Here is a 71,100-nt window from a genome sequence, read left to right as displayed (position 1 = left end):
AACTGTTGCAGCCATAAAGGACAGCATTTTACTTTAAACAAATGCACATGAATGTTAGGAATCCAACAAACATCTGTGGGCTGTTCGGTTTCCAGTCTTCTTAGACTTGAGTTAATTAAATCCATACTTCTATCCATTTCCTCTAACATCTCATTAAAAAAAGTCTTCCAAAGCCACAAAAGTAATAAAGAGGGTGCAATTAATTATTATGGACCTAACTACTCAACCTGTTTTTCTCCTTCTGGGGATTCCTTCTGATTATGGGCACCATTGAGAGAAAATTGCCTCTAAAGAGAGATTATGTGAAGTAGAGAAGCTCAGGCAGGTAAGGGCTCAGCTCCCCCCTTCCACACATACTGTGCTTTATTGCCCCCACCCCACCCCACCCCACCCCGAATCTGGTTGCAAATGAATCCTGACACAGAGGGTTTGCTGCCATTACATCTAAGTTACTTCAGGTTCCTGAAGAAAGGAGGATGAAATGTTCATAAAAATTCTCTCAAAGGCCATTCAAATCACTTTTAAGAGATGGAATAATCAAGAGTATGACTGAGTCACACACTGAACATATGCTTGAAATCAGAGTCCATTCATCTTTCTTTGGCTTGACCAGCAGCACCCTCTAATGACAGCTTTTAGTTTTGTTTTGTGAGGGAGCTCTAAGTCAGTACCGAGCATGTCAAAGAAATTCATTGAAAACAAGTATTATGTGCCACTGACATAATGGAAATCATCATCCCATCCACTACAACATTAACACAATAATGGGATTTGGAAACCCACTTATCCATGATTATCACCACTAACATGACAAGAAGGCAGAGGGTCAGGGTGGAGTGGAAACACTTGAAATGGAAGCAATGTGAAAAAGAGAAAAAGCATAGCAATAACTGTTCAATTGTGCAGATTCCACACATTTGCCCTGTTTCAGCCACCTGACATACACTTTCCCCCCATTTCCACATGCTAGCACCCTCTATTCCTGCACAAGTTGCAATCAATCCATTCTTTCTGCAAAAAAAAAACTTTTTTAAAAACCCGAAGAAAAAGATGTTTCTCAGCACAACATAGCTGGGACAATGTTCTTCTTGTGTCGGAAAGGGAAGGTATACCTTGTGTCTGAACAGAAGGAAATGCCCCCATCCTCTGCATTTTCCCACTGAATGGAGTGCCTGAGAGTTTTGTGTTTTGTTTGTTTTTAATTGGGGGGTCAGGGCAAAGTCATAACACAGTTTATTAGAGTACAGTGATACAAAACCAAGGACACTTGAGGGAGAGGGAATCAGCATGGGGCGGGAAGAAAACTGGCACCAGTGTCTTGGCTAGCTGAGCACTGAACTGAAACCCAAATATGATGGGTTGTGTGTGACAAAGTGCACTTCCTAGAGTACAACAAAACCAAACCAGAGAGACTGGGGGATGAAGTCCGAATCAATGTCTTGTTCAGTCAAGCACTGATATGGAGCCCAAATACAGGGAGACTGTGGGAAGGGAATTATTGCGGGGGGGGGGGGGACGACACAGCATCATGTGTTTTGTTCAGAGTGGCAATTGAGGGAATGCACTTTTTTAAATCAAAAAGGGATTTAGAATTGCATTATTCTCGAGCAGTGCTACGTATGTATCAAAAATAACTTTAAAAGGGATAGGAAGAGAAGCATGAAGGGGGGGGTGCGATGCACATCTGGTATGGATGGTAAACCATAGCTAATAATGGTGGGAAAAACAAACAGATTACCCGGTGCCATCTTATATCTCTACTTATATCTCTAACCAACAGTCATACCAGCAACAAGACCACCATGGGAAAACCTCCCTCAGGTGTAATCAGCCCTGTATACTTTATATGGCTATTTGGAACACCAAATAATTTTATTGCTATCAAGGAAATTACTGCCAAATTTGGTGGCAAGGTGGGTGGAATAGAAGGGTATAGAGAGAGCTCCAGCTGTTTCTGCCACCTTCTCTGTATACCACATCTCCTTCTCACTAGGGATAAGCATTCCAACAGCAACTGATTCAAACCCAATTTTTTAAAAAACCTTCTATTTATTAATTGCTGTTATAACTGATCTGAAATATACTGGGTTCAGACGCATTCAAGTGATCAGCTCATAGTTTATTAGTGATTCAGCAAGAGAACAAAGACTGAGAAACCCCTGGCCGAAGCTGGGTATTTATGTCTAAAAAAGGTTACACCCAAAACATACCCCACTCCCAATTATAGGCTATTTACACTACATTGTTTCCCCATTGGGTTACTCTAGGATCCCTGTTGCCCTACTGGTCCATTCTAGGATCCTAGCAAGCTATTGTTATATATCCCCAAGCTAAGTCCTTTTGCAAGTACAGTTCAGGCTCAATACACAACACCCCTCCCCCCAAAGTTCAGAGCCTCTTCAACTGACAAAGTCCTTTAAGTAGGCTGGCCTGTGTTGCTAATGGTTTGAGTGGTGCGGTTCCGATGACGGGGCCGAGGTCACTGGGACAGGGTCGGATGGTCCCGCCGGGGAACTGGCGGGCGGCGACGGCGTAAGGGATATCTCGGGGCTGTCTGTGACAGCTGACTCCGGCATTCTGCCTGCACTTTCAGATGGCTGCTCACCGGCTATTGGTTGCTCGCTGGCTGTAGGCAGGTTCCTCTCAGCCTCCCGTTCCAGGAGGCTTGGCAGCTCCTCCTCACTGTCCTGCGGGAGTGTTGTGGGCAGACTCAGTTCTGCTGGAAGGAGCCAGCGGTGGAGCTGGTCAATGTGCCTTCGGAGTAGCTGGCTGTCTTCTGTGGACACCTTGTATGATAGGGGCCCTGTTACTCTGATAACCCTGGCAGGAACCCATGCTGGGCCTCTGGCGAAATTCCAGGCATAGATGGGGTTGCCGGGGGAGAATCCATGGGGTGCTGTTTGACTCTTGGGGGCCAGGCTGTGTTCCGAAGTGCAGTCTGGGTGTGGATGGTCTAGCTGGGTTGTGAGGCGTTGGCCCATGAGGAGTTTCATGGGGCTGCGGCCAGTGGTGGCATTTGGGGTTATCTGGTGTCCAAAGAGGAAAGCCGCTAGTCGGTGGTCCCAGTCTCCTTGGACGATCTGGCGGAAGGACTCCGTTGTCCTCACCATCCGCTCTGCCTGTCTGTTGGTTGCAGGGTGGAAGGGGGCTGAGTGGATGTGCCGGATGGCATAGTAGCTCATGCACTCCTGGAACTCGGCCGAGGTGAAGGCCATCCCGTTGTCCGTTACGACGGTGTCAGGTATGCCATGGGTGCTAAAGATCCGCAAGAGGGCGTGAATGGCAGCCCGGGATGAGGTGGAGGGGACTGGTACCACTTCCAGCCATTTGGTGTATGAGTCTACCGCAATGAAGAAGATCTGTCCCTGGAAGGGCCCCGCAAGTTGAGATGAAGCCAGGCCCATGGCTTGTGGGAGGACTCCCACTGACGCACCGGGGCCCTGGGGGGATCCGGCCGGGACTCTTGGCATGGCTGGCAGTGCTTTACACAGTGCTTTACACAGGATTGATACCAATGTGTGTATAGATCTTTAAGAGGCAAGTTTAAAAAGGATACAGGTAGGCTGCTCTTGTTAAGGCAATTCAACCCGATTTCTGTATTATGCATTGAAGAATGTGGAGAAGGAATACTATTCCCTTTTGTGGTAAGATAGTTATGCGCTTGAATGATTTCGGCTTTTTATTGGAATAACAAGACATGACCACAGTGATTTGATTATGAAAATTTATTGTAGAAAATCATGGAGTCCGCTTGGAATGTCTATGAACTGATGAGGACATCTTGATGTATGTATAAAAATATAGTGAGCCCAGGAAATAATGGCTTGGTATGTTTCTTGAAACGAAAACGGACATGAAATTGAGCAAACTTCAGAGGACGGTGGAAAACAGGAGGGCCTGGCGAGATCTTGTCCATGGGGTCACGAAGAGGCGGACTCGACTGTGCGACTGAACAACAACAAATGTTTCTTGATAAAGCATTGTTTGGAATAATTGTAAAATGTATTTTAATAGGAAGTTTGATGTTGGAAGAAGTGTCCACGAAACGGAAGATACTCTGGAGAATTTCGTCCATCACCCATGACCTGTATCAACACAAGAAATTGTTATTGTAATGTTGTATCTTTGTATACTTACGCTTATAAGGTTTTGAATTATATATGCACATTTTGCAATATTTTCTAGTTATTTTTGGCCACCAGACGTAGCTGCGGGCCAGCGCTTTCATCCGCACAATTCCTGGGTGTGTTTCATGTAGTGCGGCTAGTACTTGCTGGCACAACGGTGCTGGCACCACCACCCTGCTACCCCACAACAGGCAACCCTTGTGCGCAGACAGCTCGGCCTGGTGGGAGGAGAATGCAGCGAATTCAGGGCCCACCCAGCCGGTGGGCCACCCCCTCCCCACCCAGTCCAAAATGTGGGAGAGGACACGGTGCAGTGTGTGACATCGGGGGACGGTTGGGGAGGGCCTCAAGAAGCAGGATGTGATGCACCGGGGCCAGGTCGCAGGCAGAGAGCGGCAGCCTGCTTAGGGTGTTGGCATGGCCCATGGCCTTCCTAGGGCGATAGACGAGTGAGTACTGGTAACCGGACAGGAAAATCGACCAGCGCAGCACCCTGGGGGACAGCATTTGTGGTGTCTGGCAGTCCAGGGCCAGCACACCCAGCAGTGGCTTGTGGTTGGTCATGATGGTGAAGGGCCGCCCATAATCGTGGAATTTCTTGATGCCCACCACAATCGCTAGAGCCTCTTTGTCGATCTGAGCGTAATTTCTCTCTGCTGAGGACAAGGTGCAGGAATAATACGCCATGGGAACCTCTCTGCCATCGGGAAGCCAGTGGCCCAGGACCGTGCCAACCCCGTAGGGGAAAGCATCGCAAGCAAGGATGTCCGGTAAAGTCTCGTTGAAGTGTGTCAGGACGGTGTCTGAAGTGAACAGCTCCTTGACAGCCTGGAACGCCTTGGCCTGTCGCTGGCCCCAGACCCAAGGGGCTCTTTTGTCTAGGAGCCGGTGCAGTGGCTCCGCAACCTCAGCTTTGTGGGGCAGGACGTGGACGTGGAGGCTGGTGTGTTGACGATGGCGCTCACCTTGTATGGGGCCGGATGGATGCCTTGCGCATCTATGGAGAACCCCAGGAATTCAACCCTCAGAACTCCCAGATGGCATTTTTCCCTCTTTTTTTTTTCTTCCCCTCTTGACCTTGAGCCTGGCTGCATTAAATCATTGCAGGACTGTGTGCAGCCTCATGGCCAAGTTCTCCTCGGTGGGTGCAGTGATTAAAACATCATCGAAGAAGGGTTGTACCCTGGGAATCCCTTTAAGGAGAGAGTCCATTAGATTCTGAAAAATTCCTGGGGCCACGCTGACCCCGAACTGCAGCCTCCGCACCCAGAACACACCCCTGTGTGTCACAATTGTCTGTGCTTCCGCTGTCGCATCGTCGACCGGGAGCTGTTGGTATGCCTAAGCTAAGTCTAGCCTACCGAAGACCTTGGCACCCACCAGAACGGCCAGGACGTGGCTGACCACTGGGACCAGATATGCGTGGTCTTGTAGAGCCTTGTTTATTGTACATTTATAGTCCGCGTAGATGCGGACATCCCCGTTGGGCTTTACTGGAGTCACAATTGGGGTTTCCCATGGGGCATGGAGTACCGGTTCCAAAACTCCTTGGGCCACCATCCTATCCAACTCCATGTCGATCTTAGGTTTAAGAGCGAATGGTGCGCGCCTGGCCCTTCAGCCTTATGGGCCGAACCGCCAGGTTTAGTTGTGGAGAAACCAGGGGTCCGGTGTAACGGCCAAGCTTCCTGTCAAATACCGCCGGGAACTCGTCATACACTGCTTGGTAGTCTTTGGTGGCCACATGGTGCACCCCGGTTACCCTGAACCCTAGTGGCGCAAACCATGCAAGTCCTATGAGGCTCGTACAACTGCCCCTCACTAGCAGCAGGTCCAAAAGTCCATCAAACTGCCTGTACTGCACTCAGAACTTTCCCTCCCCCAGGATGGACACCTCATTTTTGGAAAAGTTGCTCATTTCCAGGGGAGGTCTTAGTGCCAATAGGCAATGGGGCCAGTTGACCCACAGCCCCAATGGAGGGTGGAAAAGACAAAAAAGACCAGGTCCCACCACTGCCATCTGCCCTACCCAGGGTATAGGCAGCTGGCTCCTCAGTGGCCACACTTGTGTCCACTCCATCTGAGGCCTGGCCAGCCAACTTCTAGTGATGGCTCCCACCTACTTCATATGGGGTACTCCCTTGGCCCATATGGATGACCATTGTTTGGCCTCAGTGGATACTGTAGTGGAAAGTGGCACTGATTCTGAGGCCCCATTCTGGACTTTTGCCCAAGGCCTCCAAATATCTAAGACTGCCCCTAGACATTTCTCAACTTTTCATGCAGATGAAAATAGTACAGATTGATTCTTTTGAATGGCCTCTTATTATTTATTTGATTTATAGACCACCCTCCCCTGTGAGGGCTCAGGGCAATGTACAACATTTCGATAAAACATTTCAGTAAAACATATACAAATTGAACGAAACAGTTTAAAAACAACAGACAATTCTATAAATATTGCAGATGGTGCTTAAGGACCAATTTATGTCCTTAACACTGTGGCGAGGAGGGAAGAAGGAAGAGGCTAGGTGTGGAAACCATGGCTGTCCTCAGCCATAGGCCTGGCAGAACATCTCTGTCTTATAGGCCCCGCGGAACTGTACTAGGTTCCGCAGGGCACAGATGTCATTTGGCAAAGGGTTCCACCATGCCAGCACCAGGGCCAAAAAGGACAACCAGATATTTCGAGGACAACTGGATATCTTTCGGGCCAGGAATCGCCAAGAACCCTTGGATGAAGCAGTGTGGTTTCTCCCACACACACTAGGATTGCCAGCCAGTGGGGGCTGGGGGCTGGGACATGGGAGGGGCACTGTCACATTAATGGTATGAAGTCACTTCTGGGGCAAACCTGAAGTGACTTCACTGTATCAGCACAACACTATGATTCGCCAAAAACTCTAAGATCCACAATAGAATTTATGGTGAACCATATAATGTCATGCCAACACAATGATGTCACATCTGGGTTCGCCCCAGAAGTGATGTCATGCCATCAACACAACAAAACTTTTCAATTCCTGTTTTTGCCTGCCGCCCTGCCAAACAACAGCAATGATTGGGGGTTGCTGCCTGGAGAAGGAGACCTGGAGGAGACCTGGCAGCCCTACCACACACACTTTGTTGCCCATGTTCAACATCTGGACATATGTGGGCTTGTTGTTCAAAGCGGCAAGAGACTTAATATATATTAAGACAGATTATTTGCTTTCTCACCTTCCTACCAGGCCCATAGCTATGGTGGGGCATTTCGGGGCTCAAATGTGAGGCATGCCCCACAACAGTTGCTGATCAGTGGAGCATGTGGCCTGCCAATCAGCTGGAGGGCCCTTTAAATCTTGCAGGAAGGGAGGGAGAGGGGCAACCATATGCCTTCCCTGAACTCCAAGTGGTGATTTTGTCACTTGGAGTTCCAGCGCAGGCCATTTAAAGGGAACCCTCTAAATGTTTTTTTCCCCAAGTGGGGGCTGCCCACACCTGAACTCCAAGCAGCAAAATCACGCTTGGAGTTCAGGGAAGGCATGCGGCCAGCTGTTGGCAGCTGCCCCTCTCCCTCACCTCCTGCTAGGGAGATGGCAGCCACAAACCTTCCCTGAATTCCAAGAGGCCATTTTGCCTCCCTTTAAATGGTGTTTTTCAAAGTGGGGGCTGCCCGCGCTGGAACTCCAAGCAGGGAAATCGCTGCTTGGAGTTCAGGGAAGATGTGTGGCCGCCCCTCCCCTGCTGCTCTACAAAATTTCCCCATGCCCCACCAACTCAAAATTTCTGGCAACGGGGCTTATATTCTCTTTTATCCTGGGACTACAGTCCATCCTACGCAATTCAAGACGCTAAGAGCTTCTGACAAAGAGGCTGAAAAGTAATGTGTGAAGCAGCACTGATAAGGGAAACTAAAACCAGCTCACCATCTTTGCGCAGACTGCACAGTTCATTCCATTCCATTCCAGTCTATTAATATTCCTTCCTATTTATATACTGGTTCCTTGCAGCAATGTAGTAGAGCCACAGCTGCATAGCTGAACTAAAATAAAGGTCCTGTTAACCGTTTGGAGAAAGTGATCACTGGAGGAAGAGAAGAGAGTGAAAGAGATGCATCAGGAGTAGACGGCGTGCAGACGCTGGCACAGCAGAGCTGATGGATCATCACTGCCGCACACAAGAAGAGCAGGTCAATACACTTACTGCAGAGGCAAGGCTGTCTCAAGAAACTGCTAGAACTGCATGCTCAGTGGCATAAATAACTACCAGCAAGGACACTGGTAGAGGGATATGAAGCTTATGCACGCTGCCACTCAAGCATAATTATCCAGCATCAAGCAGGGATTTAACAACAGGCAGACCACAGACAACTTGAATAGGAGGACCTGAACTTGAGAATGGAGAACTCAGGAGGAATGTACCTGAACATGGCTGCAGTGACCTCTAGGGTGGGTGTTGCCCGACTGCTGCAGGCAGTGTTTGGATGCACCACATTCAGCCTTGTGGCCCACCAAGGGGGATTCAATGCAGCTTACGGCACTTTCTGTATGGCTGTCTGGTGTTTCTGTTTTGCAGTCACCATCTTTATCATCACTTGTGAGTTCACGAGCCTCCACAACTGCCTGAGCATCTCCTGGGGGAATTTCACAGCTGCTTTTGCCATGCTGGCCACTCTTATGTCCATCACAGCTGCTGTCATCTACCCACTTAATTTTGTCCAGTTCAGCTGCCATCCCATCGGGTGCGAGAAGAGAGACTTCCGCATATCGGCTAGTATCTTTGCTGGGCTTCTGTTTCTTGCATATACCACAGAGGTATGTCTGACTAGAGCCAAACCTGGACAGGTGACCAGCTACATGGCCACAGTTTCTGGCCTCTTGAAAATTGTCCAGGCCTTTGTCGCTTGCATCATTTTTGGAGCACTGGTGAACGACAGCCAATATGATAGGTATGTGGCCACGCAGTGGTGCGTGGCTGTTTACGGCTTCTGCTTTGTGCTAACTGTAGTAGTGGTGAGCCTCAGTGTCACAGGAAAGACGACAACGCTGAAGTGCCCCTTTGAACGCTTTGTGGTCATTTATACATTTGTGGCTGTCCTGTTGTACATGAGTGCTGCAGTAATCTGGCCAGTGTTCTGCTTTGACCGGAAGTATGGCTCTCCACACCGCCCTTATCAGTGTTCCAAAGGCAAGTGCTCCTGGGACAGTCAGGTAGTGATTGCAGTGTTCACTTATGTGAACCTGGTGCTTTACATTGCAGATTTAGCATACTCGCAGCGTATTCGCTTTGTCTCACGCCCTTGATATCCAGTCCCAATGCTACAATGCTCCCATGGCCCAGAACAGCAACAGATTTGGAATGCTGACATTCAGAGCTCACTAAGGAATTAAACGTCATCAAAAGATCCTGGTTGAGAAGAGGCCAGCTACTGAAAAAGTGGGATAGCTGGGTAGGAGGTAAGAAAAAGACTATATATAACCTCAAAGGAACAAAGCCTTTTTTCTAGATGTTTTCATTCTCTCTTCATCCAGGCAGGGAATACAGCAGAGCTGAAAAATCCTCATCATTCTAGTAAACACATAGGCTTATTGCAACAATAGCACTACAGGACTAATATTAAGGGTGGCTTTTAACTATCTGTAAGGACTGCCAGGGGAGTCTAAAGTTACAGCAGCTACAGAAAATCAAATCTACAACAGAAGCAGCATCAGCCAAAATTCCAAATCAATTATTGTATTTGTGTTAAAATGAAATTTTCCATGTAAACCTGCAAGAGTCTGCAGGGAGGGAGAAAATATTACTACAATAATCATGAATATTTGAAGAATGAGAACCTCCTCTTTCCAGACTACGGAACAACTGTTTCCTTATGTATGTACTTGGTTATGAGTGATAGGTTTGTGTTGGGCAGAGACTGAGAAGCAAAGTGTACTGTCAAGTCTGTAATTGAAAATGGGGTCAGGAAAGGGACTGTGCATAGAAGGCCCAAAATAATTATTTCCAGATTGATTTTCTCAATGTTTCTTCAAGAAGCATCTGGGCACACCTCTTTGCCCAAAGAAATTGTGGTTACACATTAGCCTTTTGATCCTATTACACAGAAAAAGTGTTGCTTTTTTCCCTTCAAGATCTAGGCACCAGTTATGGTTTAATTTCTCAAAAAGCTTGGCTCTGAACAACCTGCATATTAATTCATCATTTAGAACATGGCCTGGAATCTCCTGGTCTTTTCCAGTGCAAAAAGGACATGGATAACATTTCCATAAATCCAGCTAAATTCCTGTTGCCCGGCCTGAATCTCTGCGTTGCAGATTCTTGGTTCACAACTGAGAAGCCATCCTGGTGCAAAAAGCCCTGATGTCCAGCAGTATGGATCGGGATCTACACCTGAGTCTCCTCAAACAAAGACATTTTCAAAGCTAAGAAGAAACCAAAGCAAGGTGTTTATTCAGACAGCTCGTGTGTGTGAGTGGTTTGATTCCAATCCAGAAATAAAAGTGGCAAATTGACAGAAATATTCAAGATTTTCTTAAATAGATTTAACGTAAATGGATATATAAAACTGTTACATCTACCCACCCCCACTACTGTACCTGTATGCATGCATTTGCTGAATCAGTTTGATGATCAGCGCTCCCCTCCCCACATCTCTACTATGCATGTCGTCCTCATAAGCATGAAAACATGAATTATGCCTGACTACTGGAAAAAGTTCTCTTTGTCTATAAATGTATAGTGATATTTCTTTTGGTATCTAAATGCCTGTGCCTTGTCTAACATAACCTGAATGTAAATAACAATCTAATAGAGGCTGTTTCTGCTCTGATGTTTTGTTGCACTTTGGCTTCCTTATAGAAGCACTGTTTGGGGAAACATCCACATAATTTTCTCTTTTTTTCCCTTCCTCCTTCTATGTTTCCCCCCACTTTGCTGTAGTTTGGTACAATCTTTTTGGAAAGATTACAGTCATAGCACATTTGGATACCATGTAGACGAAAAGATGTGCATTTTTGCATGTCCTGCCTACATGGGCACCATTTTTTTTTGCCTCAATCCCTGAAGCTGGCGCCCCCACCAGACACTAGAGGGCTTTGGGGTTTTTTAAAAATAAGGAATTTCTAGATTGCTATTGCATGATAAAACTGTAACAACTTATTGCAACAATCTACTGTTCCCAGTCTGCACCTTTCCCTTTATAACTTTGCAGTGAAAATGGCTAAAGACATCCTTAACAAAAGAAAGCAGGAAACCCATAGGTTGTGGCAACAGATCTGCCCTTTTCGGTGATTACATTTCACTACATATATTGGGAAAATGCACTGGTGATGGGGAATGGTAATTGCAGAGAACCAAGAAAGGAAGGCACAGGGAAAACTGCTGTGTGAACATTCTGCTGCCACAGCAAATGGTTCTGCATATGCCATAGCTATACATAAAATAATCTCTGTGTGGAAACAGTCCTAAAGAGCCAAAATGGCCGTGCTCCAGAAGCAGGCCTCAAATATTTTCAGAGGAAGTCGTTTACTATGGAGGCAGAGTTAGGGCTTTAATCTATGCATAATTTTTATAGGATGATTGTTTTTTCAGGTCTATTCATCCATTTCTCTGTGTCACATTTTACTCCTGTCTGTGGATTGAGTTTGACCATTTTGCTGTTGTTCTTTATCTCATAAAACCAAATTGACAAGCATTAGCAATCTAAGCTATGGATTGGGGCAACAATATTTCCAAGGGCACCACTGAAACACCATGTTTTTTGAAAGGTGCTCCTCAGCATCCTCTGTGACAGGTATCAGCCCTTTGGGCACCCAGTGATGTACCTCTCACGACAAGATGCAGCTTTGCATAGAGAACAAAATCCTATTGTACAACAATACATTTCACATGAATTATGAGTGTCAGTTTGAGCCTTTCCTTCCCAGAATCCCCCACATATTGCAACCGGTTTACTGAAGCAGGACAGGCAGCAATTAAGTCAAATATGCTTCTCCCAACAGAAAGACTTTAATGACCATTAGTGACCTACTTTCCAATTCAGTATTAAATAATTAATATGTCCTACTTATTTTGTTCCACTGGCATACTAACAGTGCAGTCCTAAACTGAGTTACATCCTTCTAAGCCAGTGGTGGCGAACCTATGGCACACGTGCCAGAGGCGGCACTCAGAGCCCTCTCTATGGGCACGCGTGCCATCGCCCCAGCCAGGCCCAGACCGTCATTAAAGTGTGGAATTCTCTGCCAAAGTAAATGAAAGCATTTGGGATTGCTTTCCTTACTTTGTTTAGATCATCTTACGTTAATGTATGAGTTGGTTTTTTTCTAAACTAAAACCTCAGTATTCAGGTTAAATTGCCATGTTGGCACTTTGCGATAAATAAGTGGGTTTTGGGTTGCAGTTTGGGCACTCGGTCTCTAAAGGGTTTGCCATCACTGTTCTAAGCCTATTGGCTTTAATAGACTTAGAAGGCTGTGACTCTGCTTTAGGATGGCTGGACAATCCCCCTTCTACTACCAGGCTAAAAGGTGGACATTCCAACTGCAGTGTGAGAAAGGGAACATCCTACAGGTGAAGGGGGTTTCAGCATATCACAGAGTATCTTATTCTCCCCCTAACTGCCAAGAATTTTACTGTCTCCAAATATTACTGTTCCATGCCTTCATTCAATCAACAGTTTTAATCCCTGGCAAAAGGAAAAAGCAAGTGCATGTGATTGGAGACTCAGAAGTCATGATTTTTTAAAATTCCGGAGTCAATAAAATATTCACATGGTTCCTTAGTCATCCTCTCATGAGGTGACTTCTATTCTTATTCTCCCTTTGTGTTTCCCTTACTGCCCTCCTCCTGTGCTTCATCCCTACTCCCAGCTAGGACTGCTAACCATCAGGTATTGTGTCTGCCCATTTGGTATTTTTGCCCCAAATTTGGTATCAGGTACTTTGTTGAATAAACAAGGTATTTGAGCCAGGGCATTTCTTTCTGAAAGACCAACAGGCAGACAGACATGTCTCCTTAACTCTGATTCAGCAAGGCTCATGCCCTGGCCCACCAAAAACCTTACCAGACTTGTCCCATTGACAGGTCAAAATACAGCCACACTCCTTCTACTTACCCATCCCTAGATTCACCCAGAATGCCAGGTATTGTTAAAAAAAATTCCAGAGGACAAGCCTGCATTCAGTACCCCAGCTTCTTCATTCTAACATGCATAAGGCATGGCTGGGTCTGGAGAAGAAGGCCTGGTCACAGAAGAGCTTCCTATAACAGGCGGACCACTATTGGCCCATTGTAGAGGTAGATGAGGTTCACCTTTTAGAGCTGCCAACTCTGGCTTGGAAATTAGGGGGTAGTGCTTGGGAAGGGGAAGGAGATTAGCAAGGATGTGATGGCATAGAGTTAACCTTCTAAAGATGTCATTTTCTCCAGGGGAGCTGATCCCTAGCCTGGAGATAAATTGTAATCCCAGGAGATCTCCCGGCCCTACCTTGAGGTTGGCAACCTTATCACTTGGCATTTGTCATTGCTCATTGTTAAAGAGAGCCCCTCTGCCTGCCCAAACCGGGTTAGGAGTTCGCTTCACCAAAAAGATGGCTAGGTACAATTACAAAGGGGTTAAAGGCACCTGTATTACCTTTAACCAGGTAGTGCTACCAACCAGTCCTTTTACATTCCTCCAGTCCAGAGCTAAAGGACAGACTCTAGACCATACTGGGCTCAACTAGGGAATCCTCCCTGCGAGGTTGGCTCACAGCAGGAGACTCACAGGTTATTCTAGAGGTAGTAACCCACAGTCTCAGCCACCAGATAACTCATTGCAGCAGTGGAGACAGAAACCAGAATTGGTGAATAAAATATATATTTATTTAAGTACAGAGTATAATTAATAAAAAGTACAGAATTACTTAAAATAATATTGTGGGGAATAAAACAAGAAAGCTAAAGAATAATACACTAGCTAAACACTTATAGAACCCATTCAGTTAGGGTTACCAACCCCCCCCCTGGTTTGCCAGGGGTCCCCCGTTTTTTGGAGGTTCTACTCGCCGCCGGCCAGATGGCCAGCGGGGGAAGCCCCACCCCCAACACCCACAGCTACCCCTCTCTCTCCCTTTAAGTGTGTGGAACCCGTGTTTCCTCCCAAACCCGATCTCCGCTTGAGATCAGGCTTGCAGGGAAATGCCAGCTTCGTGCACTTAAAAGGGAAACGTGGCTGCTCTTAAAGGGGAAACGCCAGCTCCTGCACTTAAAAGGGAAACGCCGGCTCCTTTAATTGCAGGGAACTGCCGTTTCTGGAGATTTGGCGCACAGGCGGGGGGGAGCTGGCGGACGTCCCCAACGTGATGTCATCACGTTGCGGATGCCCCGCCCCCTGCAGGAACGCTCCCAAAGTCCCCCGCTGGGGGTGGAAGATGGACTTGGCAACCCTACATTCAGTTCTGTGTCTAAATGTACTCCGTCTCCATAGTCCAAAAGCCAGGCTGGTTGGCTTCAGCAGTCAGAGCTTCCAAGATGGCCAAAAGGTGAGCAAGACAGAGTTACATGTCAGCTTCACACGCAACACCATCATGCCCCCCGTATAGGAGTTAAGGTAACTTAGGGTTGCGAAGTCTTACTTTTGATGGAGCGGGAGGACTCCTGGCCCTCCCTGGGAGTTCTTTGCACGCGCACCACAATGACGTCACCCAAAAGTGACATCATCACGTCAGGCACGTTGGGGGCGGGGCCAGTATCATTCGATGGGAAACCATAGAGTTTTCCCTCAAATATCAGAGTGTCCCCCCACAACGTGCCCGACGTTATGACGTCACCTCTGGGTGACGTCATCACGCCAGGCACATCTCTGTCCTCCCAGCACTTTTGGGGTGAGGTTCAGGAACTGACCCAATTAGCAGGGGTTTCCCTGCCCTCCTGGGGGACCTGGCAACCCTAAGGTAATTTATTTATTGTCTGAACCCCAGACCAGTTACTAGGCCTGAGCACCAATCAAGGTTCAAGCAATGCCTTCCAGATACAAGGAGGCCAATCAAGAATAGAGTGATATCATTGGTTTCTGATTGGTCTCTGGTCATGTTAGAAGAGCAGGTGATGCGATCTGCAGTTTCACAGCACCAGTCCCTTCCCACAGGACTTACCGTATTTTTCGGACCATAAGACGCACCTGACCTTAAGACGCACCTAGTTTTTAAAGGAGGAAAACAGGGGAAAAAATATTCTGAACCTTTGGTCCATAAGACGCACTCACTTTTCCTCCCACTTTTTTTGGAAGAAAAAGTGAGTCTTATGGTCCAAAAAATACGGTAACTGCTTTGGAATGTTAACGAGCCAAGGCCACAGAAGAACATCTTATCTTGCCGGTACAGAGACAGACACTCTTCTCCAGCACGTCTGTGTGAACTAAGGAAACTTAAAGACAACATTTTTAACAACAGCAGGCCACAGCCAGATTGAACAAACTTTTAAAACAGACTCCATTTTAAGTGAACCAAAGTTCTTGACACTCATATGTCCAGGAAGGGGGTGGGCAAGGCATAGGGCAATGTTTCCTTGGATGGGCAAGGGCACAAAATACTGGAAATGTATCTTTCTCCTTTTTGTAACCTTGGAGCTATCTTTGAGATGATGAAGAGAAGAAGAGAGAAGAGATTGGATTTATACCCCGCCCTTCACTACCCGGAGGAGTCTCAGAGTGGCTTACAAACTCCTTTCCCTTCCCCTCCTCACAACAGACACCCTGTGAGGCAGGTGGGGCTGAGAGAAGTCTGACAGAAACTGCTCTTTTTCAAGAACAGCTGTGCCAGAATTATGGCTTGCCCAAGGTCATCCAGCAGCTGCAAGTGGAGGAGTGGGGAATCAAACCCGGTTCTCCCAGATTAGAGTCCGCGCACTTAACCACTACACCAGACTGGCTCCTCCCCAAGCTGGCTTCCTCCCCAAGCCATACCCTGGGTTTGGTGGGACACCTATTTTCATCTCCCCCCTCCCCTACCAGCTGTGTGTTTGGTTTCAGAGGTGAAGGAAAATGACGGATTGTACAGTCAGAGGCACATTGCCTCTCTCCTTTTCCATCACAAAGTCTGCTGTAGGGTTGCTAGAGAATGGCTGCAATCATACACACTAAATAATCCACTTTCAATGCACTTTTGAATTGGATTTTGCCAGTTCACACAGTAAAATCCAGTTGGAAAGTGCATTAAAAGTGGATTGAAAGTGGATTACTTAGTGTGTGTGATTGCAGCCAATAAGTGGATAAAGCAAAGTATTTCTAATTCCTCTACACACCACTCCCTCCTGCTTTCGAAGCCGAATTCTAGATCACAGCAGACAAAGCATTGACCTGAACCACTCTCTCCTCTAAAAGATAGGTCTGGGATGAAGAAAGGTAATATGTTTTTTAAGACATTGCCTCCTGCACCAAAAGAAATGGTTACCTATTGTTTGTTTCTGTAATGGAAACCCTAGGTATGAATCCTCTCTCTGCCATGGAAGCTTATGGGGTGACCATGGGCCAGTCACTCTCTTAGCCTAGCCTACCTCACAGGATTGTTGTGAAGATAAAATGAAAGACAGGAAAATAATGTAAACCACTTTATGTCCCCATTAGGGAGAAAAATAGGGATACAAACATCTAAAACACATAAGTAAAATCCCCTTGTGCCTATTTCCTCCTTCTGAAAGTCAGAATCAGTGTCTAAACGACTTCAGCAAGCTAGCCAAAACTTAGCCAGTTCCATTGATAAAACCCTTAAGATAATATACTCTGGAACATAATCCATATGTGCTAGATGAATTCTTCCCAAATAGCAGCAAAGGCAATGGAAAATGCTCCATCACAGAATGACTGATGAATTTAAGAAAAACAAAGAGCCAAAGAAAAGAGTTGTGTCTCTTTAAAGGACTCTTTAATTTTGCAGTGACTATAACAGTACTTGGCTGAAGTTCAGAAAAACTGGCCATCAGTGACAGGTGTCCAGTGGTCAGTGGGAGGGAGCTGCACAGTATCTGAGAGGTTGCTAATGCTGTCACCATTGGGTGTTGTTGAAATAACCACTCTCAACAGGCCAGTGCCCTTTCGGTGTGGCCATTTTGCCCTGAACATTTTGTACAGTTAACTACAATAATTTAACAAGGCAGAGGCATCTCTCTCTCTCTCTCTCTCTCTCTCTCTCTCATGGGATGAGATTAGAGAGAGCTGCCAAGAACCAGAAAAGGGTGCAGCAAAATTATCTGAGTCAGCAGCAAAAGTACAAGGGGAATTAAGAACCCAAGTTTAGAGAAAAAACATTTCAATCAGCAAACCTGCAGGAGTTGCATTTATTTGCTTCTTGAGGTCAGTCTTTAGGACATCTTCGTGCAAGTTTTGTGCATTCTGGAAGCAGTATATTTTTTGAACAAGTACAATGAGCAGGAGGGGTCATTTCGTAGAAAAAGAGCTAGGGGAACTCATTAGCATAACTCATTAGCATATGCCACACCCCCTGACATCAGGGGCCCGGTGGTGGACCTGCAAGGCCAGCGGGAGTGCGAGGAAGCCCTGCCAAGGCCCTCCCTAGCCCCAGGCAGGCAGGGGTGGGGAGAGGCGGGGAGGAAGCAACTTACCCTCCCTCTTCTCCTGCCTCCTCCTGGCTGAATGAGGGCCGGAAGTGGGGCGGCCGGAAGCAGGGGGCGGGGCTTCGTCATGTGCCCCGCCCCCTGCACCTCACCCGGGGGAACTGTGTTCCCCCGCGTTCCCCCCCGAAATGACCTCTGACGATGAGGCATTTTGCTAAAGCTGGCTTTGGGATGGAAAAGCAAGGAGACAATTATGTATCTCTTTTCCTCCCCCTCCCAAAGCCAGAAAGACAGGGGTTGTTTTTCCATATGGACTGCACAATGAAACATCATTTTTGAAGGGTATCACTGCAGTATTGTGCATGGTTCCATGTTCTTTGTTAGAAATGGATGCACTGAGGACATCCTAACACATTATCAGAGGCACTGCTGTTGAAAACTGCATTGGTCCTTTGTAACTTGTGCCACGTATTTTCCTGCTTTTGTTCTACATCAGTAGCTGCTACTGACAAGGGCAGGTAAGCACATGTAGTGGTGATGGAATTTAATGAAGCAGTGGTGACTATGCATTAGGGAGTGACTACTGCCATTCTGAGCAGTAATCACATGTCTCTTCAGCAATGTAAGAACAGAAGAGGAGGCCTGCTGGCTCAGACCAGTGGTTCATTTAGCCCAGTATCTTGATTCACTCAGTGGCCAGCTAGTTGCCCCACGGGGCCAACAAACAGGCCACAAAGTCTTAGGCTTTCCCCTCGTGTTGCCTCCTTGTATTGGTTTTTCTTGAATTTCACTGCTTCTGCTTCTGAATGTGGATATTCCATTTAGGCACCATGGCTAGTAGCCATTGATGGATCTCTCCTCCTCCATGAAGCTATCTAGTCTCCTTTGAAAACATCTACGATTATGGTCATGATTGTGCCAGAAACCCATCAAAACCCTGTGTGGAAATTTAGGATGGAAGTCAAATTCTGCAATTAATTATGTGATTGCAATGATGTGGATTTCTAGCCATCTTTATCATAAAGGGTAAAAGAGGATCATAATTCTGAAGATAACAAGATCTCCAATATGGGAATGAATGTAGACTTTCTTCACACCTGCTGTGCCTCTTCAATCTTCTTCCCACGCTTAGGAAGTTTCATTGATGCTTTCATTTAGATCACACACATTCCTCTCACTGTAAACTCCAGATTCCAGGACCAATAAAATGAAACAAAAGGCAGGATAAATATGTGTGGAATGCTAGGAAGCAACAGTTGGAAAAGGCTAATTCAGGCGGATCTTTAACTCAAAAAGTGATTGCAGCTGTGCCCTGAAAGGTGAGGAGGGCTAAACTACCATCACCTCCTCATTTGTTGAATTCCTGTGCCCCTCCCACTTCTCTTAATGGATTCCAGGGACTCCTGGATTAGCAAAAGGATTTGACTGTTAACTCATTTGGCAGGGCATATTAAAGAACACTGCTCATAGACTCTATGACTCCGACATGTTTAAGTAATATATTTCAGTTATAACATATATACTTACTACGAATACACACAAAACTGGTGACCATTTGCCACAGAAAGGGGCAGCTAAAGGTTGCATTGTACGGGTTCATTTCTGATTTATAATTTATATACAGAAAATGTATATAATCATGTATTATTACTTCACATACTCATATTTCACTACTGAGGAAAGTAATAGTCACAAATATTTGAAATTTGCCACAATGTAAAATTTCTCTATTAAAACATTGAATGTAAAATGCTGAGTTTAGAATTATATGGAAATTTACCTCAGAATTTAGAAATATGTAAATTTTAGACTTACTGACATCTCTTGATTTTTAAAAAAATTTAGTAGATGTCACATAGGAAATCAGCTGTCAAATACACATACAGCAAATACTGTTTGGTACTAACTGGCATTGAGTTGGATTCTGCCAGCTTCTCCATGCAATTTTGCTTAATTCCCCCACTCACTGCAGCCTCCACTGCACTTAGAATTCATAGTCCCACATAGTAGGTCCTATAATTGCTTTTCAGTTTCAAAATAATAGCCTTTTCAGTCTCAGAAGAAGACCCCATTCTCTGCTTCAGCAGTGGAAAAGTTGGTAGGGTCCAACTCACTGTTATGTCATCTATCTTATCAAGTCAAAAATTAAATGCCATTGCGTACCAATTAATAAATACACCATTGCATGCAAGTTATCAAATCCTGTCAAATACAATATACTGAAACCAAATATATTGGATATCAAATACAGATAAACTGTGAAGAGCTGGGTTTAGCTCAATGATAAAATCCTTGCCCTGAAATCAGAGAAGTCCTGGTTTGATTCTTGCTGGGCTCTTTTTTCTCATGGCAATTACAGTCATAGGGCTCCATCATGTTCTTATTATTTATTTCTCTCCCTATTTTTGAATTCTGTTTTCTGGACCCCATTCACACTCCAGTGGCACCTTTTTGAGCCACACAATCAAGGCATCAACTTTCCTCTGCAAGGCACAGTCTTTGAAATACTCTGGACTGGTCCTTGAAGCTCAAAACTGATCCACGGCCATTCAACATAAAAGTAAGTTGTCACTTAAGCTTACTTATCCCCTCTCAGTCGTCCAGTGGAATTTATAGAATATTTCAGGCTTACTTATTGTCACCAGAATTCCTATACCTTTTTTCTCAAGCAAAGGGTTTAGCTCAAAGTTAAAATCCCTGCCTTGCAATCAGAGAACTGATTCCTGCCTGACTCTTTTTCATCGTGGCAATTACAGTCATGGGGCTCCATCATGTTCTTATTATTTATTTCTCTCTCTTTATTTTTGAACTCTGTTTCTCTGGACCCCATTTACACTCCAATTGCACTCAGATGTCTGTGTGGGCTTGGATTCAAACCCCCTTCCCTTTCTTTTTGAAGAATCACAGAGGTAGGTAGGTGTTGAGTTGGCCTTTTAGTACGCTAGCCCTCATCCATTCCACAACTATCTCCAGGCACCTATTCACAATTTTCACAGCCTCCCTACGGTCTGCTGGAAGCACAAAATAGAGCTGAGTGTCCTCTGTTTATTAGTGGCAACTCAGCCTATATCTCTAGATGACCTCTCCAGCAGCTTTATGTAAACGTTGAAAAGCATAGGGGACAAGATGGAACCTTGCAGAACCCTGCAATTATCATATAAAACATCTTTTTAAATTTCAGATCTATGTTCTGAAATTTTTAGTCTGAAACTGTTTCCAAGAGTCAGGAAGAGCAGAGGTCCATCAGTGGCTATTAGCCACAAGGTATAGATAGGGACTCTGGGGCAAGTGATGCTCTGTATTCTTGGTGCTGGGGGGGGGGCAACAGTGGGAGGACTTCTAATGTCCTGACTCCCACTGGTGGACCTCCTGATGGCACCTGGTATTTTGGGCCACTGTGTGACATTGTTGGACTGGATGGGCCATTGGCCTGATCCAACATTGTCTTCTCTTCTTAAGTAATAACAACACTCCGCTTAGGACTGATAAGTCATGAAAGATGAGGCATGATGTACTGAAGGTAAGTTATAAAAGTGAGTGAGGGTAGAAGGACAGTGGGATAGTCTAGTTTAGCCAAGATAATTTAAAGGAGATGTGTTAACAGTTTAAAGATATTTGAATCATGATCAAAAAGAATGAAAGAAAAAATTGTTGACCATATTCACGACGGTCAGGATATGAAACAGTTGGTTTTGATTACAGGAAGGAGTTCAGCAATGGCACCAAACTGCAGAGGGATTTCTCAGTCTCCTTCCTTGGAACTTTAGCTGTTCCTTTAGAGAGCCATCAGTTTGAAAGAGGGGATATACTGCTTGCAATGTATATCATCATGTCAGGTCCCTTTCACATGGGCTCCTTTAATCTGCTTTGGCTTTAATCTGCTTGTTGTGAGCCGCCCTGAGCCATCCTAGGTCGGAATGGGTGGGATAGAAATCAATAAAATAAATAAGTAAATAAATGAAAAGGGTTCCCACGCATTAAGGATAGAATACTGCTTTAAGGATAGAATACGCCTTGCTTATTTAATATATATGCAGAGTATATCATGCGAAATGCTGGCCTAGATGAATCACAAGCGGGAATTAAGATTGCTGGGGAAAAGATCAACAACCTCAGATATGCAGACGATACCACTCTAATGGCAGAAAGTGAAGAGGACCTAATCTTGCACAGGGTAAAAGAGGAGAGCGCAAAAGTGGGCTTGAAGCTCAACATCAAAAAAACTAAGATCATGGCATCCGGCCCCATCACTCCTTGGCAAATAGAAGGGGAAGTTGTGGATGTAGTGACAGACTTCACGTTCCTGGGATCCCAGATCACCGCAGACTGTGACAGCAGCCATGAAATTAAAAGACGCCTGCTCCTTGGGAGGAAAGCGATGGCAAACCTAAACAGCATGATAAAAAGTAGAGACATCTCCCTGCCAACAAAAGTCCGCATGGTCAAAGCAATGGTATTCCCAGTAGTCATGTATGGCTGCGAGAGTTGGACTATAAGGAAGGCCGAGCGCCGAAGAATAGATTCTTTTGAACTATGGTGCTGGAGAAGACTCTTGAGAGTCCCTTGGACTGCAAGAAGATCAAATCAGTCAATCCTAAAAGAAATCAACCCTGACTGTTCCCTGGAAGGCCAGATAATGAAACTGAAGCTCAAATACTTTGGCCACCAAATGAGAAGGGAGCACTCACTGGAGAAGTCCCTGATGCTGGGAAAGATTGAAGGTCAAAGAAGACGGGGACGGCAAAGGATGAGATGGTTAGACAGTGTCATAGATGCAACGAACATGAAATTGAGCAAACTTCAGAGGATGGCGGAAGACAGGAGGGCCTGGCGTGATCTGGTCCATGGGGTCGCGAAGAGTCGGACTCGACTGTGCGACTGAACAACAACACTGTTCTCTCACAGTTAATGTGGTTTTAATCCAGATTTTCTAAAAACTGAATTGATTCAGTTTTGGGTGTTTTGCACTTTATCTTTAAGGTGTATAAAACCTTTAAAAAAGACTGCCTATGGAAGCCGAAGCGGGTTTAAAGACCCATATGAAATGGGCCTCACTATGGCAAACAGTTTCTTTTGTATTGCTTAAACAATCTGCACAAGTACCTACTGAATCGTTTAAATATATCACTCTTCTCTTCTTGAATGACTGGTTATGTACAGCAAGGGGCTCATGGGAACCCCCAGATACAACAAGGCAGAGTGACAGGATGCAAGCTACACAGGGTTACCAACAGCCTGGAGGAAAAATGTCCTCCCTTTAGTTTTAACAGAGGCTTAATATGTGGAAATAGATTCAGGTGGGCAGCCATGTTGGTCTGAAGCAACAGAACAAAGCTTGAGTCCAGGGGCACCTTTAGGACCAACAAAGTTTAATGCTGGGTATAAGCTTTGGTGTGCATGTACATTTCTTCAGATAACAGTGAAACAGATTTCCTCAAGCCTTACATATAGGTAGGGGAGGCTGGTTAGTTGCCAGGAAGGCCTAGTTAGAGTCAAGATGCATAATTACCTGGGCAATAAGTATAGCTGAGATTGGATTAAAGCAGTTGGTAAGGCCTGTGAATGGCAGCAAATTAGCATACAAACACAAGAATTAACAAACAGATGTGAGAACTAAGTTCTGCATTCATCCGCAGTTAAGGAGAAAAGCAGGGGGTGGGGTTAACCCCATTGCTCCTTGCAATAAAAGCAATCTTGTGGCACATAAAAAAATCAAAAGATGTATTGCATAAGCTTTTGATAGGCTAGATAAAGTGGGCTCTAGTACACAAAAGTTTCAAGACACCTGGTATAGTGTCAGACTAGGCCCTGGGAGGCCCAGGTTCAAATTCTCGCTCTTGCCCTGAAACTCACTGGGCCAGTCACTCTCTTTCAGCCTAACCTGTCTCAAAGGATGGGACTGGTAAGAGTCAGCTCTAGATTATTTTAAATGGATTATTGTGAATTAATATGATTTTTACGCTGAAACAGAATAAAACCACCACCATATTCTAGATTATATCTTGGTCTAAAAACTGTACAACAAAAATCACCGATCCACTACACTACCCTATGGGGCAAAAACATGGATCCAAGGCACGGATCCTCATGTTTTTTTTATGTAGGGTCACCCCAAACTCACATTCAAATTACACATCACATCCATAGCCACAGATTGTACCACAGAAATCACAGATCCACTGGTTTGTGGTGCCACCATTGCACAAAAATATTATGGACCCTCACGATTTCCATTTGGAATCACAATAAACTCAGCATCACATCACAAATCATGGCCATGGCCACAGACTGGAAACAAAAAAATCCACTCAGGTATTTTGTGGCACTACCACAGTTCCAAAACATGGATCCTCATGATTTTTATCTGGGTCACCCAAAACTCACTATGAAATCACTCCTAATCTGCGTTTTTTTGTGGTGCTGTCTGTAGCCATGGATATGATAGGGAATTTGGGGTTAAGTGGTTAAGACGCTGAACTGCAGGCTGTGGAAGGTGGGTAGTTCAGCAGTTCGAGACCCGAGTGTGCCACATGACAGAGTGAGCTCCCGTCTCTTCCAGCTCCTGCCAACCTAGCAGTTCGAAAGCAAGAAATTACAACTAGATCTTCAGTGGGAAGGTAACAGCGTTCCGTGCGCCTTGGTGTTTAATCATGCCGGCCACATGGTCACGGAAACGTCTTCGGACAGCGCTGGCTCTTCAGTTTGGAAACGGAGATGAGCACTGCAACCCTAGAGTCGGACTTGACTGGCTTTTGAGCAAGGGAACCTTTATCTTTAAAAAGCCCCACAGAAATCCATGTTTTTTAGAGTTTCCAGCTCTGGGTTGAAAAATACCTGGAAATTTGGGAGGATGAAACCTGGGAAAGTTGGGGTTTGGGAAGGGGAGGGACCTCAGCAGGCTATAATGCCCTAGAGTCCACCCTCCAAAGTGGCCATTTTCTCCCAGTGAACTACTTTTTATCAGTTGGAGATAAATTGTAACAGCAAGAGATCTCCAGCCACCACCTGGAGGTTGGAAACCTAAATGTCCTTGCCATATGGTGGTGCCACAATTTTTTTTGTGATGTAGTCTGTGGCCATGGATGTGATGAGTGATTTGATGGTGAATTTGGGATAATCCCACATAGAAGCCATGCAGATCTATGAGGATCTGTGGTCTGGCTCCATGGTTGGTTTTTTTCTTCGATAAGAGGTGCCACAAAGGGGTGAGTCATTTCTGTGGTTCAGTCTGTGCCATTGCAGGATATGTGATGGTGAGCTTTTGGTGCCCCTTCTTTAAAATCACGGGGTTCCATCAAGTTCTGTGCTTTGGATCCATGTTTTTGCACCATGATGGCGCCACAAAATAATGGATCAGTGGTTTTTTGGTTCAGTCTGTGGCCATATGTGATTTGATTAGGAGTTTTGGGTGTCCTCATGCAAAAATCATTACAATCCATGTTGACTCTTGCCTCAGATCCATATTTTTTGTACACCATGGAAGTTCCACAAAGCAGTGGATGTGTTAATTTTACACTGCTTTACTTCCTATTGACCACGAGATGAGTTACCATGCAATGGTGTTTATGTTTTGCATCAATGAAAGAAATCATATGAGTTTATGAGGCACCATACCTGGTATCCATGTTTTGCATTACTGATGTGCGGCAAAGGGATCAATGTGTTTTTTATGGCTCAATCTGTAACCCTGGCTTTCACATGTAATTTGATGTTGGATTGTGGGAGGTTCTGTTAAAAAAAAACTAGAGGATCCGTCTTTTACTTTCACCCCAAAGGACTGTTGGGAGGGTAAAACAGTTATTTTGCGTTCGTTGGAGGAAACGGGGTGTGTGTGTAAAAACGTACCAAATAAATCAAGATAAGGTGCCATAAAACTTCTATTTTAGATTTGGTTTCTAGATAGCCTCCAGTCTCACCAGCCACCTCTCGTTGTAAAAAAAGTATACACTGTCCTTGTACCTTATCGCAATTTCTGCTCCTACCGCCAACGTTTCAGGTACTTATAAACGACCACGCAAGACTACAGTTCTCAACAAGGTCCACAGCAGGGGTGTACTAAAAGGAAAGACATGATTGCCCACGCCATATGCTGTCGGAAACGCCGGGGTTATACTCATAACCTGCTGAGGACACGTGGTAAAACAAAAAAAGAAGAAGCGACGGACTAGAACCCTCACGGCCTCCGTCTAGGTATCGAATGATGCAACCACAAATAAAGGTTGCGCCAATTGCAAGCTGGCATAGCGGTCGAGTTCCGCCTTCTTAGTATCCGATAGAACGAGATGAGAGCGTGCCTACACCCCCTAGTGTTCTGATTGGCTGCGTTGTTAACGCTCTGATACTTGGCCAGGCAATACCACGTTTGATCGTTTTTTTTCTTGCCGAACAAGCCACGTGGGCGGCATCAGGTTTGTGCTCAGGAGAGCATCTTGGTCCTAAGGGGAGGCTGCCGAAACAGACGGAGTGTGCAAACCAGGAAAGGTATCAGATCGAGAAAAAAAGTAGCTGAAGAAAGAGAGGCGGGTTGGGGCCTTTAGTATTCATCTGGAAAGAACGGAAGAAACAATGGGGAGCAAAATGGGGCAGGAGAAGGGTGGAAAGTACCAGATGACTGAACGGTGATGACATTAAAAACTGTGTGATAGTATCGAAATTTAACAGTGAAACTTTCTTTTCTTATCCTCTTCATCCCCCAGTTGTTGAAACCATGAGTGTGGGGTTCATCGGTGCTGGACAGCTTGCCTTCTCTCTGGCCAGGGGCTTTACTGCAGCAGGTAGGCAGGGACCAGGGTGCCCATAAGTAAGGTTTTGGTGTTAAATACTGACTGCAAAGACCACTTTCAGTGGGATTTTTGCAGATTTATTTATTTATATATTTCAGTTTATACCCCGCCCTCCCCGCGGAGATGAAAGTATATTTGTCTAAACAGGATTAAAACTTGTTCTAGTAAAGGTTTCCTTTGTTCGAGAGCCAGTCAAATCAGACCCTAGGGGGTGGTGCTCATCTCCATTTCCAAGCTGAAGAGCCAGCGCTGTCCGAAGACATTTCCGTGGTCATGTGGCTGGCATGACTAAACTAAGGCACATGGAATGCTGTTATCGTCCCACTGAAGCGGTACCTATTTGTGTATGCCTTTCTGCCTGTCAGCTAGTGTGACCCTGGAGTGTTCTGGATACCACATTAATGAGCAGAACTTGACTCTGGTGCTTGAAAGGAGCTCTTTTTGCTAGTATTCTGCAAGAGTCAGATGCAAGCCTTGGGTTAATCTTATACTTGATTTTAAAGTGTACATATGTGTGCTAGGTTGGTTTGTAATGAAATTCCAGCCATAATGGTATCCTTGATAAATCACCACCCTCTCCAGAATAACTTGTTCCAGAATGAAGTATATGCATTGTTGGCAAAATGCTAATTGCTGAGAAGCAAAAATAGGAGGTATGCATTGTGAGCGTGTGTTCATATTAACCTTCATGTGCTGAAATGGTCAGGTTGTAGTAACTACTGCAACAAGAACTTGGGAAAAGGCCCAAAAAAGGGCTTACAGGGCTGCCTTACAGTTAACATGGACCCAAGGAAAAAATGATTGCTATCTCCTCATGAGAAGATTCACAAGAAATGAAGCAATACAGCTAAACCCCAAAAGAATACACCTCTGACTACAGAAAACCCACAAACATTGCAAAATACAGTTTGTGTCTTCTCATAAAGAAGTATAAAGATTTTCTGAGATAAATGTTTATGGCATGTTTTCTAGGCATTTACTTATTGGTATGTTTTTCCTTTATAGTGATAGAACCATTTTTCAGTTGTAAAGGTGGAGGGACACCCCCCTCCCTGAATTAGCTGGGTTTCTTAAGGTGAGGGGTAACACAACCAGTGTTTCCACAAACAATCTTGTGTAAAGGATGTGCTGAGAAGAGTAAAGGATGTGCTGAGAAGAGAAAGTACAAAGCAGAGAGGTGATAATACTAGAATAATAGTTGAAAGTCCCAAACCAAAACTGAAGATTTCTTTTTTCCCCCTCCAGGGATCTTGGCTGCTCATAAGATCACAGCAAGTTCACCAGACACTGATCTCCCAACAGTGGCAGGGATGAGGGTAGGTTTTGGATCCTGTAAAATCTAAAATGCCTCTTACCCATCCCCTGGGAGGGCGGGGTAGAAATCTGATAAATAAAATAAATCCCCTAGTTATGAAATACATGTCTTGATTTATTTGCACCAGCTGTCTTTTTAATTCACTATCTCTGTTTTGGGGGCTGAAATTCCCGCTGAAGTGGGACATGGCCATTGACATGGGTAGGAGCTGTGGCTCAGTGGTACAGCATCTACTTTGCATATATAAAGTCCAAGGTTCAATCCCTGACATATCCACCTAAAAGGATGAGGTAGTAGGTGATATGAAAGATCTCCACTCGAGAATGAATGGATGTGCATAAACAAACACTCAGGGCTGCCTTATACAGAATAATACTATTGGTCTATCAAGGTCAGTAGTGCCTTCTATGACTGGCAGTGGCTCTTCGTATTCTTCAACTATGGACAGAACAAGAAAAACAGAAACTAGAGCTAAAGTATATTATATGCAAATGTGTATAACTGCAGCTCTTTTAGTGTTAAAGATGCTTTGGGAGTGGGCTATTGATCGCTTAGAATCAATGGGTTGGAGGGAGTTTGTAATATTTTGTGTCACTTTCTGTTTCCCTGCTTACTCCAAGTGGCTTTGTCCCCTGGCAGATTTCTGCAAGGGTTGTGGGGAGGGACTGCTCAGGAGGAAAAGTTTACACACGTCCTTGCCCAACCCACAGCGTATCAACAGTTAACTGACTCTTCCCAAAGCAACTTTTCAAGCTAAAAACTTCTATTGGGCTGTGTCTGTTTCTGTATACAATGTGTGGGTTGGTCCTAGTTTGTAACTTTGAGGCGGGCACTTGGAAACTAATTGATCTCATCCAGTATCTAAAGTCTTGAGTTGCTGAACTTGTGTGAGGATTTAACCTCCAGCTCTGCCTCCTGCATGTTGTGCCCATTTAATATTTAAATGGCAAAGTCCTGTGACCTTGATGGTCACTGACATGGTGTGTGTTGAGCTTGCCTGGTTTCTGCATACCAAGTAAACAGTATTGTACCCAGTTCTTGGCTGAAATCCCCTATCTAAATCCTCCCGCCTGTGCTTTTTAAACAGAGTTCAAGGAACATTTCACCGGTTGTTTTCAATTGTATATTTGTGGTTCTCCCCCTAGAAAATGGGTGTGAATTTCACCATAAGTAACAAAGAGACAGTTAAAAACAGCGATGTCCTATTTTTGGCTGTGAAACCTCCCATTATTCCATTTATTCTGGATGAAATTGGCTCGGACATAGAGGATCGGCACATCGTGGTCTCATGTGCTGCTGGTGTCACTATCAGGTCTATTGAGAAGGTGAGAATCTATAAGGCCTGCCTGACAAATCCATTCATGTTACATTGAGGGTGAATAGTGGGTAGTCAACAAACTGCCTTTGGGAGCCGAAGGAGTAAGGTGGCAGCAGTTCTATATGTTTAAACACACAAAGGGAGGGGGCTGTGTGTTCAGTTGTAGGAGCAAAAAGGATATGTGGGAGAGGAGTGCAGAATTCTTCCCCAGACCCATATCATGTCCTTTGGTGGAGCTGAACTGAGGAGAGGAATCACAGAGGGAAGGGTTCTATACTGCTCACCCTTCCATTCATCTTGCTTCAGAAATCAACCCCCATCCCTCTACCACAGCACCACCAATCACAAATCCTAAAAGTCATTTCACTAGATTCATTTATCCAGCCAGGTGGCTGGAATGCCGAAGACGTTTGCAGTAATTCTTGCATGCCAGGAATGGTTTCCTGAAAATGAAATAGTGCAGAGTCCAAGATTCAGCCTTACAGAAGCTTTCCCTAAGTCTGAAGTTGTTTGCAGTTGTGGTCTTGAAGTCAATGGAGTCTATTCTTCGTGCTGAAAGACTACCCCATTTTGAATGAGGCACCCTCAAGCCCTTTCTCCACTTCTCTGATACCGTAGATACCAGTTTTCCCCCAAGTAGAAATAGACCTAATTTAGAGAATCTATTCTGTATTTGGAAATAGCATCTCTGGACATCAGACTCTTTTCTTCTACTGGCTAAAGAAGCATATTTCCCAGTTAAGTTTAAAGGTAGAGCTCTTACATACCACTCCACAAACAATAGGATTCATTTGTTGTGGGATGGTATTGATATTAACAGCCATTCATTTACAACTTTATACTCATGGTTACTGGCTGTTCTGCCATAGTCCAGGGGGGGAACATATCTCCAGAACTGGACTAGCTGTAGATCCTTCGTGTCCCTTCATTTATACTAGTGTCTCAGAGAAAAAGCACTTCAGCTGCTGGCATCTGATCTCCAGCTCCCTGATAAAAATCAGGCTAATATTTACTAGGGCTCAGCCCACAAAGGTGTCATTGGTGAGGGGGAAGCTTTATGTGATGGGTCTGAGGATGGTTCTGCCATGTATTGGGTCTTCCCTGAAGGTGTGTTCACACAACTCATTCACATGTTGAATATTATAGAAGCTTGATATGTTTTGGCTTCCCTCTTTCCATTGCTGTTGCTTGATTATGATAATAAAGCCTCAGTGGAGACAGTGGACACAATAGTAATATCAAACAGGTTGTTGCATAATAGTTGCATTCAATAAATAAAGGCATAGTTTTATGCATCTAGCTGTTCTTGAAAAAGAGCAGTTTCTGTCAGAGCTCTCTCAGTGCCACCTACCTCACAGGGTGTTTGTTGTGGGGAGGGGAAGGGAAAGGAGTTTGTAAGCTGCTCTGAGACTCCGAGTGAAGGGCAGGGTATAAATCCAATCTCCTCTTCTTCTTAATGGGGATTCTACACTGAATAATTGTGGTGGTGGGGAATTATCTCACCTTGCATTTTTTCTGCCTTTTGAGAGCTTGCTGTGTAAGAGTTCATTTTAGATGTAAATTGTATGTAAAATGTTAATTTGTTTTTCCTACTTTTGCATCTCAAGAAACTTTCTGCCTTCTGCTCCACTCCAAAAGTAATCAGATGCATGACCAACACACCAGTGATTGTACGAGAAGGGGCCACAGTTTACGCTACAGGGACACATGCTGAAGTGGAAGATGGGAAGCTCTTAGAACAGCTGATGGCCAGCGTCGGCTACTGCACTGAGGTGGAAGAAGACCTGATTGATGCTGTCACTGGACTGAGTGGCAGTGGACCCGCTTATGTATGTGCTCTTTCTTTAAGTAAGGGGACTTACTGGTAAAAGTGCAGAAACCATACTAGCAGGGGCTAGATTGTCACAGGACTGCAGTAGTTCTGCCCTGAGGCTTCATAGAGACCCTTCCGGTCTCCAGAATGTCATCAGAGCCACTCACTTCCAGGCTGGTTTGTTCAAATCCGTAACTGGTCAACAAGTTGAATCCATTTACAGCTGGTGTTTGGGAGGCTCTGCTTTAGTTATGGCTGACCTTTGGATGGAAACAGTCTATAGGATGAAGCTGCTTATTTTCAGGCTGGTGAGCATGGTATATATGGGCAACTATTGTTGGGGAAGATGAGTTTTCTGTTCTTTAGGATGCTTCTCCTGGCTCAGCAGCAGCTTGTCCAGTTAATTAAATGAGATAGCATCTCCTTTATAGGGAACTTCTCACCTTTGGAGATTCCAGCCTTATTTCCCCATGACACTACTTCTGATTTCACAGGCATTCACAGCCCTAGATGCCCTGGCAGATGGAGGGGTGAAGATGGGTCTTCCCCGCAGGCTAGCTGTCCGACTGGGAGCTCAAGCCTTGCTGGTCAGTATCTTGTTTGTTTCTTGTTCAAGGCATGTTCATATACTGCCCCTTGGTCTGCAATATTTGGTTGAAAACATCCCTCCAGCATATTAATCTGAAATCTACATTCTTTGAAGATTATGAAAGTTTCCTGCACCCTCAGATTAGTTACCTAAATGGTCTTCTCGCTGCAGTGTCAAGAGTAGAAGGATGGCAGGAAGGGCCAGTAGGATGTATGTGGTGATTCAGACCTGTGTGATGCAGAGGAATCTTCCAGTCCTTCAAGTATCTTGTGCATTGGATGTTCTTGCCTTTTGTAGCTGGAATCGCCTTGAGTGGTTTTCATCGAAAGGCACTTACCGTAACCAGTTAAGTCAAGATGGGTAGCCGTGTTGGTCTGTCTGTAGCAGTAGAAAAGAGCAAGAGTCCTGTAGCACCTTAAAGGCGAACAAAATTTGAGGCAGGGGATGAGCTTTCGTGAGTCACTCCTCCCTTCTTTAGGTATCTGAGGAAGTGAGCAGTGACTCACGAAAGCTCATACCCTGCCACAAATGTTGTTCGTCTTTAAGGTGCTACAGGACTCTTGGTCTTAACCAGTTAAAAAACATTGAAGAGACAGGGTACAGCTGTTGTTGCAGTTTCCCATGAGCTTTTTTTTAACTCCTCTTTCCAAAACTGCAGGGAGCTGCCAAGATGCTCTTGGATTCTGAACAGCATCCTGGACAGCTGAAGGACAATGTGTGCTCGCCAGGGGGTGCTACCATCTATGCCCTGCACTTCTTGGAGAGTGGTGGTTTCCGATCGCTGCTCATCAATGCTGTGGAGGCATCTTGCATCAGAACGAGGTACACCAATATATGGAGGGTGAAGAGCAGCCCACGCGTGGCTTGGTCTTATCTGCTAACGAAGTGTTTGCTTCAATAGGGAACTGCAGTACATGGCTGACCAGGAGACTGTCTCCCCAGCTGCCATCAAGAAGACTTTAATGGATAAAGTGAAGCTAGAGTCTTCTGCTGCCAACAAAGTCAGCCTGTTCAACAAAAACAATCCTGGCAACAAGAAGTTCTGAGAAGACTCTGGGCCTCCCATGGCCATGCTTTCTTTTGTCTTTCTAGGGAATCTGTAGTTCTAGACATTTCCGGGAGGCCCTGTCCTGGATTCAGGGTTGCAGAAAAGTGGTTTTAGCTTCCAAGTGAGATTATCAGAGGCTAGTAGGGACCAGCATTTCTGCAGGTGAGGGGAGGCAACATTGCCAACACTTCCGACGGGGGTGGGTGGGGTGGCCATGTGCTTCCCGTTGTAGTAGTTATTGTAGAGTTGTTCTGCTTTTTTATGCTGCCCTTTCTCCAGGGACCTCAGGAGCAATGCATGTGGGTTAGGCCTCTTCCTGTCTCCCGTTTGTTTTCACAACAAACATGTGAGGTAAGGTAAAGAAGCAATTGCTGGGCAGGTCACCTCAGAAACTTCATGGCTAAACAGGGACTTAAATCTAGATCTCCTGGCCCCAAACTGATACTCTTATCTTTTGCACCATGCTCTGTTAGGCTGGTGGGCAAAAACTAGTATTCTTAATTTAAGGAATCAGACTGGAACCCGAGCTGAGACCGGGAAGGGCTGGTTGATGCTTGTTGCCTGTGGCCTATCTCATTCTCATCACAGCAGGGCTGCTGGCCAGTACGTATGTCATTCTGGAGCCTTGTTTATAATCTTTATTGTTCGCTACACACCTTTGCTATGCCTCACTTCATCATTTAATATCTGGAATCCAGCTGCACAGTGCCTACTATGCTTCTCACAACAGTACAGGAAGAGTTTGCAGTGTTGCTCCATCTGCCCCTCTCCATCTCCCTACCTTCTGAATCTTGGTGAGGTGGGGAAGCTCTTGTATTAGAAGTGGGTGTCCTCTGAGATTACATGACAAGAGTTGGCAGAAGTACAGCTCCAGTCTCTCACTCTAAGGCTGGCTAGGGAGTGATCCATTTTTAAATTGTTCCAGTTCATGCCGATAAGGGTTGAATAACTGGTTCAGCACACCTGTGGAACTTATTCAGTTTGGTTTGCAGGGGAGTAAAAACAATGAATAGAATAGCAGTGAGTTACAAGTGGTGATGGAGCAAATTTAATGGGTCAACTGTTAACTATAACCAGTGAGCAATGTTCCCTCTAAGCTGTGGAGTCTTGTGAGCAAAAATTCTACCTTGTGAGCTACTGACATTAAAGTTGTGGGCGAGGGATTTGGCTACTGCATAAATTAGTATGGAGAGAAAAATGTGTCTGCTTTAGGCATGTGTGGCTACTGTCGCTCTGGGAAGCTTTATGTGGAATCTCTCAGGTTCAGTCTTTCTAGACTATTCATGTTGCAGTCTGTAATTTATTTCAAGGTGTTTAGAGGCTGAATGGTGAAACTTTTTTCTTTCACCTCCCCAAGGAGAAATCCTGCATTTCAGGACCTTGCCTCTCCCACCTCCCTGTACGCAACTACTGAAGAGTGCATCTGGTGGGTGAGGTAGCAGGGAGGGGAGGCAATGCAAGGGTCCAGAATGTAGAAGGCTGCTGTCATCTGTGATGGAGTAGTGCCTGTGCAACAGAAGTAGGATAGGAGGCTAGACAGAGACCTGGTTGCATTGACCACGATAGCTTTGACTTCAAGGTACATTAACCACCAAAGATATTCAGAACATAACCCAGGTTGTCTGAGGTCACTAACGGAAGCTAACTGCAAGGTCACTTTTGGGTTGTGATAAACAGCTTGGGAACACAGGGTTGGATCCAAATAGCACTTTCACTTAATCTTACCCAATGCTCCTCCTTGCTACATCCCCCTTCCTTACCTGGCTTTCGTTCATGCAAGTCCTGTGATCCACAGCACAGATGTTTTGGGTGGTCAGAGAGGACCCCTCCTGCTCTGCTCACTAGCAGAAAAGCTGGTTGGATCTAACCCTCAGTATGTTGAGCTTTACTGTAGGGCAGTTTCTAGGACACTTGCTGTATTTCCTAGTTTTATTCTGTGTCTGTGTAAGACATTCCTCTTTGGAGAATAAATTCTACAGTCTAAGACTGGTCTATGTTGTATTTCTTGCCATTGGCAGGTTTTTTTGGGGGGTGGGGTTAGACAATAAGACTCCTCTTGCATACATACGGAAATTCAGTGACTTGTCTACAGTACAGGTTAGGGTTGACTTCAGGTTCATTACTGAAGATGACCAATAGATAGGTCTGATTTGTATAGCTTGAGGAAACCACATTCACAGCACAGTGATACTTTTTAAAAAAACATGGATGCTAACCAGTAGCTGCTGTAAACAATGCCATTTTCATGGACAATGTGTCCAGCCAGAGTCATTATATTTAGAGATGTATTCATATCTAAAGGACATCAGTACCGATGAGCCAGCTACAGTCTTTAGCTTGGCATCTCTGAGGTGTTTTGTCATTAAAGGTTACCTAAAAAGGTAAAGGTTCCCGTGCTCGAAAGCCAGTCGAATCTGACTCTAGGGTTGCGGTGCTCATCTCCGTTTCAAAGCCTGTCCGAAGACATTTCCGTGGTCATGTGGCCGGCATGACTAAACACCAAGGCGCACGGAATGCTGTTACCTTCCCACCGAAGTGGTACCTATTTATCTACTTGCAATTTCTTGCTTTCGAACTGCTAGGTTTTCTGTGGTTTCTCCTACTTTATGGGATGGGCTTTGGGGGGGGGGGGGACAGGGACAGTGTCCTTGGAACATTTTAGGAGGCTCTGTAAGGCTATTTTATTTACCAGAGTTTTTAATAGAGAGTAAGTTGCAGGCATTTTATTTATTGATGGTGGGAAATTGGTGGTTCATTTGTAACTTTTTAATTATGTATTGCAAGTCACCTTAAGCCATGCAGCATGATAGAATATAAATGTTTAAATAAAATAAATGTACTTTTCCATTCTTCCTGATCGGAGCATCTGTGAAACAAATAATTTTGCTATTCCCCATTCACTAGAGCTTGGTCCAATCACAGATACCACCTTACTGTTTGGTGGTAGTGGTTAAGATCCAGTTTGGTGTAGTGGTTAAGTGCACGGACTCTAATCTGGGAGAACCGGGTTTGATTCCCCACTACTCTACTCGCATCTGCTGGATGACCTTGGGCAAGCCATAGTTCTGTCAGAGGTGTTCTTGAAGAAGAGCACTTTCTATCAGAGCTCTCTCAGCCCCACCTACCTCACAGGGTGTCTGTTGTGGGGAGGGGAAGGGAAAGGAGTTTGTAAGCTGCACTGTGACTCCCTTGGGTAGTGAAGGGCGGGGTATAAATCCAATCTCTTCTTCTACTGTAGAATTCTTAAAATAAAATTGCATGGAGGACTGAGAAGTTAGAGTAACTCAACTTATATCTGATCATGTGTTCAAAACTATAAATCCCTGCATCTCCCGCTGAAATCAGTGGGGTTATGCATATCAAACTCTGTGTTGGATCGTGGCCTGTGTTTTTAAATATCTGTTGTCTTTATTAGCACTGCAATCATTTTTGGTGTATTTCATATTCATGTAAAGTTGGTTGTCATTGCAGAAATGTTTTAAAAAGAGTTTTTGAACAGTTTACTATTTGTCTAAAATATCCATATGTCATCTTTCTCCTGAACCAGGAGTCAAACCAGTTTACAAAACTTAAAAAGATCCAAGGAGTCTTTAATAGCTGAGCTAATAGTCCAGTAGTTTTTAATAGTTTATAGCTCAATAAACTGTTAGTCTAGTGTAGCATAACAAAACAGAGGACCACCAGCCATTTAAAGATTGGCAACATCTATTCCAGCATACGTTTTTGTGAGTCAGAGATCACATCTTCAGATGTAATGGAAAGGAAGAAAATTCTCTCTATATGTACACACATTTATTTCCATTGCATCTGAAGAAATGAGCTGTGACTCATGAAAGCGCATGCTGGCATAAATATTGTTAATCTTTAAGGTGCCACTGGACTTCTGTTTTGTCTTTTCTATAGGGCATGGCTCCCCAACCTTTTTCAACCCGTGGGCAACTTTGGCTGCTGTGTGAGGTGGAGCCAACCACTGTCAGGGTATAAGGTCGCGCATAACTAATAGTAATTCTCCAACATTTCAGGCAGTTCTTTTAAATGCCTTTTAAAATATATTGTATAAAATACTTTTCTTGCATACACAGTTTACCTTCAGTCAAACAGTAAAGACAGTTGTGTTGTGGTGACGGCTGCTGCCAAAGCAACTTTTAAATATCCGCACTGAAATCAGATCGCCAATGGCCGCTCAGAACCCCTGCTGGGCAAAAGCCTCATCTGTCCCGGCCCACTTTCTGAAACACTTGGCACCCAGAAAGGTGTCTGGGTGTCAGGGGTCCACAGGCACCATATTCGGGACCACTGCTATAGGCCAAAATGCGTTTCCAATATAATAACAGCCATCAAAGAAAAGAAAGGTTTCAGCTCCTCTCATCTATATATCTAATAGCCAAGGTGCCACCCCCCCCCCCACGTGCGGATATCTAAATCCACACCTGGGGAGCAGGGAAATTTTCCTGCACATTTGGGGCAATCCCCAGATGTGCAGAAAAATCTAAAAACTGTAAAAAAACTATAGGGGGCATACTTAAATCCCCCCCAAAAGTAAAAGAGTGTTCCCTGCGCATGCGCAGGGAATACACTTACCCCTATTGTTGGCAGTGGCGACAGCGGGCAGCTCAGAGCATGCAGCAGCCAGTGGTGTGGGTGGGGGGGCAGGGGCTCAGACTAAGGGTATATGAAAAGGGGACTGTGGGATGGGTGAATGTCCACTGACACCCTTGCTCTTGCTCAAGGTCAGTCCATGACCTTTTCTGCAGCCTTTTCTCTCTGTCTTTCTTTCGAGCAACCAGAGTAATTGTTCTCTGTGCAATATAGAGAGCCAGCTTTATTTCTGCTATTGCTATTGATGGGGTGGGTCCTGGTGGTAACCTGTCAGAATTCTACAGAATGCAGTTGACCAATTGTTTGGTAAAATCACGTGATGAGGCCTGTGTTATGGGGCTTTTCCTAAAGAATCCCTTAAACATCTTTTTAAACACCCCTGTGTTTTCACATTGTGTCCTTTTTTAACCAGTGTTCAACTCTGTCCTTTATTACATCTACGCAGTTTATGAAGCCTTTGCCCCATCCCCATGGTTGGATATTTACCTGTTTAAAGATAGGAGGTACAACCATTTTCTGTTAAGTCATATATTAAGACAATATATGCTATTCAGCCATGAAGCAGAAATTCATAATAAACAATTGCACAGTCTAGGTTAATCAGCAGGTAAAGTTATTTGGTCAAATTAGTAGATAGTTTGACAATGAAATGGGCAAAACAGTACCGTCCCAAGCAGGGAGTTATATCCTTCTAAGTCTGCTAGAGTCAGTGGATTTAGGAGGATGTAGTGGCTATAAGAATCTTGTAGAAATCAGTAACTGCATACTGAAAGTTCACTTCTGAGTGCAATGTTAATTTCTCATTTCTCATTTCACAAAGATACGTTTCCAACTATGAAGTAGGAAAGGTTGAGATAGTGGAAGACAGATTTTCTTGAATTTTCAATGATTGTATTAATCATTAAAAATTATGAAAAGTGTCTGATTCTGAGAGAACAGGAAGAGGGAACAAAATGGTCAGTGTGGCATATAGCCAATACTGGATCAGTAACAGAAAATGAGTAATAAGAATAGAATTGAGCAATATTGAAAAGGGAGTGGCATCTGCTTTTCCATGGCAAAAGAAAAATGTACTATTGAACATACTTCAGTGTAGTAATGATGTATAATAGAATAATACAAGAAGAATGAAAATCCCACACATAGGAGCTGTCCAGCAAAAAACCCACCAGCGTTGTTGCTTACTTGCTCACAGCATCCCTAAAGTACTGAGCTGAGCGAGTGGTTACAGCCTCTTTGTCTGTCTGTGGCTCAGGCTATGGTGTAAGTCGGCTAGAGAGACAGTGGCGGTGCACCCGGGACAAAGCGACAAGAACAGCTTGTAGGACGTTAATGAGATCCTATGAGATGGCAGTCAAAGCCGCGAAGGGAGAGTACTGTGCAGTCACGATTGCATCTGTGAGCTCACGCCCAGCCCAATTATTTAGAATGATTTGGTCTATGACTGCCCTGCCACAAGGCAGACCAAATGTTAGGGAACTGGACATTAGCTGTGAGGCTTTTGTGAGCTACTTCGCAGATAAAGTCTTGTTGCTCCGCCGTGACCTCCCTGTCACAATTGAGACTGTGAGTGAACTCGAGGATCCATGCACATCTTCTAAGGTTATGGATTATTTCAGTCTGCTCAGCCTAGAGGAAGTTGACAAATTGCTCTCAACTGTACACCCTACCACATGCAGCCTTGACCTGTGCCCACCGTGGCTAATTAAAGCTGATCGCAATGGGTTTCGAGGTGCCCTAAGGGAGATCATCAACAAGTCCCTCTCTGAGGGACTGTTCCCTAGGGCACTCAAGGAAGCAGTGGTTCATTCTCTTGAAAAAACCATCCTTAGATCTGGCCAAATTGGCAAATTACCGGCCGGTTTCCAATTTGCCCTGTTTGGGCAAAATAATTGAGAGGGCTGTGGCAACTCAGTTGCAGAGCTTTTTGGATGACACTTTCACATTAGATCCCTTCCAGTCTGACTTTTGCCCAGGCTACAGGACAGATGGCATTGGTCGCCCTCACAGACAACCTTTAGAGGCATCTCGATCGGGGCGGATCAGCAGTGCTGTTGTTGTTAGACCTGTCGGCAGCGTTCAGTGTGGTCAACCATCTGTTACTGATCCACCGCCTCGCCGATACTGGAGTCCAGGGGTCTGCTTTGCAATGGCTTGCCTCCTTCCTTCAAGGTCAGGGACAAAGGGTGGCACTAGGGGAACAGCTATCCTGAAGACACCCACTGATCTGTCGAGTGCCCCAAGGGGCAGTGCTTTCCCTTATGCTATTTAACATGTATATGTGCCCCCTTGCCCAGAGGCACGGGCTGGGATGTCACCAGTATGCTGATGACTCCCAGCTCTATCTGCTGTTGGGTGGCCAGTCCAACTCTAAACTGGAAGATCTGGACCGGGCGTTATAAGCCATGGCTGGATGGCTTAGACTCAGCTGACTGAAATTGAATCCAATGCACGTCCAGTTTTGGTGGTCGCCATGGCGGTCGCCTCTCCCAATCCTCTGGAGAGGACTGCCAAAGCCCACGGTAAGGAGGGGGCACGAGTGTCTGCGCCACCCCTGGAACCTCTGTAGGAGGTTCCTAGCCATGGGGCGCAAGAAAGCTCTTCCTCTGGCTATCCTGCCGGTGAAGGGGGGCTTTTCCAATGTCCCGAAGGTCCTGCCACGGAGCGTCCTGAATGGGAAGTAGAAGCGCACACCAGAGCAAGCGTCTGGTGGCTGAGCGATTTGCAAAGTAAAGCGGATCCAGCATTGAAATGTGAGTTGGAGTTTAAGCAAGAAGCACCAAAAACTAAGCGGAAACTCACCCTTTAAAAGTAAGGGGGGGGACTCTCCCCCCTTAAGAAAAGAAATTAAGCGAACTTTGCAGTTTAAGTAAAAAGGGTGGGTGGAACATTGAAGCAAGAGAGACTGAAAATAAAAGCAGTTAAGAACTTACTAAGCTGCGTCAGGAGAATCAGAGACTGTGATAACTTTGAGAAATTGTAAACAATCTCAAACATGGCGCCCACAAGAAAGGACGAGAAACACAAACAAGTTAAAACAAAGCTTCTTGCCGGAACTGCTGGCCCAGCGAGTCCTGCCCCTAGACAGGACACGACTACGGAGCTACAAAAGATGCTGACAGAAGCATTGCGACCCCTGCTGGAACAAGTAACAGCTTTGCACAGCAAATTTGAGGCATGGCAATTGCAATTGACTGAAATAGCCAAAAAAACAGATAAAACTGAACAAGAGGTAAAAGAAGTAGATACCAACACTAAAAAGCTCCAAAAACAACTGCAGGTGATGGAAAAAAAGAGATTGATGGAGGAGTCTCAACTTTTACAGCTACAAATGGAGAGAGCAAGCTATGTCTTAAGATTTCAAGGGGTTCCTGAAAAAAAATCTGAGAATCTGAAACAGACTATGTGTGATGCATTAGGACCTATGGCAGATATAAAAACGGACATTTTACAAAGCGAAATAGATATGATCTATAGATCATATCCAGAATTTACAAGGAAGAACATGACAGACACTGACCTTCTCTCTACTAATCCTGTTTACTCCTCTTGGCTTTTCTTTTGGGTACTTACTGTAATAAATACAGGGCTCCTACTTGCCAAAATGCAGGCTCTACTCAAGCACTCATAATAACTACACCAGCAGAAATAGCACAATAATCAATATATCTTACTTTGTCTATTGGTCTATATTTAAAAGTTAGAATGATTCTGCTCTGATGTACAATGAATTTTGATGCAATTTGATCCTTATCGCTTGTTATTGCTTTATGTTTCAAATATTATTGTAAATGTTTATTCAAATAAAGCATTTAATTTTTTTTAAAAAAGAATAATCTGCTTGGGGAAGTGATTGATTATAAGATTCTCTAGACAACAAGTGAGAGATCAAATTCTCAAAGTGACAAATGGATCTACCTTGAAGATCAAAGACAAAGAAATAAAAGTAATAAGACATTCCATTTGAAATAAGAAGAGGAGGAAGTACAGATACTTGGTGACATTCTTAAAAAAGAAAAAAATCCCCTACAGATGGCTGGTACCCGAAGGAACAATCTTTAAATTTATGAATGGGAAAGAAAAAATTGACTCTGTTGAAAAGGCACGAGAATTTCTGTCTACATAGTCATCCATCAGGAGAGGTTGAAGCAGAGAAAGAAGGCAGCACCAAAGGCAGCGAAGAAGGAGAAGCAGCAACATCAGACAAGGATTCAGACTCTAAATTAGGGGGAGCTGCCCTGAAGACAAGCTATCGTTTGAGAAAGCCAAAATAAGATGTTATCATACACTGAATGCTCTTAAAATGTATTGTTATGAGTCTTATATTGCTCTTATTTAGAAGTCAGGTGTTTAAAATCAAATTATTAGCATAAAATGATTGTTAGATGACCACATTCAATGAAATTGAATTGAATTATGTGTTGTATGCTAAAATTGTTAAGCAGTTTGTATGATCACCATCTCTTGGGATTTTAGTGGGTTTTCTTTACTTTCGCCTATAGTATGTAGTTCCCCGCCCTGATTTTCATTGTAGTTTTATAGTTTGTAGTTTTTAAAAAATGAAAATTAAAAAAAATCCCCTACGGGGGGCTAAAAAAAAGAAAAAGAAAAGAAATTGAATCCAATGAAGACGGAGGTCCTGTGCCTGAGCCGAGGCAGTCGAGGGTTATGGATCCCACTCCCAACCTTTGATGGGGCTCCCTTGGTGCCAGCGCTGGAGGTTAAGAGCTTGGAAGTGCTCTTGGATGCCTCCTTAACAATAGAGGCCCAGGTAGCAACAACTGCCAGATCAGCCTTTTACCACCTGTGGCTTATTTGGCAGTTGGCTCCCTTCCTCAAATGCAGTGACTTGGCAACAGTGATCCATGCGATGGTCACCTCGAGATTAGACTACTGTTATGCTCTCTATATGGGGCTGCCCTCGTCCCAAATCTGAAAGCTACAGCTAGTGCAAAATGCTGCAGCCAGGCTTCTGATGGGCCTCCCCATGCGGGAGCACATCCAGCTGGTGCTGAAAGCACTGCACTGGCTGCCGATAGCATACTGAATTTGCTTCAAGGTGCTGGTTCTTACCTTTAAAGCCTTTTATGGTCAGGGGCCTATATACCTGAGGGACTGCCTTTCCCCATATGTTCCTCAGAGAGCACTGAGTTCAGGGTCGCAAAATCAACTGGCCCTCCTGGGTCCCAAAGATGCCAGGCTCACTACAACCAAGGTCAGGGCCATCTCTGTGGCGCCTCACTGGTGGAATGAGCTCCCAGAAAACATCAGGGCCCTATGGGACCTTTTAGAGTTCCGCAGAGCCTGCAATATGGAACTCTTCCACCAGCCCTTCAGTCAAGGAGTCGCGTCTAACAACTGAACTGGGATAAGGCCCTATTCCCTGGACTACCATCAGCAGCCTCTGCTGCTGCATAAGTAGATCAACGTAGACCAGATCTCATTTGAATATACTAACAGGATTGTTTCCGCCATCTCGAAGTAATACCATTATTATCAGTTTTGCTGTTGCCACTAGCACTTTATGATAGCTTGGATTTTTATTACTGTTTTAGAATTGTTATTTTATCTGTTCAATTTTTATGTAAGCCACCCTGAGCCCGCTCTGGCGGGGAGGGTGGGGTATAAATTGAATAAATGAAATATGTGCACTGGACCCACAGTGTGCGTGATCACAGAATGAATATAGTGTGAGAGCAAATGTCCCAGCTAAACATGAAAAATAAGTAAATCACCTACCTCCATGATCAAGGGAGTCACGGCTGCAGCCAGCCTTCTCGAGAATGTACAACGTAGGACTATCAGCTCCTGAGCAAAGGTCAGGGGTTCTTTTCCTGGAAAAAAGGACAAAGTATGCTTTCCCAGTCATCTTATCTTACTTGGAAGAGCTGTTCAGTGGTATGCTGCAAGGAAAGCTGTTACTAGGCAGTTAATTCAAGCAGTTTCTTCATGAAAGTGTAGATTTGCCGAACTGATATTTTCTCTGGAAGATAATGATTGCACCTATCCATAATGGGCACAAGGGCAGAATGAATCTGGTGCATTTTCATTTCACACAACATTACTGCTTTCATGATTGCCCCCTAGAAAAGAGAGCACGTAGGGGCTTGGTTGCCCCAATTTCCCTTTGCACATACACATAAAACTCTATTCCTCCATTTCTTTTTACAGTGTTTTCAGACTGTAATCTTTGTGGAGCAGAGCATTTGTGTTTAAGCAATACATTTGCTAGGCTTGGAGTTGCCACTTTGTCCTATAAGTACTTTTCCACTTCAAAAACAATGGCATTACATTTCATGTCTGCTTGCTTCAATCGCAACAATTCCCTATAATTTAACTTCAAAAACTTTCACACACACATGTGCAACATGACATAGCACTTCCACGTCTGCTTTTAATTGAGTGCTGTTGAAATGGTCCAGAGAGAGAGAGATGGAAGCATTACATCAGAACTGGGCACACTGATTTGGTTATAGAGCTCCATGTGTATATTTTTGTTATGGCTCATATCTAAAACATTTAACAAATCTTGTGCATGAGGACTAAGGCTATGTACCATCAGTTAAGGAAGTTCTAACTGATGGATAGTCTACCTTTTAACATCTAATTAATCATATTAAAAGACCTAAAATTAGTACAAGTAACATCTTGAGATACTGAAAGAAGTCTAAGATAATGTATACTTAAATAAACATAAATAAAACATACCAGACAGATACTGTTGGAAGAAAATCCATTTTAATATTTTCTTTTCCACTCCCTGTTAAAGTAACACTGCAGATTAAAAAACCTTAAACATTAAAAAATATGCTTTTGATGCACAACATTTGCTGATTAAGAAACTGTGCCATCCTAAGCAGGTTGCAGTTGTGTGATGAGTGCATGTTTATTGGGGTCAGACTGTATGATTTGACTTTTCTAAAAAAACAGAAAGCAGCTACAGAGAGCTAAAAACAGGCATGGAAGAGCCATATTACTCCCCCCCCCCCCCCCCCGGGGGGGGGCAACTTTGGGGAAAGGTTTAATTTATAGCAGAAAAACTGCTGGAAGGGACAGAACATCTCCAGATCCACCTCTGTTAAAAGGTATAGCTTCCAGAGACTATTTTAATTGAGGAAACAGTTCATAATGTTGAGTGTAACATGTTATTTGGCCCTGAGAAGTAAGCTCACTTTCAAGTAAACACACAAAATGGGGCTGTGCAGATTTTGCTGATTAATTACAGTTCATGGCCTATATATAAAAACACAAGAATTGTCTTGGACTAAAAACCATTTAGGTCACCATTCTGCATTTAGCAGTCGCCATTTGGATGACTTTGGGAAATTCACAAAAAGGGCATGATAGCTATTCTCTCTTTATTCTTACCACCTGCAATTTTATTGTAATGTGTTAAACGGTTTTGAGGTTGTGAAGTTTGTTTCCAATTGGCTGGACTGTTTAATGTCATGTTGTTGTTCAGTTGCACAGTCGAGTCCGACTCTTTGCGACCCCATGGACCAGATCACGCCAGGCCTTCCAGTCTTCCGCCGTCCTCTGAAGTTTGCTCTATTTCATGTTCGTTGCATCTATGACACTGTCTAACCATCTCATCCTTTGCCGTCCCCGTCTTCTTTGACCTTCAATCTTTCCCAGCATCAGGGTCTTCTCCAGTGAGTGCTCCCTTCTCATTTGGTGGCCAAAGTATTTGAGCTTCAGTTTCATTATCTGGCCTTCCAGGGAACAGTCAGGGTTGATTTCTTTGAGGATTGACTGATTTGTTCTTCTTGCAGTCCAAGGGACTCTCAAGAGTCTCCTCCAGCACCATAGTTCAAAAGAATCTATTCTTCGGCGCTCGGCCTTCCTTATAGTCCAACTCTCACAGCCATACATGACTACTGGGAATACCATTGCTTTGACCATGCGGACTTTTGTTGGCAGGGTGATGTCTCTACTTTTTATCATGCTGTTTAGGTTCGCCATCGCTTTCCTCCCAAGGAGCAGGCGTCTTTTAATTTCATGACTGCTGTCACAGTCTGCGGTGATCTGGGATCCCAGGAACGTGAAGTCTGTCACCACTTCCACGACTTCCCCTACTATTTGCCAAGGAGTGATGGGGCCGGATGCCATGATCTTAGTTTTTTTGATGTTGAGCTTCAAGCCCACTTTTGCGCTCTCCTCTTTTACTCTGAGCAAGAGGCTCTTTAGATCCTCTTCACTTTCAGCCATTAGAGTGGTATCATCTGCATATCTGAGGTTGTTGATCTTTTCCCCAGCAATCTTAATTCCCGCTTGTGATTCATCCAGGCCAGCATTTCGCATGATGTACTCTGCATATATATTAAATAAGCAAGGTGACAGTATACATCCTTGTCGTACTCCTTTTCCTATGCTGAACCAATCAGTTGTTCCGTATCCGGTTCTAACTGTCGCTTCTTGGCCCTTATACAGGTTTCTCAAGAGACATGTGAGGTGGTCTGGTACTCCCATCTCTTTAAGGACCTGCCATAGTTTGTTGTGATCCACACAGTCAAAGGCTTTAGCATAGTCAATGAAGCAGAAGTAGATATTTTTCTGGTACTCTCTTGCTTTCTCCATAATCCAGCGAATGTTGGCAATATGATCTCTCGTTCCTCTACCTCTTCGAAACCCAGCTTGTACTTCTGGTAGTTCTCTATCCACGTACTGTTGAAGCCTAGCTTGTAGGATCTTGAGCATGACCTTGCTAGCGTGTGATATGAGTGCAATTGTGCGATAGTTTGAACATTCCTTGGCATTGCCCTTCTTTGGGATTGGAATGTATACTGATCTTTTCCAATCCTGTGGCCACTGTTGCGTTTTCCAAATTTGCTGGCAAATGGAGTGCAGAACTTTAACAGCATCCTCTTCTAAGACTTTGAATAGCTCAGCTGGGATACCATCACCTCCACTAGCTTTGTTGTTAGCAATGCTTTCTAAGGCCCATTTAACTTCACATTCCAGGATGTCTGGCTCGAGGTCAGTGATTATACCGTCGTGGTTGTCAAGGACATCGAGGTCTTTCTTGTATAGTTCTTCTGTGTATTCTTGCCATCTTTTCCTAATCTCTTCTGCTTCTGTTAGGTCCCTACCGTTTTTGTCCTTTATCATGGCCAGCTTTGCATGGAACGCTCCCTTGATTTCTCCAATTTTCTTGAAGAGATCTCTAGTCCTTCCCATTCTATTGTTTTCTTCTATTACTTTGCACTGTTCATTCAGGAAGGCCTCCTTATCTCTCCTTGCTGTTCTCTGGAAATCTGCGTTCAGTTGGGTAAATCTTTCCTTTTCGCCTTTGCCTTTCGCTTTCCTTCTTTCCTCTGCTATTTGTAAAGCCTCATCAGAAAGCCACTTTGCTTTCTTACATTTCTTTTTCTTTGGGATGGTGGTGATTGCTGCCTCCTGTACGATGTCACGAACCTCTGTCCATAGTTCTTCAGGCACTCTATCTATCAAATCCAGACCCTTGAATCTATTCTTCACCTCTACTGTATATTCATCAGGGATGCGATCTAGGTCAAACCTGAATGGCCTCGTGGTTTTCCCAATTTTCTTCAGTTTAAGTCTGAATTTTGCAATGAGTAGCTCATGATCTGAACCACAGTCAGCTCCAGGTCTTGTTTTTACTGACTGGATAGAGCTTCTCCATCTTTGACTGCAAATTATATAGTCAATCTGATTTCGGTGTTGCCCATCTGGTGATGTCCATGTGTAGAGTCGCCTCTTAGGTTGTTGGAAAAGGGTGTTCGCTATGACCAGTGTGTTCTCTTGACAAAACTCTGTTAACCTTTGCCCTGCTTCATTTTGCTTTCCAAGGCCAAACTTGTCTGTTATTCCAGTTACCTTTTGACTTCCTACTTTAGCATTCCAGTCCCCTATGATGATGAGGACATCATTTTTTGGTGTTAGTTCTATGAGGTGTTGTAGGTCTTCATAGAACCGGTCCACTTCAGCCTCTTCTGCATCAGTGGTTGGGGCATAGACTTGGATTACTGTGTTGTCGAATGGTTTGCCTTGGAATCGGACCGAAATCATTCTGTCATTTTTGAGATTGTATCCCAGTACTGACTTTTGCACTCTCTTGTTGACTATAAAGGCCACACCATTTTTTCTACGAGATTCCTGGCCACAGTAGTAGATATAATGGTCTTCTGAGTTAAATTCGCCCATTCCTGTCCACTTTAGTCCACTGATTCCTAATATATCGATGTTCAGTCTTGCCATCTCATTTTTGACCACGTCAAGTTTACCTTGATTCATAGATCTTACATTCCAGGTTCCTATGCAGTATTGTTTTTTGCAGCATCGGACTTTCCTTTCACCTTCAGACACGTCCACAGCTGAGTGTCCTTTCGGCTTTGGCCCAGGCGCTTCACTCTTTCTGGGGTTATTTGTACTTGCCCTCTGCTCTTCCTCAGTAGCATATTGGACACCTTCCGACCTGAGGGGCTCATCTTCCGGCGTCATATCTTTTAGCCTTTTGATACTGTCCATGGGGTTTTCTTGGCAAAGATACTGGAGTGGGTTGCCATTTCCTTCTCCAGGGGATCACGCTTGGTCTGAGTTCTCTGCTGTGGCCTGTCCGTCTTGGGTGGCCCTCCACGGCATAGCCCACAGCCTCATCGAACCACGCAAGCCCCCTCGCCATGACAACGCAGTGATCCATGAGGGGGTTAATGTCATGGCATGAGCACAATTATTTTAACTCTTCAGGGAGGGTGAATGTGTCAACAAAATACCAATACTGTTATATAAGCACCACAACCTCCTTCAGAACCACAGGCACTCACTATGCTTTCCACACTTTAGTACAACATGAATCCCACAATGAAGCACCCCCACTGCAAAATAACATACCACATATAGACTGAAGGTACTAGGGAAACTGAAAATTCTGCTTATGCCCTGCAGTTGTGGGGGGAGGAAATTATTCAGAATACATACAACTGTTATCCAGTCTTCCATTCCCCGAGCAATTACTTTGAAAAAAAGACCTACACCTCAGAGAACTCATGGTGTAGTGCCCAGTTATACAAAGAATTAAATGGCAATTGCTCCCAATCTGTCTTTGTCATGTAGTCAGTCAGAGGTATGTTCCAGAAACTATGGCAGGCTCCTAACTACATAGTTAGCTGAAATAGTATTAATTTGGTTCAGACAATTTTCAGCCATTCTAACCCTGAAAAAATAGGGTTTCACTGGTGTCATCAGCCAAAAGTGAATATCTGTAAACAGCTATCAAAATCAGCTGAACTATGCAGGGAGACTCTTTACACAAACAAGCTCCCTGGTTCAGCAGTAACTGTACCTCCAAGGAAGTGTTTGAAGCACATTCACACCAATGACTTCCCTGCTAAAACCAAGTTTTCATGCCTGGTTATGGCTTATACAGCTTATGACACTGGGGGGTGGGGGTGGGATGTGTTTGAATTCCAGAGAAAGAAAGGGGGCCTGGGGCCTGTTTCTCCTAATCCTTTGCCACAGTTGTTTCTGCAGTGCTTCTTTGGGCTGGGAGCATGCTGCAGCATTCTTGTCCCAGGCACCTAAGCCAGAAACAGCTGTGAGCGCTGCTTCCCTGCATCAGCATTTTCAGCCCAGACCTCGCTGCTCCCTGCAATTTCCACAGTTTTGAGAAAGTGTAGACACAGCAAAGACAGAACAGAAGTGTGCGGAGGGGAAGAATTCCTAAGGGGGAAGGGGGACTGCATTAAAAACATGTTCTGAAGTATGGGTCTGGCTGGCTGCTCAGGAAGATGAAAGAAGGCGAGAAATCCTAAAGCTCATCATCCTCTGCTCCTCAAGCCCTGTAAGCCTCCCATGTACTATATAAGCAGTCTAATTAGCCTGTGCAATTTGTTGGACAGCTAGCAGGTTCCAAGTGACAGCTGCAGTAGACAATGGATTTCTAGTTTTAACACTGAGAAGCCAACAGCCATCAGGGCTTTTGTTCCCTGAGTACCCCTGTTAATTCTGAGCTGTCGATAAATGGCACATATTACCTCTAGAGAAAACTGGTCCTAATCTAGTCCAGGCAATTCGGAACTTGCTAGAAATCCAACCCATGGCTCATTATAGGTCACTGAGTCTGGGAGTATTTTGAGATGTGGGTCTCTGCCAAGAATCAAGGATTTGTCTGTCAAGGATCTGGGTCAGGAAGGGGGAAAATCCCTTTGACAGTCCAAGGATGCACTGAAAGGCAGTAAGGGCCTTTCTGCACAGTCATCTTCCAGTTCCAAGCTGCCGCCACCACCTCCTATTATTATTATTATTGTAGTTGTAGTAGTCCCCCACGAATTTTACGCCGATGGCAGCAGGGAGACTGGAACTAGAGGGCTCTGTTAACTGGGGCTAGTTGCACAACTGCTGGGTGAATAATCTTTGTTTTTAAGGCCAGTGCTGCCTTAAAAGAGCAATGGGCAGAATGGTTTGGAAGACTTCCTAGTAAGTAGGGGCCTCGTCAGGGTACAGTGCCATGAAGACCACCCTTCAAAGCAGCCATTTTCTCCAAGGGAACTGATCTCTGTCATTTGGGAATCAGCTGTAATCCCAGGAAGTCTGCAGCCCCCGCCTGGAGTTTGGCAACCCTATGCCCAGTGCTGCCAGGGGAAGGACATATAGGTCGTGGTGCACACAGCAGAGGTGCTTCTGGTGGCCATGGCACTGCCAGCTGCACACACTGCTCAGCACCATTAGGGAAAGGGCATGGCAACTGTGACCATAGGCAGTGGGGAAGCCTGCAAGTGGGTGGGGGGAGAGGACATAGGCATGTGGGGCTTGGTAGGAGGTATAGAGGAGCCCTGAGAACTGTGCCCATCCCCAGTCTGGAATCAGCCCTGCATCCATCTCCCCACACAAAGGTGCTTAGCTGTTTCCTCTCAAAGCGTTTCTTCAGAGTGGCAGAATAGGAGTACCGGAAAAGTCGCTTCCTTGGCTCCTTGTTTACTCAGTAACTTCTGCCTTGGAATTAGTTCGATGGGTCGGGGGTGGATTCACTTGCTCCTGAAATCGTGTTTGTTATTACACGTATTCTACATACATATTCTTTTAATATACATTTTTTTATTTGTAGCGGCTGCTAGCTTAATTAGGGTTCCTAGGACTCCTATGCAGAGAGACCATATTAGATCTCTTTAATGTCAGCAAAGGTGCTGCCTCATGTATCCTCCATACAGGAGAATGAACGTGGAGGCAGAATAGATCGCGCCACTTGAAGCTGGTGCAGGATCTAATTTTTGAATGCTCCCCTGCATAAAAAATGTACCAGGAAAAAAAACCAAAAACAGCACAGCAAGCGAAGTGCCGGGGCGGGGCGTACAACCTGCTGTGCTAGTTTTCTATTTGCACTGAAATGCTTTTTTTTTTATGGGAAGGAACATAAAAAGCTGTAGTCTGAAGTCTGAAGTGGTGCAGTACATTCTGCCACCTCAAGTCTTTAGTAGCACCTCATTGCCTCTCATGTCGACCACGCCCGATGAGTCTCTCATGGACGGGGATCTCGCCTTTATCTTATTTCTGTTGTCCAGATTCCACAGGGATAAACTTGTCTATAGTTTGCGTCCGAAGCGGAGGATGGAGATTTCAGCAGCAAGGTAGCAAACACCGAAACTCTAGCGTAGCCCACACTGGAAACTACTCTCGCACCAGTCGCCTTGCCAAGCCCTGCTCCCCCTTATTTCTCCTCCGACAATTATTTACTTTAAAAAAAGCCCTCCATCGGGCTGGCTATCACCCCTTTAAGGCTCGGGGCGGTTGCACCGAGCGGCTTCATGAATGGAGGCACGTGACCCAAACATCACGTGACGTGTCCGTGAGCGGCGGCAGCGGTGGACCCCGGACTCTCGGTCCCTCTGTTCGTGGCGCTTTCCCCCCTCCCCGCCCCGGCGCCCCCCCCCGGCGGCACCGAGCGGAGGGTGAGCGATTGCGCGAGCGCCTGAGGTTGGGCGGGCTCCTCTTGTGGTGGGGAGACGAATTCTAGCGCGCGCCCCCCTCCTCCACGAGGGAAGGAGGCAGAGAAAGAAAGAGAGAAGAGGAGGAATTAATATTGCGGGGGAGGGGGCTCTGAGGTAGAATCGGAGACGTTTTAGAGGGGAGACTTCTGCCCTGTCTGATTTTTCCCGGTAATTTGGGGGTTTATGGAGTAGAATGTTCCTTTCGCTGTCGTATTTATTGTTGAAAAAGCGACTCTGGCATTTTGATGTACTCGGGTGGGGTGTGGGCTTGTACTGGTCGTAGAGCGGCCAGCTCCCCCCCCCCCCCCACCCCCCTTTTTTTCTCAATACTTTTTTTGTTATTTCATCTTCTTTCTTTCTTTCTTTCTTTCTTTCTTTCTTTCTTTCTTTCTTTCTTTCTTTCTTTCTTTCTTTCTTTCTTTCTTTCTTTCTTTCTTTCCTGTTGACAGGTGGGTTTCTCTTGTTTTTCTCGAGTATTGGGTGTGAGTAGGCGACCTTATTCCACGCAGCATTTCCTTCACCTCCCCTAAGCTTTCTTGACTCCTTATTTAGTTGATATTTATTTTAAAGCAGTAAGTTTGATAGAGTACCTGGGTCCCTCCCCACTGATTTTCGAGTTTTCTGAGACCGATGTGTCCCTCGTTTACCTGTGGAGGGGTGGTGGTTGGCCCCTGGCCAGTCTGTGTGTGTCTCCTGAGATGTGCAGCCATGTCTGGGAATGTTAAAGGGCTGGCGGTGCTGACTCATCAGGTGTCTGGAGCAGGGAGGAAGGACTGGTGTGTTTGTGGGGTAGAAGTTGGGGTTGGGGGGGGAGAGAGTATGCAGGATGAGGGAATCTGAGCATCCCATTGCTTCTCTTAACGCAGCATTTCTTGTGCAGAACCTAGACACTGCTGACTCATCAACATGAGGTCACCGCTAGGTATATGCTGCACAAAGTGAAGTGGGGGTTGCCAAGGGGCTGGTGGGACCTGGCAAAAGAGCCAGTTCAGAAAATGATCTGTGAAGGCTGATTTGCTGACTCATCTTCTGACAGTGAAAATGGTGCAGGTTGCAGGAGACAACAGAGGATGGAGTTCACTGGAGCTTCTCTTCCTCTTTTCTGTATTTATGATGCTCTGACTTGTGCAGCTTTGTAAGCATATGTCACAAAACATATATCCATGAGCAACAAGAGAGGACAGAAATGTTCAGGGGAAAGGATGCTTGTCAGAACTTTGAGAGACCCTTATGAAGTTTTTCTGTGGGGGAGGGTTGTTTGTTTGCGGTGGGTGCATGAGCTTTGGTTGCATGTTCTCTTTCTGTCTACCTGTAGGGCTTCTTTTTTAGATTTCTTTATAGTTAGTCTCAGCAAAACAGTTCTGTGGAAATTGCTTGTTCTGTTCTTGTCTATGCATTTGACATTCTCAAGGGCTCTGTGAAGGAGGTTAGCATGCTGTCATCCTGAAGGGCACAGAGATGCAGATCTGTTTGATGTGCCTTGTGAAGCACATATACGCAACAAGTGCAGGCTGTCCTCTGCTGAGTCCTTAGTAGGAAGTCCCCACAGCAAAGCTAGCAGGAGAATGCCGTCATCTACAGTAAAAACTCTGGAGGACAGTTTACCCTCCACCAGTCTGATAGTGGCTTAGCTGTCAAGAGATGGGCAATCTAATTAGTATGACTTGATGTTCGAAAGCCTGTCTTGTTGAAGGTTGATATGGTCTCTGTGTAATAATATTTTGCCTAGGACTGATATATTTTGATTCTGGGGGTTCAGGGCAGCACAGTTAGTAAAAAAGAAAAGAAAATCATCTTGTCTGTCCCTCTGGTCTGTGAAAGGTTATTTCAAACCCTAACAGGCACATGCACAGTATCCCAATCTCTATTTTTTTTTTGCAGTGGTACTATTTTGGTGTGTTGTTTTCTTTTCTTTTTGCTTTCTAGAAAAATTAATGGGTTTAATAATGTAAGACAAGTCAGAGCTACATGAATAGAGGCAAGGTATTTAGTTAGTGTTCTTGGTTTTAAAACAGCCCCCCTTGTAACTAGGTGTCTTCAGATATGAGTAACAGCATGATACTCTTCGTCTATTGGATGAGCTGTGGCACTGGGAATTTGTTTGCTCTTGGTCTTATAGTACCAGGCAGGGGATGCAGTTGTCTTGCTTCCCAGTCTAATGTCTTGGACTCTGCAACATGGACAGTGTATGCTCCACTGGTTTTATTTGATTATTGCAATAACTGACCAGGCTTGTGGACATTAGGAAGCTAGTTTTACATGATATGTTTGTTGTAAGGATGTGTCAAGTCAGTTCAGAATCTTGATTTGTCTGTCCCTCTCCCCTCAGTTCTGCTGAGTAAAAGGTGCACTCATAATAAAAGCAGCGTAGGCATACTTTGAATGTAAGCATTTTGGGAAAATTCTCAAGGGGCCAATCATGGCTGTTTTGAGGAATCAAGCTTCTTTGGTGTGACCACTTGTTGCTGGATACTTTACAGGGTAAACCGCCATTTTCAAATCCCTTTGCCAAGTTAAATTCTCTAGCAAAGGAATCCAAGTATGTATAGAAAGACCGTTGAGACACTAAATGTAGGTGAGCTTCTGAAAACTGGTTAAAGTGGCAGTTTCTAGAACCATGGATATGGAGAGAGGTACAGTGTAGGACTGAAGCTGCTTTGTGCTATACTTGTTGAAAAACCTCCCACTGCAGGCTATTCTCCAGTTCCTCATTGTCATGTCAATCTTCTTTCTCATCCTTTACAGCGGAGCCTCCCAGTGATGGAGCTGTCTCAAGGCTGACTTTGATGCTGGAAAGAGTGACGTCACCATGTTTACACTAGTTTGATGGCACAGCTCTGTGAATCAAGAATGTTGAGAATGGGGCCTGTGTTGAATCATGCGTTGTGCTGTCAGTGCTGTTGTGAGCAAAGAATTGGCGGTGCTTGTGCTGAGTGCAGGACTTTTGAGTCCTAGCAAAATGTGTCGAGACTGCACTTTTCCCTTTGCAGCCGTCGCACTTGGCACTTTCCAGTGTGATCTTTCTTCGGGAAGCTGTCAAAAAGCTGAGAAATCAGCAGTCTGGGGAGTTAGACCAAGTTTGTCTTTGTCTGGATGCCAGTTCTCTCTGGTTGTCCTCTTTGCAGGCTTTTTAATAAGTCCGTGTTTCTGTGATCAGTAAGTCAGGACTGTAGAAAGGCCCAGTGCTATTCCAGTTTATGAATCTGGTCCTTGAGAACAAAAAGTGTAAGCTTTGTTACTGTGTTATCTTCTAGTTCCCCTCCTAGGCAATGAAATCATACATTTTACCTTGGAGGTAACAGCTACTGAAAATGATGCTTTCTCCTAATGAGCATGCATAGAATTGCAGTTTTTGCTGTTTAATGTAGTCTTTATAGTTTACCCTCAAGATAAATTAAATGCACCATATTTGTTGTTATGGCATATAAAGATTGTTAACCCTTAATATACTAGTGAGGGTTCAGATAGCTTCACACTCTGAGACATCAGGCTTAGAGTGTTGTCCCGTCTTTCATTCCTAGTAATCTTCCCCAGTTAATTCCCAAGTGGTGAGAAGGGACAAGGAACACTGAAGCCTCCTCCAGGGCAGCATCTTTTTGTACCATGTCCTCTTTTTCAACGTTAACAAGTAACTGTGCACTTGAAGCTTTTAGCTGGGTTTTTATTAGATCCCTGTGAAGATCCTTGCTGAGAAGGCTAGGCACTAAACATGTATATTATCCACCAGGTTGCCAGCCTCCAGGTGGGGCCTGGAGATCTTCCAGAATTACAAATGATCTCCAGACGATGGAGATTTTTTCACCTGGAGAAAACGTCTACTTTGGAGGGTGGACTCTATGAGGTTATACGCTGCAGAGATCCTTCCCCTCACAGAACCCTGGTCCCCCCAGGCTCCACCCCCAAAAACTCCAGGTATTTTCACACCAGAAGTTGGCAGCCCTAGTTGTGCCCTCTGACTTCTGTGGAACGTCATATGTGCTGTGTGAAATTTAAGAGATCCTTTTTTTGTGCTGGATTCATGAACAGTGTTGACCTTTTTGTGATAGTTCATTGTCTTCAGAAATGTTCAGATCTCTCTTGTGTGAGTGCTAGCAAGTGGCCAGAGACTTTCTCTAATATGTTGTAGGTAAAATCTACTATAGGAGGAGGAGTTGGGTTGAAAACATGGCAGTGTGGTGATTGTTCTGTGAGGTCATGACAGTCAGTAATTGATTTGCATTTCTGCTTCATGTGGGCACATGGCTGCATATGTGTTTTGGGCAGAGAAAGAGCTCAGGGGAAATGAAAGCAGAAGGCCTTAATATTCATGTATACCCCAGCATTTATTTAACCCTTGTTATCGTAATAACTTTTAAAATCGTGTGAGAGGGAAGCCTACGTCATGATTTCTGTTTGGAGAGGATGGCAGGGCTGCTGCTGCTGCCCTAGCCTCTAAATTCAAGAGTATAGCAATGATGGGTTTTGTTCACAAATTTCTAGAACAGTGATTCCCAAGACTGCCATCCATTCATGTTATAGATAGTAGAGCAACAGTGAACTAAATGTGTTTCACTTTGAGACCAGTAATTGTTTAGAATCTTCACATCTGTTCCAAAGACAAAAAATAACTTGGTGGGTTCCCTTAGTAAGGCAGTAGAGACCTGTAGTGTTACGGTAAGGTAAGCCTTTAATCAGTGACCACAGCCATGTCCTTTGGGCATAAGCACTTTGCTTGTCAGCAGTTTTTAGTGCTCTAGGAATAACCGAGTTGTTGCTTGCCTATTAGTGATCTTGGAAAGCGCTGAAGCCATCCCTTCTGGGGGAGCTGCTGGGGGACCGTTTCTTGGCTTTTGCTGACACTAGCTTGTCTTAATTCTCTGCTATAAATGTGAACTGATGTTTTATGCATTTAACAAACAAGAACATGGACTGTGGGGGAGATGCATTTATTATGCCATGTAAGTGCTGATGTGCTTGGTGGGAGGTGGATGTAAAGATACCCACTGTCTGAAGGCACATAGAGGCTCCACTACCCCCAACTCAGCCCAGGGCACAACAGCAGATTTTCTTCTTGCCTAGGGAATAGCTGCAGTTTCCAAGTTGTTCCAGAGGAGCAGCTGAAGGTAGAGTACTTACTAATGCCTATTGTGGGTGGGGTGGGAGATATTTTAGAATATATGTGGCTCACAAAATGCAGTTCATGTCTTGCTTGGGATCCCAGATTTTCTTTAGAAGAGAATTAGCCTTGCATACACTTTGAGGCTTAATTTTTAGGAATGTATTTAGCTTTATTTTGGTTATAGGACAAGGGTGTGTAGTTAGCCATGGGAAACACAAGGCCTGGGCAACTTGCTTATTTCTAGATACAGCATGACATTTCATTGCATAACATACTGTGAATGCCAAATTTTGTCTGGTGAATGTGTTTCCCTTTTGTGATACTACTTGCTCATTGCTGGTTTGAAACTAGAAAAAAGTGGTTCCAATAACATATTGGAGATGATAGTCCATTAACAAGGATTATAGCTTGTACACAGCAGTAAAAATTTCCTTGCAAATGTATTTATTGTCCCAGAGAGGTTATGTTCCTTGTGAATTCTGGTATTGTAATGCAAAATGTTATGCTCCTTACTTATACAATGGATGTTGAAATTATGAAATATGGAAGCATAACCTATGTGTTTTTTAATTAGCTTTCGGATTCCTTACATTTCCACGCTTATTTATGAAACCATAACTGAGAATGTTGAGAACCTTAAACCAAAAAGAATCTAGAGTTGGAACAGATATCCCTAGCAATGCCACATGTTCTGGAAGTTTAGAATAATGTGACATGAATACAGTAGTAAGCTAATGGAGTGACGTTGCACAAATGTGCTTTGACTTTTATAGCTCTACATTTAAAAATTGGTAGATGGGTTTATGAATCCAATTTTTTGTTAGCTAGAGACAGAAGGATGTTAGAACAATTGAATAGAGAGAAGTAATATTCTAATGATTGGGAACACACCCAGAAAACCTTTCATTTCTTATTGGCTTATGTTTATGACCAGTGCTAACATGATAGTGACAAGTGATGAAAAAGAAATTGAGATTACCATAATTCTGATCAGGGGAACAAATTCTTCATCCAGCAGCCAAATCCCACAATCTGCATTGTATGCTGTAGCTAAGAAATTCTCTTGGCTTTGGTGTCTCCTCTTTTTCTCCCCACCCTGGTTGTTCAGACTTCCAGACAAACAGCTTAGACAGGGTAGGTCAACTCATATGTACCAGATTCTATTTTATGGGGGGTGGGTGAGAGACCCCTTCCCCAGATCTTTCTGAAGTCTGTGCAGTTCCTGATAGACCGTGTAAGTTTGGACCACAGTATGGAAATGGGCATAGGCTGTTGCTCTTTTCCTGCTGGGTTGTACTCCAAGGCGTGTTCTGTTAGCAAGGCTGCTAGTATGCTGAGTCAGCATGACAGGACCCTGGCTGCCAGGCTATTTTTAAATGTAGCTTCATCCTGCTGTGGCTCCTCCCAGGTTCTTAATCCTCCCCTCCTGCCCTCCCATGCTATTTGCCTCGTAAGTTTTATAGGGAGCTGTGGGACTGACAAGGACAGAGGTGGTCAGGAGCTCTTGTAAGTCTCTTGGTTTTGCTTGTGCTGGGCAGAGCACATGGGAGTTAGTTCCAGCAGAGAGCCCTGCCCGCTTTCTCTGCCAAGTTGATGGGCCAGAAAAGTAGGTATCTGTGAATGAGTGCTCTAGGACTTTGAGTGTGTCAGTAACCCCTGGTCTTGCATTCTGTTCGTTGCAGAAGCTGACTGCGAAGGCTTGCGTGTTATGACGACCCCCAACAAAGGAAACAAAGCCTTGAAGGTAATGGCAAAAACCTGGGGCTTAGCTGTGAATGCGTATTCCCTGAGCTTCACTGATATGTGTGCTTCGTACTATCCTTGCAGGTGAAGAGGGAGCCAGGTGAGAATGGGACCAGCTTGACAGATGAAGAGCTGGTGACCATGTCCGTACGGGAGCTGAACCAGCATCTGCGGGGCTTGTCGAAGGAGGAGATAATCCAACTCAAGCAACGTCGGCGAACCCTGAAGAACAGAGGCTATGCTGCCAGCTGCCGTGTCAAGAGGGTAACACAGAAGGAGGAGCTGGAGAAGCAGAAAGCAGAACTTCATTTTTTAATGCCAGCATGAAAATGGAACTTGATGCCCTGCGCTCCAAGTATGAGGCACTGCAGAACTTCGCCCGGACCGTGGCCCGGAGCCCTGTCACCCCTGCGCGGGGACCACTTGCTTCAAGCATGGGTCCCCTCGTGCCTGGCAAGGTTGTCACCACCAGCGTCATCACGATAGTGAAATCTAAAACGGACGCCCGGTCTTAGTGAAACGAGCACCGCCTGGGCTTGTGTGTGCAGGGCAGATAGGCACAAAGCTCATCCGGAATCCCCAAAGCACAACCCTCACCCAGATGGCCCAGCCACACAGGCACATGCTGGCCCGCTTGTCACTGCAGTCCCTTTGTTTTTAGCTTTGTTCTGGTTGATGTGACTGATGGTGATGCAACCCTTCTGTGTGAGCAGAACCTTCCACCCAGGGTATTCTGGGAACAGAAACTGGAGGACCTTGATATCTTGGCAAAGGGATTCTCAGCAGCATAGAGTAGAGTCTTGGGGTGGAATAACCCAAAAGGGGGAGGGCAGAGGTCATAGAAAGTTAGAAGATCTGCTGTCAGTATCTTCTGATGATTTATACTATTCTTCCAGGGTTGTGTGTCAGCTGTCCAATCTGCTGCTTGTAAATTGCTTGGTATCAGTGACTGTAATGGGGGTAGTTTGTGTAACCATTTTTATATTAACATCTAGTTGCGCCTCTTGTGTTTAAAGGTGGGATTCCTTGGGACTTTTCCTGAAAGGGGAGGGAAGTGGCAAAACTGCAATTTCCTGGTGTCTGTGCTGCAAAGAAGTGAAAAAAGACAGGAATGAGCACTGTATTAACTTGACTATCAGGCTGTACCATGGTGACTACAGGCCAGTTTTGTGCCTAATGTGTTGCACTGATCAAGACCAAAATCACTAGTTGTTTTGTGTGTTTGAAGAGTATCAAGTGTCTCTAGTGTGATGGTTTACACAACCAGTTTATGTGGTTTAAATAGCCCTTTATTTAAGAGAGAAACATTCATTTTTAAGAATTATGAAATCTAAGTTTTCAAACCTAAAATTGGACAAAGCTTGTACATGACAGTCTCCCTTTTCACCTGAGAGGGTGAGAATATTTGATTGTCGTATTCTCGGAGGAATTGCTAGTTTGAAAAAGAAAAAGTAAATTTTAAAAGTTTCTCACTAAGCTTTTGTGGCTCTGAGGTTGGTTTTTATAAAGAGTTATCAGACTTTTATTTATAAATAACATGGGGGGGAAGGCAAGTCCTGTTTGATATCTTTTTGCAATTGTACCAAAAGTGACTTATTCTTGAACTCCTCACCTGCTTCTTTTGTGCTCCCATTGTGTTGAGTTGTTTGTGCTCTGAGGTCTTGTGTGGCGCTGTGATGTGATGCTGCCAATGGCCAACTTTGCTGTGTGGGTGTCCTTGGAGCATTTTTTTGTGCTTGCTTTTCCTGGGCTGAGTGCAGAGATTTTGCTGGGCATTCCCTATTGACATTCTGAAGGTTCTGCCTCGTGGAGCAGTTTTCCAGTCAGAGGAATTGTCTTCCCAGGTCACTGAAGCTTGAGGTCAGTCTGCTCTTCTAAGATGTTATCAAAACTGCTTGATGACAGCTGGCAGACAGTACTGCTTTCACTTGGGTCACAGCTCCCAGAGTTTGCTTCCTTGCTGATCCTGGATCTCTCCAAAGATCACAGTCACTGTCGACAACAAAAGTGTGGATTGAATAGGCCACTTTACTGCTGCTTAATAAAGATGGAAGTATATCCTAAGAAGCAGTGTTAACTTAGAGTTGGCCTTCATACATTATTCCTGTTGGTACACTCTTGGGGCAGGATTCTTCTGCTGCTGGTACTACATTCATTTCCTTTTCCTTTCCCTCCTTTGGCATATTTGGAAATGCTTAGGAAGGTGAACAGGAAGTGGTATAAAGGTTAAGGAGTCTGTGGTGGTCAGTGTGACCCAGGAAAGTTCAGTTTCGCTGTGCTGTCTACTGGATGTTTAGAAAGTATCACTGGAAACCTAGTCCTTGAGTTCTATAAAGAAGCTCTGACTGCTCCTGGCTGCCATTCAACAATTTCTTTTGATTGGGAAGGAGAAGTGGTACCTTCTGTGTTGCTAACCAGAAATTCCCTTATTGAGAAAGAACATGTTGTGCTCAGTATGTGTTATTTAAAATTGCTATAGGTGGGCATTTAAAAATGGAGGCTCTGTAGGCAAATGAATTGTCTTCAGAGCCAGCATAGTGAGTGACTGCTGGTAAGTTATCAAATGCTGGAAGAGAAAATGTGTTCAGAGCCTCTCACACACATGGTCTCTGTGTGCTAGTTAAACCATGCTCACCATCTATCTTCTGACTGGCAGTAGCCTGGTCCTGAGTTGTATAATCTAGATCATGTCTATAAGATCTAGAAATGTGTATGGCTGATGTAGGGCAGCAGAGAACCTGACAGCTTTTCAGAACTGTAAAAATGCCAGCTTTCATGTTAACAGACTCTTTGGCCTCTTGGCTGCATCACTGGGGAAAAGCGTAATGTGCGTGTAAAGAAGGGGTGTCAGATTCAAATGAGATGGAAAGACAAATTTCTGCTTAGCAGATGTCCAAGCACAGTCTCTGGTGATTACACCAGAAGTTTCACCTCATTTGAATGAAAAACAGTTCCTCAAGACTCCTCTTCTTAATGCCCACTCAATGCAGGAGTGTCAGAGCTTGGGCCCTGGGCAGGGCAATACTTACAGTGGAGGCAAGGAAGGAAAGAAAGCTTTAAAAGAGGATACGCTGCCCCTCTTCTGATGTCTGCTGGCTCTCTTTGAGTGCATATGTATACTACCATAGTCAGTGTAGTTTTTTTCTGCTGTGGGACAAGCTCTGCTTCTCCCCATCTTCACTTCTCTATTGACCTGTGCACCCAACAACTCCCGTTTTGTGCAGATTTCTGGATTTTTAAAAACATTTCAGGCACCTGGCATGACTGTTGACTTAAAACATTCTTGGTGCTCTTTAAAAACAAAACAAATTGAACATGCTCTTCTAGGTGGATAGTGGTGGTAGGGAGACAGTGGATTTGTGATTGTTGCAGGGGCCAGCCATTTAGCAGTCTGTACCATGTGGATTCTGCTGGAAATAGAATTAGTAACTCTAGAGCTCCATTTAGTTTGGAAGCTAGTACAAAAAGAGGTGTGAAGGCAGATCCATTGTGAGCTTCCAGCTCAAGACATACCTGTATGTACTCATAATCCTCTGCTATGAACTCTTACTGTTGCACGCTTGCAGCTTGAAATGATAGGCTGGGGCTCCTTTTTCTCACTCAGTCTCCTTGTAAACATGCCAGCTAGTGTTTTGCCATGCCTTGATAGTGTGGGGTACTTCTGTCTGTACCTGTGAATTGCAAATGTGCAAAGAGCAACTTGGGAATAAGCTGCAAAGAAAGGGAAAAGAATGAGGAAGGAGCTCTGGTGTAGACACAAGGCTGCCTTGGCTGAAGATTCTACCAAAATTCACAATCCCTGCTTTACTTACTTATATTTAAAAAGAACAAGTAAAGGGTCTATTGCTGGGGCTTATACTGGTAGCTCTTGGGAAGCCCAAAACCTTCCTCAGCTAAGACCAGTAGGTTTCTGACTCTGAAAATGATTGAGCTTTGTGGAGTGTATTGGGGATGCTGCGGGCCATGTTGGAGAAGGGACTGCAAAAATACAGAGACGACTCGAAGCTGATGATACCTCTGGTTTGAAAGGTTTAGAAACAAGTGTTGGTCTCTCTGAGGTTGTTGTGTCCAGAGCTTTCCTACCGTTCACTATTTCTTATCCCTCTGCCTTTATCCACACATTCCTCTTCATCCCCCTATGCTGTGTATATTTTCTTTCTTCCATCGCCCTACACCTTCTAGTCCTTGCCAAAGAAATCCAAATTCTCTGAAAACCAAACAGATGTAATCTGAGTAAGCAATATTTATGCACACTTGTCAGACTTGTAAAACACAATAGCACATAACCTGGGCTTTCTGATCACTAAATTGAGAAGGAAGGTGTGGGCAGTCCAATGTTCCCTCTAAGCTATGGAGTCTTGGGAGCAAAATTTCTACTTTGTGAGCTATTTGCATTAAAGCTGTGAGCAAGTGATTTGGCTACTGCATAAATTAGTTTGCTCCGGAGCCATCCTTCCTGAGCTAAGACAAAAATGTGTGAGCCGGAGGCTAAAAAACTGCGAGCTAGCTCACACTAACTCAGCTTAGAGGAAACACTGGTGGGCACTAAAATTAAATTTTAGGTCTCCTGATCCATGAGTTGCACAAAGGGGAGTTATGTAGCCTGGACTGTTGAGCTCACTGATAGCAATTCTATTCTTGCTGTCTGACCTCAAGAATCTGCCTATTTCACAGTGTTGTGCTTCTCTGTACTGTATTTGCTTACAGCCCCAGGAAAACTAGTATAATGATACTTGTGATAGTTCCATACTTTGGTATTTTAAATTCAGCTTGTGTGTTAATGTGCTTTGTATGGCTCCCTTTTTAGGATATAAATATCTCTTCAGCAAAATGAACAGTTCAGAAATCCATGTTGGCTCTCTTGAAACTAATGCTGTCATGGTCATATCATTCTAAACACATTTTAACTGCTCCCTGGAGTTGCCTGGGCTTCCATTGCTGCTTCCTTTTAATGAGTTGTTTACTTCCCTGTTAGATTTCAGGTAATATTAGATGTCTCCCTATTGCAAATCTCTTTAGAATTGCGCTTCTTGCGCCTTTTAAGTCTTCAAAAGTGTGAAGCTGTCCGCAGTCAGGTTTGTTGCAGGAAGTTACCTTATAGCTCTGGAACATTTAAGGGGCTGAAATTTAAATGGGGAATCTTCCAGTGCCCAGGGATCCTTTGCACCTGCCATCTTCCCCCACCCATGTTCAGTTGTGTCTGCTTCTGGTATTCCTGAGTTCATCCTGTGTTCTTTCCATCCCAGGTATCTCTCTTAAGCCCTCACCCACAGTTTCTCTCTCTGGTATATAGCATTCAAAGTGTGACAGTTCTTGTTTTCAAGGTGCTTGTTTCTTTGTTTGGTTTTCCTGCTGTGAAGAGTGTTGTGATTTTATTTCTCCTTTATTGGGCATTTTGTTTGATGCAACAGGTGAGGGACCTTTTCCTTCAACCTGGCTGCAGAGCAAACCTGTGAAGTATAATTCCGCCCACTTGTGGCTGACTTGTGCTGGGGGTAGGTTGGGGGCTTGTTTATGTTGTGGTGAACTGTGTAAAAGTGATCTCTAGGATTATAAAATAATTACTACTTCCTCTCTAAAAAAGCAGCGGGAACACTGCAGGCTAGGAGCCAGGCTACTTGACATTTGGGCACAGAGACTGCTCAGTTAGTATTTGGGGCATGTGCTCTTGGGATGTTTGTGTGCATGTGTGTGCACTTGTGCAAATAAGACACTGCATTCCTGGTATTCCTTGTTTGTTTGTTTTTGTGTCCTTTATGTATTTGGCACACTCCAGAGAAGTTGCAGGATGGCATCTCTTTGTACCACCTACAAACCAAGCCAGCACCCTTGTATACTGATGAAGGTTTACACTGTGTGTGAATTGTAGGTAAGCTCTAGTGGTATGTTGCGTTCCCTTCATCTGCAGGATGGAAGAATTTACTAGCAGATGCATTCTCACATTTTCCTGATGTCTCAAGTCTGTCAGTAAGAACATATGCTATTTCATAGGACTATTCCTTTCCTGTTTGGTAACATAGCTGCTTCCTCTGATAACGCAAAGAGGGGCTAGGGCTGCAAACACAGTATTGCTCCTCCTCATAGAGACCAGGAGAAGATCTTATAGCAATCTAGCTGTGAACTTTTGACAAGTTCTTCGAATGAGGGAAGATGAATTTTCTCCTCTCCCTGCCCCCTTTAGCTCATGTATATGAACTTTGGATGCTTGTGGCTGTTACCTGTGTGAATGAAATTGTGCAGCTATTGAGCGAGTAGTCTCCTCATTCCCAAAGAAGGTAAGTTACTGCCTGGCTTGGGTAAGAGTAGTTGTGATCCTAAGGTGGTGTGAAACCAAACTCTAATTGTCCTCACCCTTACCTGCAGTTTGCTCTGAGCTTATTATACCCTTTGCCAAACTGGAATGTTATGGAGAAACAAGAGAGATGATATTCAGAGCACTTAATGAAATAGGCTGAGGGCATTTCTTCCCACCTTTGAGGTGCTGAGAATGTGGCCCTTACAAGATATTGATGATAAATTCACTGCTGCTTTCAAATGTTTCTTAAAAGGAGAAGACAAATATTTTGATTTAAAAGAATCTCCTAAGTTAATAAAACTGGAGATAAATTCTATGTGACAGGGGTGTAATAGCATATTGTCAAGTCCTGGAGCTCTGTTGTACAACAGTGGAGCCCAACTAATTAATCAGTATTTATTGCTAAATTATTGTCCTTTTAAAATCTGTAGATATCTGATAACTGTTGGGGAATTTGTTGACACAGCCCCAGTGGAGGTGTTGTTAATTTATTTATGTATATAGTGTATGTTTGTTGATATGAAACATTCTTTATTTTGTATATGACCAATAAACATCTTTAAAGAGGCTGTTCCCTATCCTGTTACTGACCAGCTTTGGGCTGGCAGATTTGTTTTCCCATGCTGATTGAAGTTCTTCAGGTTTGACTATTGGTATGCAGTAAAGGGCAACTTTCTTTCCTGTTGTGAAAAACCAAAATGGTTTCCTGTTCTGAGTACTGGAGACTTCCTAGATGATCTGCTTTAGCACAATATATATAATTATCATTTTTGTCACAATTCAAATGAATGAACTTTAGTAGGGATCTTCCCCTCCCACTGGAAGTGCTAGATGTTGTACTTAACAAGTGTAAAGAAAGAATTACTTAGCATATCTGTTGGCATTCTGCCTGTTATGTGAAATGTGGTGGAACATTACTAGTAGGAATGAGTTACATTCTAAATATCCACAAAAGGAATAGTTTGTAGATCTCATCGATACAGAGGTATTTAGTGGGCTATCGAACTTGGATAAAGTATCCCTAAAGGTTCTTATGCTTGTTAATTAACCTTAAATTGACATATCTGAAATAATTTTTCTCTGGTGTCTATGGCTAAGTATCCTAAATTGTGGGACTTATTTCTAAGTAAATGTGCATAGGATGGGGTTGTAAGCATCCTGTCCTAAATGTCAGCATAGTTCTTCTGCTGGGGTTGAAATTAGTGCTCTCAGATTTATGATATATTGGATGCTCAGTGAAGTTCCATTGGGAACTACAGGCACTACCTTGTTTGCAGATGCTGGTGAAAAGAAGAAGTATCCTGGAGTTATTAAGGCTGTCAGAACAGTGCATCAATCTACTCTGATTTTTTAAAAACCGTTTCAGGTAATCCTGAATTCTTGAAGATGTACATTGAAAAGGAAGTGCACAATAGCTGAATACATTAAAAGATGAAGAGATTAGATTTATACCTCACCCTTCGCTACCTAAAGGAGTCTCAGAGCGGATTACACTATCCTTTCCCTTCCCCTCCCCACAACAGACACCCTGTGGGGTAGGTGGGGCTGAGAGAGCTCTTTTGAGAACTGCTCATGAGAGAAGAGCTCTGAAAGAATTTATGACTGACCCAAGGTCACACCAGCAGCTGCATGTAGAGGCGTGGGGAATCAAACCCGGCTCTCCCAGATTAGAGTCCGCGTTCTTAACCACTACACCAAACTGGCTGTCCAAATATGCTGTCCTGCTTCATAATTTCTTGTTCTAGTGCACATATATTCATACTCTGTGTTCTAGAAACGATTCTGGCCTGAAAAAATTCTGAGATAACAAGATAGACTTCTGAATGGTTAAGACTGTGGCCAACTGACCAAATAGGCAAGCTTTTAAAGCACGAATTAGCAATGTAAAAATACCACTCCCCCCCCTAATTTAGTAAACGAAATTGCATGCAAGTGTAATGCATTAAAGAACATTAAAATAACCCTGGTAGTCTATAACTTTAAATGGTCCAGCATTTGTCTCCAACAGTAGCCAGAGAGTTGCTTCCAAGAATCCTTGAAGAAGGGCACAGACTAAGCAACCCTTCTTTGCTTGGCTGCATCCCCCACCCCATTCCGAGAAAAGCTAATAAAATTATCCAAATCGTGGGTAGAAGCTTAAACTATGAAAAAGCAAATTTATAAAAGAGGTCTTTTACGCTTATCTACCTAGACATTTTCAACTCTGACTGCTGTGAGCAGCGATGACTTTGCCTTTTATATTCTTCATCTCCTGTTGGGAAATGTCTACAAGTAAAGCACTGAGTTAGTAGATTTCCTGTTCAGAAGGTTTCGATTCCTTTTACAAGCCCAGAGGCCTAACTTTAACTTGGTAGAATTAAAGTTTAACTTCAGGGTGTGGAAATTCCTTAGAGTGGTGTAGGGCTTGTGGGGAGGTGGGAGACTGTGCTAATAGATGTAGACCTGATATCAGCAGTTCAGGAGAATCCTTTCCATGCAATAAGGGTCATCACCTCCACAAATAATCAGCACAGGTTAAAATGTTCTTAGCATAACAATTTCCTATCTTTCCCTCCTTTCTATGTATCTACGGCTATTATTTGTATACTCGTGCCCTGAACATCAGTGATTGTAGCAAACTGGCTGCAGTATGTTTTCCTCTGTAAAACTTCGCAGAAATAAGATTGTTTTGCTAGAGCTGACGTTATATAAACTTGTCCGAGGAGCGCAACGAAAGTTAGACTTCGACAACAGGCGGACGTAGGCCGACTGCACTTCCGGTCTTGTTAAACCACGGCTGTTCCTGTTCCCGTTCCCCGGCCGATGGACCCCGCAAGTCAGCATTGTTCAGGATTGTCTACGGCCATCCTAAAGAGGGCGGTGAATTGAGTGGCGTCGCTCTATCCCTTGGCCTCTCTATAGTGAAGCTATTATATATACTTTGTATTGGACGTCACAGTGGAGCAGACTCTATGGTAGAGCCGGAAGTTCTGGAATCATATCCTTCCTCCGGGGAGTCGAAAACAATGGCAGCGAGAAAGGCGCTCTAGTATTCCGTCTCAGTGTTCCAGGCGGCCGGAAGTCGAAGTAGCTGGAACCACTGGCTGGGCTGCTAGGTACGCGGAAGCGACGGAGGCGATGGCGGCTGGTAGGAGTTTGAGTCGCTCGGAGCGGAAAGCGGCGGCGCGCGCCGAGCTCCTCCGCCAAGAAGAGCAGCGAGAGCGACGTCGGCAGGTAGGGAAGGGGCGGTTCCGCCGGCTGATCTTGCGCCCGGCGCAGGCTCCCTCATCCCCTCTGTTCTGTTATTCGACGTCAGGTGTCCCGGATCCTGTACAAGCCGATGGCTGAGCGGAGCCCCGACGAGGCCTTGCTTTTGTCTGGATGTCAGGAGATCGTGCGCGACCTGGAGCGGCTTCGAAAGAAGCGCGAGAGGCTGCGGTGCCGGCTGGAGGAGGCGAGTGCGCGTCTACCTATGCTTTAGAAGCACGGTGTTAATATAATCGTGTATTTCTGTGTGGTGTGAATGAAAGAGAGAAGCTATGGTGGTTGTTTCATCCACTATGAGTTCTTGAGCCACTTACTTGATGGGTGATAGTACAGGCTGAAAAGCCCTGCATAAAGAAAGAAATCACATTGTCTCTCAGTAAATAATATCTTTCAAAATTTTGTGTAGTGTGTGATGGAGGCTTATTTAAGCCATAGTTCTCTTATTTATTCATTCGTTTTATTTATTTTGGGATTTTTACCCCACCCTACCCCACAAGTGGGCTCAGGGCAACTCACATCAACTTACAGAACAATAATTCATAAAAACATTATAACAATAAAATAACTTTAACCAGTTTAAAATTTAAATTAATCATTTAAATATCTATTAGCAGCTCAGTAATGAATTTCCATTCCAGTATCCTACACTTATGCCAGGAGGGGCAGTGGATCATTTGGTGGAATAAGTGCTGTTCGTAGCACCAATGATCTAAATCATGCTATGGAGCACATGAAGCACTTGAGGCAGGAGAAGCTGATGTTATTTGACATCTACTGCCTCAGCCAAAGGCCTGGCGAAACAGCTCTGTTTGATAGGCCCCGCAGAATTGCAATAAATCCTAAAGGGAACATGTTCCACCAGGCCCTGGCCTGGTCGAGGTAAGATGGACATCTTTTGGGCCAGGGACTACCAAACGGTGCAAGTCTCTTTGGGGCACATATGGGGAGATGTGGTCCTGCAGATATGCCGGTCCCTGGCCACATAGGGCCTTAAAGGTTAGCACCATAACCTTAAACCTGATTCAGTACTCAATCAGTAACCAGTGCAGCTGGCGCAGCACTGGCTTAATCTACGTCTACACAGATGTCCCAGTCAGCATTCATGCCACTGCATTTTGTACCAGCTGAAGCTTCCAGGTCAGGCTTAAGGGTAGGCCCACATAGAGCGAGTTGCGGTAGTCAAGCCTGGAAGTGACCATTTCATGGATCACTGTTGCCAAGTCATGGGAGGAAAGGTAAGGGACCACTTAGCTGATCAGCCAAAGATGCTAAGAGGCTGACCTGGCAGTATTAGTGATCTGGGCCTCCATAGAAAGGGAGGTATCCAGGATTACTCCCAAACTCCTCACCATTGGCACCGGCATCAGCAGTGCCCCATCAAGAGCTGGGAGTCACCCAAAACCATCCCCCCACAACTCAGAAACAGGACCTCCATCTTAGCTGGATTAAGTTTTAGCTGGCTCTGTTGTAACCAATCAGCCACAGCCTCTGAAGCCCTACCCAAAATAACTGGGGTGGAAGTCCATCTGTCCATCAACAGATACAGCTGGGTGTCATCAGTGTGTACTGGTGACAACCCAGCCTAACCCCCTGGATTAACTGGGCAAGGGGGGTGCATATAGATGTTAAATAACATTGGGGAGAGGATCACCCTTTGTATGATGCTACATACCATAGGGTAATGTAGCAAGGCCCTCTCCCCTAGTGCCACCCTCTGTCACCGACCATGGAGAAAGGAGGACAGCCACTGCAAGGCAGTTCCCTGTATCCCTACATCAGCAAGGTGGTGAGTCAGAAGATCGTTAATGATTGTGTCAAAAGCTGCTGTTAGGTCGAGTAACACAAGCAGCGCCTACCTACCTTGATCCTACATTGATCCAGGTGTCTCCGGAGGTTGTCTGTGAGGGTGACCAGTACAGGCCCAGGTGGAAGCCAGACTGAAATGGATCCAAGATGGAGTTATCCACGAACATGTGGAGTTGCTCAGCTACCACTCTCTCAACTACCTTGCCCAGGAATAGAAGGTTTGATACTGGACAGTAGTTAGCTAGGACCATAGGGTCCAGTGATGATTTTTTTCAAGAGTGGTTGCACCACTGCCTCCTTAAGGCACTCTGGGAATGTCACAGACAGCAGGGACAAGTTGATAATATCACCCAGGGAAGCCTGAATTCAGTCCCTACAGGCTTTAATAAGCCAAAATGGGCATGGATCCAAGTGGTGGGCTTCACGGCTGCCAGGGTCTTGTCAACCTCTTCCTGAGAGAGTCGGCTGAATTGGTCCAGCACTGGACTGGAAGACAGCCAAGGGACTTCGCATACTGTTTCAACTGTGGCAGAGAGATCCTGGCACAGCGACAAAACTTTATCCATGAAATAGCTTGCAAATGCCTCACTGCCAATAGCCAACTCCTTGTCATTTTGTTTCCCTTGTGGTAGGGAAGTTAAAGACCTAATTGTCCTAAACAATTGGGCTGGGCGAGAGCTAGCGAACACAATAGGGGCTGCATAGAATTCCTTTTTAGCAGCCTTCACTGCCATCTCATAGGCTTTCATAAGCATCCTAAAAGTTGTTCTTGCAGCTTCGTCACAAGTACACCGCTACCCTCGCTTTAACCATCTTCGTTCCTGCTTCATCCTCCAAAGCTCTGGAGTATACCAAGGGGCTTGTTTGGAGCGGGGGCAAAGAGGGCTCTGGGGAGCGATTTCATCAATGGCTTCCAAGAGATGACTACGCCAGTCCTCTACCAGCTCATCTAATGAATCGCCAGGGGGCATTGGATTCCGCAGAGCATTCTGGAAACCAATAGGATCCATTAGACTCCACAGGTGAGCATAAATTAGTTCGCCGCTTAAACAGGGAGGGGGTGAGGTGTTCAGCTGGGCCTTCAGAGCAAAGTGGTCTGACCACACTGCCTCTGTGACCGTCAGCTCCACATCTATCCCCGCCCCCCAAATAAGATCCAGCATGTGGCCTACTTGATATGTGGGAGCTGATACAAATTGGGAGAATCCCAGGGCTGCCATGGATAACATTATGGACACTGAAGTTCCCCAAGACCAGTAGCCTAGGGTACTCCAGCACCCAGCCTGATATTGCCTCCAGCAGGCCCGGCAGGGTATCCGCTAGTGCATTAGGCGGTCAGTACACCAGCCAGATAGCCAGACTCTCCTCAGTCTTCCACACTAGACCTACACATTCAATGCCGGTAATTTTTGTTGCGGGGAGAGCCCTGAAGGAGAAAGACTCCTGAATGAACAATGCCACCCCCCGTACCCATTAGACCGAGACTGATGAAGGACTGAGTAACGGCGGGGGGAGGGGGGAGCTGGTTAAGGGCAACACAGTTTCGTCCTCCTGCACTCAGGTCTCGGTCACGCATGCCAGGTCTACATTTTGAGCTGCAAGATAGTTCTGGAGAATGTCTTGTTATCAATAGACCTGGCATTGCACAACATCAGTGTTGGAGAAGGGCCATTTTTCCTAGCCCCTCTATCAGCATCCTTCAGGATGGGACGAAGGTTGGAAGGAGACCAAGAGGAACCATATCTCCATCTCCTTCCTTTATAATGCCATGCCCCACTGCCATACCTCCCACGCCCCCCAATCACCAGAATCCCCAACATTATTATGGCCTCCCCTGCTAAGTCCAC

General features: G+C 44.8%; 4 protein-coding genes across 4 annotated transcripts in view; all 4 read left to right on the top strand.

Moving 5' to 3' along the window:
• The first annotated feature begins 8,117 nt into the window (after positions 1 to 8,117).
• MYADML2 (myeloid-associated differentiation marker-like 2) lies at positions 8,118 to 10,748 on the top strand. Its single transcript, XM_015420352.1, has 2 exons — positions 8,118 to 9,565; positions 10,421 to 10,748. The coding sequence occupies exon 1, from the start codon at positions 8,507 to 8,509 to the stop codon at positions 9,410 to 9,412; it is 906 nt and encodes a 301-aa protein (XP_015275838.1). The 5' UTR covers positions 8,118 to 8,506; the 3' UTR covers positions 9,413 to 9,565; positions 10,421 to 10,748.
• A 15,303-nt stretch (positions 10,749 to 26,051) lies between these two features.
• On the top strand, positions 26,052 to 33,641 carry PYCR1 (pyrroline-5-carboxylate reductase 1). The gene is made up of 8 exons (XM_015420354.1): positions 26,052 to 26,138; positions 26,354 to 26,431; positions 27,686 to 27,756; positions 28,901 to 29,080; positions 30,681 to 30,902; positions 31,381 to 31,473; positions 32,134 to 32,297; positions 32,377 to 33,641. The coding sequence occupies exons 2-8, from the start codon at positions 26,365 to 26,367 to the stop codon at positions 32,519 to 32,521; spliced, it is 942 nt and encodes a 313-aa protein (XP_015275840.1). The 5' UTR covers positions 26,052 to 26,138; positions 26,354 to 26,364; the 3' UTR covers positions 32,522 to 33,641.
• A 17,543-nt stretch (positions 33,642 to 51,184) lies between these two features.
• On the top strand, positions 51,185 to 59,446 carry MAFG (v-maf avian musculoaponeurotic fibrosarcoma oncogene homolog G). Its single transcript, XM_015420364.1, is given in 4 exon segments — positions 51,185 to 51,233; positions 57,846 to 57,907; positions 57,991 to 58,213; positions 58,216 to 59,446. Coding segments are annotated over 3 exon segments (465 nt in total). The 5' UTR covers positions 51,185 to 51,233; positions 57,846 to 57,871; the 3' UTR covers positions 58,422 to 59,446.
• Positions 59,447 to 67,297: 7,851 nt separating this feature from the next.
• Positions 67,298 to 71,100, top strand: part of SIRT7 (sirtuin 7) — an 18,008-nt gene continuing 14,205 nt past the window's right edge. The window contains exons 1-2 of the mRNA XM_015420404.1: positions 67,298 to 67,414; positions 67,497 to 67,634. Coding sequence (XP_015275890.1) covers positions 67,319 to 67,414; positions 67,497 to 67,634 — 234 coding nt within the window. The 5' untranslated portion in view covers positions 67,298 to 67,318. The remainder of the gene's footprint in view (positions 67,415 to 67,496; positions 67,635 to 71,100) is intronic.

Source organism: Gekko japonicus, unplaced genomic scaffold (assembly GCF_001447785.1).
Source record: "Gekko japonicus isolate JY-2015 unplaced genomic scaffold, Gekko_japonicus_V1.1 scaffold360, whole genome shotgun sequence".
In the NCBI taxonomy this organism is placed as follows: domain Eukaryota; kingdom Metazoa; phylum Chordata; class Lepidosauria; order Squamata; family Gekkonidae; genus Gekko; species Gekko japonicus.
This window is presented reverse-complemented; position numbering and strand designations above follow the sequence as displayed.

Bases quoted from the DNA above. Each gene is read 5' to 3' on its own strand.
- MYADML2 (XM_015420352.1), top strand. From the start codon at position 8,507: ATGGAGAACTCAGGAGGAATGTACCTGAACATGGCTGCAGTGACCTCT.
- PYCR1 (XM_015420354.1), top strand. From the start codon at position 26,365: ATGAGTGTGGGGTTCATCGGTGCTGGACAGCTTGCCTTCTCTCTGGCC. The intron at 27,757-28,900 runs GTAGGTTTTGGA...TTCTCCCCCTAG, and splicing joins CAACAGTGGCAGGGATGAGG to AAAATGGGTGTGAATTTCAC. The intron at 31,474-32,133 runs GTCAGTATCTTG...CCAAAACTGCAG, and splicing joins TGGGAGCTCAAGCCTTGCTG to GGAGCTGCCAAGATGCTCTT.